Source organism: Amborella trichopoda, chromosome 13, assembly GCF_054954075.1.
Source record: "Amborella trichopoda isolate Santa Cruz 75 chromosome 13, AtrichopodaSantaCruz75HAP2 v2.0, whole genome shotgun sequence".
NCBI classification, from domain to species: Eukaryota; Viridiplantae; Streptophyta; class Magnoliopsida; order Amborellales; family Amborellaceae; genus Amborella; species Amborella trichopoda.
In genome coordinates, this window is record NC_142348.1 from 3,689,315 (window position 1) to 3,752,482 (window position 63,168).

At 34.4% G+C, this 63,168-nt stretch overlaps 3 protein-coding genes and 1 pseudogene across 31 annotated transcripts; 2 read left to right on the plus strand and 2 right to left on the minus strand.

The window, feature by feature from the left end:
- Window positions 1-6,240: 6,240 nt before the first annotated feature.
- Window positions 6,241-14,564, plus strand: LOC18428852 (Formyl transferase). 4 transcript variants are annotated; one of them, XM_088856292.1, is made up of 9 exons: window positions 6,241-6,539; window positions 6,730-6,879; window positions 7,755-7,867; window positions 9,730-9,948; window positions 10,975-11,048; window positions 11,640-11,799; window positions 12,478-12,576; window positions 12,968-13,054; window positions 14,232-14,564. In XM_088856292.1, exons 4-9 carry the CDS (start codon window positions 9,838-9,840, stop codon window positions 14,376-14,378), a joined length of 678 nt encoding a protein of 225 aa, XP_088712418.1. In that variant the 5' UTR covers window positions 6,241-6,539; window positions 6,730-6,879; window positions 7,755-7,867; window positions 9,730-9,837; the 3' UTR covers window positions 14,379-14,564. The 4 variants fall into 4 exon arrangements, with proteins under 4 accessions (XP_088712418.1, XP_020519652.1, XP_088712417.1 ...); XM_020663993.2 differs by having other exon boundaries at window positions 9,798-9,948; XM_088856291.1 differs by lacking the exon at window positions 6,241-6,539 and having other exon boundaries at window positions 6,572-6,879.
- Window positions 14,565-14,671: 107 nt separating this feature from the next.
- On the minus strand, window positions 14,672-17,408 carry LOC18428850 (putative aquaporin TIP-type; annotated as a pseudogene). Its single transcript, XR_016048036.1, has 3 exons — window positions 17,179-17,408; window positions 16,177-16,427; window positions 14,672-15,294 (listed from the first exon to the last, which is right to left on the minus strand). The product of XR_016048036.1 is annotated as a putative aquaporin TIP-type (transcript).
- Window positions 17,409-27,512: 10,104 nt separating this feature from the next.
- LOC18428849 (putative aquaporin TIP-type) lies at window positions 27,513-29,546 on the minus strand. The gene is made up of 3 exons (XM_006838145.4): window positions 29,343-29,546; window positions 28,309-28,559; window positions 27,513-28,225 (listed from the first exon to the last, which is right to left on the minus strand). The coding sequence occupies exons 1-3, from the start codon at window positions 29,467-29,469 to the stop codon at window positions 27,851-27,853; spliced, it is 753 nt and encodes a 250-aa protein (XP_006838208.1). The 5' UTR covers window positions 29,470-29,546; the 3' UTR covers window positions 27,513-27,850.
- Window positions 29,547-49,133: 19,587 nt separating this feature from the next.
- Window positions 49,134-62,305, plus strand: LOC18428848 (electron transporter, putative (Protein of unknown function, DUF547)). 25 transcript variants are annotated; one of them, XM_088856311.1, is made up of 13 exons: window positions 49,161-49,553; window positions 50,161-50,242; window positions 51,843-51,921; window positions 52,765-52,875; window positions 54,859-54,928; window positions 55,051-55,167; window positions 57,501-57,860; window positions 58,333-58,661; window positions 59,549-59,648; window positions 60,254-60,313; window positions 60,641-60,727; window positions 61,186-61,326; window positions 61,733-62,305. In XM_088856311.1, the coding sequence occupies exons 4-13, from the start codon at window positions 52,871-52,873 to the stop codon at window positions 62,036-62,038; spliced, it is 1,575 nt and encodes a 524-aa protein (XP_088712437.1). In that variant the 5' UTR covers window positions 49,161-49,553; window positions 50,161-50,242; window positions 51,843-51,921; window positions 52,765-52,870; the 3' UTR covers window positions 62,039-62,305. The 25 variants fall into 25 exon arrangements, with proteins under 25 accessions (XP_088712433.1, XP_020519658.1, XP_020519660.1 ...); XM_088856312.1 differs by lacking the exon at window positions 49,161-49,553 and adding an exon at window positions 49,634-49,811; XM_088856307.1 differs by lacking the exon at window positions 54,859-54,928 and having other exon boundaries at window positions 49,134-49,367.
- Window positions 62,306-63,168: the final 863 nt, after the last annotated feature.

Consider the following 63,168-nt stretch of genomic DNA (forward strand, 5'->3'; position numbering starts at 1 on the left):
ATTTTCATTTCGTACGGGAAGCCACTCTTCCAAAGGAAGCCAAGTGTTTAGTTCAAAAATGCTGAATCTCGTCTTAATCATCATTAGTCAGGACAGTTCGGAGTAAGTTCCTTGGCTTAGACACGACATTTAGTTCATGTCGTATGGAATAATTTCCTAAACTATCACATTTCACATCGTATCGTAATAAGTAATTGTGACATCTTTATACCAAAGGTAAATGGTCTCATTGTATTCAATCTTTTTTTTATATAACTTGGTTTGTTATAATTTGGTTTGTTATTGCACATAAAAAGAGATCATATCAAACTTTAAATTTTGAGATAGTTTCTCTCTAAAAAATTTGAGGTAGTCTCTCTCCAAAAAATTAAAAGTTGATATAGTTTCTCTCTCCAAAAAATTTCAAAAATTTTTCTATCTAAAAATTTGAAATTTCAGATAGTTAACAATTTCTCTCTTAAAAAATGTTGAGATAATTTCTATCTCTAAAAATTTTTAAGGAGTTTCTCTCTCTAAAATTTGATATAGTTTTTCTCACTAAAATTTTAAAATACTTTCCCTCTTTAAAACTTAAAATTTGATATAGTTTCTCAAAAAAATTTAAGATAGTCTCTCTCTAAAAAATTTTTAGTAATTTCTCTCTCAGAAATTTGACATAATTTCACTCTTTGAAATTTTAATATACTTTCTTTCTCTAAAACTTGATATTTGATATAATTTCTCTATCTAAATATTTTAAGATAGTTTCTCTCTCTAATTTTTTTTAGATAATCTATCTCTCTCTCAAATTTAATGGGTGTGATTTCTATAAGGTTGAAACCTTAACAATCTAATTAAGGTGTACCTCCAATTTTTATCATAACATGTAATTTTGGTGTAAATTATTATTAGGATTATCTGAAAATATGTTTTTATATCTAATTATAAAATTTTAAACTCCAAAATAGTTAAAATCAAGTAAATCTATAAACATATGAAAATCTTAAAAATGGGCGGTCTGAATAATATGTTGCAAGATGCACTAATTATAGGACTCAAAATCTTTTTTCCTTTTCATGTTCTTACATCTCGATGTCGAGATGATCAGGTTGTTTCAACATTAAAACAGCTTTTTTCGATGGATTTTTGATGTACACCTTTAATTCTACATTTTAAGGTTGCAACCTTATATAAACTTTTTTCAAATTTAATATATATTTTTTCTAAAAGTTTAAGAAACTTTCTCTCTCAAAAACTTAAAATTTTAAGATAGTTTCTCTCTCTAAAAACTTTTACATAGTTTCTCTCTCTAAAATTTGATATAGTTTCACTCTCTCAAATTTTACGATACCTAGTCTCTAAAACATGAAATTTAAGATAGTTTCTCTCTCTAAAAAAATTCAAGCAATTACTCTCTCTAAAATTTGATATAATTTTCTCTCTCTAAAATTTTAAGCTATGTTTTCTCTCTCTAAAATATTTTAAGTAGTTTCTCTCTAAAATTTGAGATAGTTTTTCTCTCTAAAATTTTAAGATGCTTTCTCTATCTAAGATTTAAAAATTGATATAGTTTCTCTCTAAAACGTTTGAGAAAGTTTCTCACTCTAAATATTTTCAGTTAGTTTCTTTCTCTAACATTTGATATAGTTTCTCTCTAAAATTTCAAGATACTTTCTCTATCTAAAACATAAAATTTGAGACACTTTTTCTCTCTAAAAATTTTGAAATAGTTTCTCTGTCTAAAAATTTCGGGTAGTTTGTCTCCCTAAAATTTGATATAGTTCTCTCTCTAAAATTTTAAGATAAGTTTTTCTATCTAAAATATGAAATTTGATATAATCTATCTCTCTAAAATTTTTGATAAGATTTATCTTTCTAAAAAAATTTAGCTAGTTTCTTTATCTAAAATTTAATATAGTTTATGTCTATAAAATTTTAAGATATTTTCTAAAACTTAAAATTTGAGATACTTTATTTCTCTAAAAAATTGAGATAGTTTATTTCTCTCAAAATTTTCAATAGTTTATCTCCCTAAAATTTACTATAGTTTTTCTTTTTTAAATTTTAAGATATTTTCTCTCTCTAAAACTTTAAATTTGAAGTAGTTTCTCTCTCTAATTTGTAGAGATGTTTTGGATAATTAATTATATTTAATAAAGTGAACAGCTCCGGCATGTGAAAATAGCATTATCGTCAGTTTATTATGTTGTATTCTTTTTTTTTTTGCTTACACAAAACGCCATGATTTCGTGTACCCACGTTTTGGCCTTCTTTCTTAGTTATATGTATCAAATAAAAAGTTGTCAAAACATGTTTTTATGCAAGATACCTTCGTTATACAAAACATGGTTTTGGATACCGACATATTAAATTCGACCCGTTTGGTCGATTTTGGAAATACTTTTAGATTTTTGAAAAAAATAAAGAGAGAAGTTCAAAACTATTATTTAACTTGGTATTTTCATTAGAATTGTGTTTATTTAAAGGGAGTATATAATATGAAACCATTTATTTTTTATATAACGAAGACATAATAATTTCTAGTTATTAGATGCCAAATTAGATGGTTTGGGATATCTTATAAAGTTTAATAAAAAATTTTGTGTTTTGTGTCTTGTAAATAACACTCTTATAAAAAAAAAGCGGGTAGAATTACCGTAATACTTTAAAAGGTTCAAACCAAAGCATATATTGGGTTACCTTTTTAAAAAAAGCTATGTTCTCATGGGAGCACGATGTGGAACTACTCCCTCACTCAAAAACACTTATTTAAGCATGTTTTCGTTCTAAAATTTTGAGAACCATATAAAAATTAAGTAGAGATTATATCCTAAAAAATTGATATTTGAAAAATTACAACTAGCGTGGATTTTTGTCGAGAGAGTAAATAAATAGTAGGCTCAACAGAGTAAAAAATCTTTCGTGTTGAATTGGGCAATATTATTGTACTTAAATTACCGCAATACTACTTTAAAGTATTGCAGCATTTTAATTACCGAAATACTTTATGTTATTATGGTAATTAAAGTATCGTAATAGATGTTTATGTTATTACGGTACTAGAAGTACCATAATTCTATCTCTAATTACAACGGTATTTTAATTACCATAGTGGTCGCAATGCATTATGGTAGAAAGACTACTGTTAAGGGTATTTTCGTTCAAAAAATACTGAAAATTGGAAAATAAATGGTGTGGGCAAGATTTTGGGAAGTTAGGGGTTTTTATTTTTACGATTTTCTTAAAATTAAGGTATATTAACGATAATCTCCCTATACTTTTCCTTATATTTTAGGCAGCGTTTTAAAAAACGCCGAGTCGAACCGGACTCGCCCGGTTCGACTCAAAAATCGTGAAAGGGGATCGGATCGCCTAAAAAATCGGAAATCGTCCGGTTCTAGAGAGAACCGGACGATTCTGTACAGTGAATCGCCGATTCACTGTATGGAATCGGCGAGTCCGAACAGTGAATCGGCGAGTCCGTACTGAATATCTTTTTTTTTTTTTTTTTTTTTTTTTTTTTTTTTTTTTTTTTTTTTTTGGTAATCCATGATAGATTTTTTTGTAATACTTGATCGATTTTTTTATAATCCATGATCGAATTGTTTTTGTTTTTTTGTAATCCATGATCAAATTTTTTGGTTTTTTGTAACCCATAATAGAATTTTTTGTAATCCATGATCGAAATGTTTGTTTTCTTTTCTTGTAATCCATGATCGATTTTTTTGTTTTTTTTGTTTTTTTGTAACCCATGATAGAATTTTTTGTAATCCATGATCGAATGTTTTGTAATACATGATCGAAATGTTTGTTTTTTTTTTGTAATCCATGATCGAAATGTTTGTTTTTTTTTTTGTAATCCATGATTGAATTTTTTGTTTTTTGCTTTTTTTGTAACCCATGATAGAGTTTTTTGTAATCCATGATTGAATTTTTTGTAATCCATGATCGAACTGTTTTTTTCTTTTTTTGTAATCCACGATTGAATTTTTTGTTTTTTTCTATTTGTTTTTTTTTGTTTGTTTTTTTTTGTAATCCATGATCAAATTTTATGTAATCCATGATCGAATTTTATGTAATCCATGATCGAATTTTATGTAATCCATGATCGAATTTTATGTAATCCATGATCGAATTTTATGTAATCCATGATTGAATTTTTTGAAAATTTGTGATTTTTTTTTTTTAATCCATGATCGAATTTTTTTTTGTAATCCATGATAGAATTTTTTGAAAATTTGTGAATTTTTTTTTAATCCATGATCGATTTTTTTGAAAATTTGTTTTTTTTTTTTTTAATCCATATTATTCAAAGAGAAAATAAGAGAGATGATGATTCTGAGGCCACCCTATCCCAGCCATATTATTCACATATCGAGTCCCAACAGCAACAGTGTAGGGATGAACACGAAATACTGTAAATTAAATGCTGAATGGCGGTTCATGCAGGGAAAGAACATATCAATATTCGTATATTCATTCCAAAACATGAAAATTCTTAATGGAGTACCCTCATTTTTTATTGAATTCCTAAAAAACAATATTTATAATGAATTTTAATAATTTTTTCGAATTTTTTTTAAGCTTTATTCTGACCGATTTACTCGATTTTCGATCCGGATCGCCGATTCGCCGATCCGGATCGGTTTTTTGGAAGCCCGATCCGGGTCACCGATCCGTTTTTTAAAGCATTGATTTTAGGAATCCTTAAAAGGAAATTGTTTGATAGGGTTGCAACACTGTCAAAATAAGTAAAGCCTCACCTCATAACTCATCAAAATTTGCAATTCTAGTGTTGAAAAACCTTTATACCAATCATCTCGGCTTGAACATTATGGTTGTAAAAAAAAATAAAAATTTAAGTTCTAAAATTAGTGTAAATTGTAACAAATTATCTAGATCATCCATTTCGCACTAAAAAGAAGTAATCATAGTTATGCAAGATCTGTACCATTTTTTCGGAGTTTCATATTTCATTGTTGGTGTCGGAAATTGATTTTAGAGCGATCATAGAGATTTTTGTTGTAAAAAATGTTTAATGAACAAGGATTTTAGGTGAGGCTTTATTTTGTTTTTATAAATCTTAGGATTTATAAAAACTTGCATCATCAGTAATTAAATTTCTCATGTTTTGAAAGGGAAAAGTTTATATAGAGCTTAGGCTCTAAACAATCAAATTATAGCCTACATCAAAATTTTCACTAGAAGAGCTTGTTTTGATGCCCAAATATCATCAAATTGATCATCTCGACATCAAGATGCATGGACATGAGAAAAATGGATTTCAATTTTGGAAATAGTGCATCTTAAATAAAAGTTTAAAGATTTCAAAATAAATAAGGGTGCTGTTTTTATAAGGCCAAGGCTCTAAACAATTAATATAAAGTTCACATTCAAATAGAATATCGAGAAATGTGGTTTCATTATTGAAGTAAAGCACACGTTACAAGATGCACTATTTCCAACACTTGAAATCCATTTTTTTTCTTATATCCATGCATCTTGAGGCCGATATGATCAATTTGAGGATATTTGGGCATCAAAACAACCTCTTCTAGTGAAATTTTTGATATACACTCTATGATTGTTTAGAGCCTCGCACTTATATAACATCGATAATATCGACTTGATCATTGTAGTTGTGAAAAAAATTAGGATTTCAAACTCTAATTGGGTGTGGTTTTTATATAGTTGCAACCTTGAACAATCCAATTAAGGGGCGCCTCCAAATTTTATCATTACATGTAATTTTGGTGTAAAAAAAATTCTTAGGATTATATTAAAATCTATTTTCATCTCTAACAGTAAAAGTTTAAACTCCAAAAATGGTTAAAATCAAGTAGATCTATAAATATACTAAAATCTTGAAAATGGATGGTCTAGAAAATGTGTAGCAAGATGCACTATTTTATGAGACTAAAATTTTTTTTTTCTTTTGTATTCATGTATTTCGATGTCGAGATGATCAAGTAGAGGGTTTTCCAACATTAAAACAAATAGATTATGAGGTGCATCTTTACTTATACATTTTAAGATTGCAACCTCATCTAAACTTTTGCCACTCTAAAAAAACTAGTGTATATTTTAACCCTCTATTTTGCCCTAAAAATAACTGCTCAAAATCCATAAGATCTGTATGATTTTTTAAATTTCAAATTTTATTGTCGTTAAATTGATTTTAGAGAGGATATTTCCGTGGCCTAAAGTTTATTTGGTTTTCGTGGATCCAGGCTTTATAGAAACTTCATCCTTAAAAAAAAAGAAGAACTTATTGTAACACACGTGCAAATGGAGAGCGATCTATCGAAAATTTGTGGAGGAAAACATTACAGAATTGCAATAAAATCTCTCGAAATTTGAGAGAGATATCATGTCCTGCAAATAAGAAGTTCTAGAGAGAGAGATCATGTCCTGCCAATAAGAAGTTGTAGAGGAAGAAGAGATCATGCGCCAATTGCTGATAAAGAGATCAGGCCCGTAAGAATGGATGTGCTTAGAGAGAGAAAGAGAGAGTAGCGCTTAGAGAGAGAGAGAGAGTTTGCTTAGGAAGAGAGAGAGAGGTAATTGTACGCGCATAAATCAACATCACCCACTCAATTCCTTTTTCGTGGTAGTCATGGCCCCTATGGCCACAACATTCTGCTAATTCTCTCTCTCGATAAAATCAGTATTTTTTTATATGGGTTTTTACTCTGAGACACTATATGCATAGATTTTAGAATCTCTCAAAACCAGTTATTTGGTTTTAAGGTTCCATTGCAAATGGCCATGGCCAGAGGAGTGCAAAATCTCCTTCGAAAGAGAGGCATTTACAGGAATTTCCATTCATGGAAGATCTCAGGAAACCAGCAGGAAGTTCCTCCTTGCACCATCGATGGCATTCATGTCTTTAGATGTCCTGTAAGTTCATTTCTTCTCGTTCTTGTAGATTGTATTGCCTATGTTTCTCAATTTGGCTTCATTGGGTTCTCTCTATATCTGATCCTGGAAATATATATATACTAAATTTGGATTCATCTCTCTCCTTGTCTCGTTATTGAATGCCATGCATTTTAATTTTGGTTTTTTTTTTGTCTGTCTGGTTATGGATTCATATACGTTTAATGATTTAAATTTTGGGTTTCTCTGTGTATGCCTGAATGTGCACCTCTTGTGCATTTTATTTATTTAGTTTTTTTATGAACTACTGCATCATTTTAATTTTGGGTTTCTTTCTCTATATGTGTATGCTTTTGCATTTAATTCTGGGTTCTCTCTCTCTCTCTCTCTCTCTCTCTCTCTCTCTCTCTCTCTCTCTCTCTCTCTCTCTCTCTCTCTCTCTCTCTCTCTCTCTCACTCTGTGATTATGGAGTTTTGTGCTTTATTGTGGAGCCCTATACATTCTACCTTTCAATGTAGATTGAACTATGTTTCCTGGAAGCATTCGGACCCTGGCAGAAGTCTGACAATAATTGTCTGAAAAGATTTTATTGGGTCCCTTGCGTGCTTAATAGTCTCGATCATATTTATGTTTAGATTTGTAAGGATAGGAATTTTTGTTATGGATTGGTGGTATCCCTGTTCTTCTTTCTCTAGTATTTGAGTAATATTGCTTGAGTTTTTTTCTTCTCAAGAAGTTCTAAGATCTCTCTCTCATTCATTTTTCTCAATCTATCTCTATTCGTTTCTCTTACCATCGTCTCTCTGTTAGCTCAGCGTAAGTTCTCATTATTGAGAGCGTTTTGGCATGGATATATTCATTTTTTTCTGATGAATTCGTTTACTTATGTATTTAGGACCGATTGGGGATAGTTGCCAAGCTTTCAGATTGCATTGCTTCTCGAGGGGGTAATATACAATGCATTGATGTATTTGTCCCCGCGAAAAAGAATGTCTTCTACTCTCGAAGGTTGGACTCTCACTTTCTCTCTCTCTTTATATATCCCTCTTTCCTGGTATTTTACTCCTGGAGTTTTAGTTTGAACTTTGATTAGTTCGATTCTCATATCTCTTGTTTTGCTCCTTGCCTTGTTGTAATGGATCATGTTTATGTGGGAGACAGATTAAGGGGAGGTCCCCAATATGTTTAACTGAATTAGATTAACAAGGAAGAACTCAATCAGAAATTTGTGATTGCAGCAATGTGTATGTGTTAAGCTTGGTTTGACCATAAAGCAACTAGATTAGTGGTCCAATATGGCAGAGTACCCCAGTCAGGCTTGATGGATAGGAAGTGCTTTATTGGTCTGTAAAGCAACCAGGTCTAACGAGAATATAGTGAAGGACTTTGAAGGTTCACTTCAAGCATTTGTATTGTAGTTTGTGCGTAAATTATATGAGAGTGAGGGAATTCCCCTCCTTTCGTGACTTTAAAGTTTGGCTTTCAAATATAAAGTGTTGACTTTGATGGTCGCTTTACTAATTAAAAATAATAATAATAAGAGTGAGGGAATTCCCCTCCTTTCGTGACTTTAAAGTTTGGCTTTCAAATATAAAGATTAAACTTTGATGGTCGCTTTACTAATTAAAAATAATAATAATAATAATAATAATAATAATAACAATAATAACAATAATAACAATAATAATAATAATAATAATAATAATAATAATAATAATAATAATAATAATAATAATTACAACAACAACAATAACAACAACTTTGATGGTCGCCTTCACAGGTACATGCCCTTTTGATAGGATTTATCATTGATATTCGAAGTTTCAATAAGCCCTTATTTGGAATCCTAACTTCATGCGATTGGATTGACCAAACCTGGTTACAGGCAAATCGAGGTCATTAACTTTTGTAATGGTTTCTTTTGGGAGATCCACCTTCTCATGAAGTTTATATAAGAAGGCTTCTCTTGTAACATTATCGGCGGGCTTCTCTTGTAACATTCTCTTGCAGATAAAGAAACCAGTTTGATTCTTCACAAAAAAAAAAGAAAACAGATTGGACGTAGAGTGAGAAGGGTTAAGTTTGGATGATTTTGTGCCCGTTCTCTGTTATTTATTACTCTATAGCTGATGAGGTTTAAGTTATTGATGTTACTTCTAAAAACGAAAAAAATGAAATCATTATGTTTTTCAAAAAAGAAAAAGAAAAGTATTTCTATGATGGATGTTCTAGTTCTTAAAATAATTGCAAATATGTAATCTGAAGGAGAAATATTATTGATGATGCTTGATGAATTGAAGAATGACCAGGCTCCTTAACTACTAGGCTCCTTAACTACTAGAATTTAGAAGTATAGGAAGACAGACATGACCTCTATATGTCCAAATTTATTATAGTTTTTTAGTTGATACCATCTTTGAGGCTCGTTCACTTATAATTAATGAAATATCAAGGGAAGGAAACATAATTTCGAAAATTGGGTCACTAATAGTCTCTCCACTGGATAATTTGAGACTTTTATACAAAGGGAAGGTATAGTCATATGCCGTAATCTAGTGACAGGAGAATACTCAGTCCATATCATTACAGTCCAATGAAAATGATGGACAGTGCTGCTGAAAGAGTGTGCCCCAATATTGGGCCCATATATTGTTCTGGTGGCTCCAACTCTTACTCAATCATTTAATTTGACAGTTTACTTTTCAATGTACAAATATTCTTCGGTAATGCTTTCTCATGATATTATTGATCATTGAATCTTATTTGTGTTTCCCCCATGAAGACCAATCCGTTAACTAATTTTCTCTATCACCTTATATGGTGGTAGTTTGTACTTTCTAATAACTTTTGGCGATTTGTCTGCTTTTCAGGTTACATTTTTCCTATTACCATTCACTGTGATTTGAAACTAAGAAATAATACTCCTACGGATTGGCAGTGAGTTTGTCTTTGATCCTGCAAGATGGCCACGAGCTTTAATGGATGATGACTTCCGGGGCTTATCCGAAATGTTCAATGCAGAAAAATCCATTGTGCGAGTCCCTGATCAAGACCCAAAATTTAAGATTGCAGTTCTTGCTTCAAAACAGGTATGCTTAGTGGATTCCTCTCTGCATCTTTGGACAAGACCCAAATATGTCTCTCTTGCTACATTACTAAGTGATCTATCACATAATTACCAGGATCACCTACTTTGGTAGGCGATCCCTTCTAGGATCCCGACTTTGTCGCTCCTGGAACGGATCTATCAGGGACCTCAATTTTTAAATTTTGGGATTTCGACCCCCCGCTGATAGGGATCTGATTCCTACGGTTAGGGATCTCAAACTTAAAGACCAAGACAACAACCAAACTGATAATTTTCTTTTTTATAGTCAGTTAGTAGCACAACTATACTTTAGTATAGTTGCATTGCTTACGTACTATAAATAATGAGATCCCTAATTTAAAGAAAATACATAATCCCAGATGATCATACACTTTAAGATTGGTAGGAAGATCCCCAAAAAGTTGGGACCAAGATCATCAAAAGGTTCGAATCTCTATCCCTAACATTTGGGAATCTCGATCCCTAACATGCGCATTGTACGGACAGCATTCTCAACTATAGGGATCTTCTAGCATTTCACTCTCCCTCACTCCTAATCCCGATCCCACTACCGTTCCCGCTCGCAATCTCAACAACTATGATCTATCATAAAGGAAGTTGACTGAGACTTAGTCTAAGGTTAAGCTTACCAAATGCAGGGGATACCCTTATTATTTACAAAGGCTGGTGCAGAATAACTTTAAGGGGCCTTATGTCCATTATCGGGAACTACAGTAAGTACAGTTAACTTTCCACCATCTGTTGTTGAGAATTGGGAGTGGATACCCTGATTGTGTACCAGACTCCATACACACCTGTGTGTGGTATACTTCCCATAATAACAAAATGGTTCCTAGGCTTGTTAGAGAAGAACGAATTTCGTTCTTGTAGCATAGCTTACAAACTAGACATGTTATGTCTGTGCTGGCATCTGAAGTTCATCTCTTACTAATTTTCTTGTGATTTGATAAAAATTAAGCGGCTTAATGGATTGCATGATATTTCTTCTACAATTTTTGTCATGCAGGACCATTGTTTGGCTGAAGTGTTACATGGATGGCAAGATGGAAAACTTCCAGTGGATGTTAATTGTGTGATAAGGTGAGCCATGGATTAAACTTTGAGCAATTTGTGGCCATAAATTTTTTATAATTAAATTTTGAAGATGTCTGCAACTAAACTTTAGCCATAACTTTGTTATTAAATATTAATTCTTTGTCAGAATTCACTCGTGGACCCTGGCCTCGACCTATAGAACCCAAGAGCCTTTTCCTTTTTTGGCTGTGAGATCTTGAACCTTGGCTGAAATTGGCTATATAGTTTTTTAATTGACATTGTTTTATTCTAAATTTTTAGAAGAAATGCAGCTGAAATTTGGTGGGAAATATGTAATTTCTGACTTTTTGTGGAATCTCGCCTGCTTGCCCGTCAAACCCAAAAGAAAACTTAAAGTTTTCAGTATTCAATTGTAAAACTTAAAGTTTTCAGTTTTTATTCTATTGTAGACCCAGATGAGTCTTGGCCAAATTTCAACTCAACAAGTAGAAATTTGAGTTTGTATTTTGGCTCAAAACATTTCCAAAAATCTATCTTTTCGCAGCCTTGTTAGGTGAACTTTCATATGAACAATTCATGATGCTTGAAAATTATGCTTGATTATAGCTTGTAGGTGCTGAACTTATGTTTCTGCAGCAACCATGAGAGAACGCCAAACACCCATGTTATACGATTCCTGGAAAGGAACAGCATCCCTTATTATTGTCTACCTACAACTCCAGGAAACAAAAGGGAAGATGAGATATTGGAGTTAGTTGCAGGTTCCGACTTCCTAGTGCTGGCTAGATACATGCAGGTACTCAAATCTCTCTCTCTCTCTCTCTCTCTCTCTCTCTTCTCTCTCTCTCCCCCCTTCCCCTTGCCCCCAAACAAAAAAAAAAATCCAATGGTTGCCTTTGCTTAGCCTTAACCTTCGGATTGCAACTGGACTTTGTTAGTTTCTTTCTCTTCCATGATTCAAGAGAACAACAAAAGCCAGAAATGTAGCAGTTGATCAATGGATCAACTGTTCATATAATGTAGGCTAAAGTGTTGATTTTGATGAGTAAAGGAGGCTCTTGTCTTGGATACATTAATATGTCGCATTATCCCGTATTAGGAAAAGTGTCCCATAATCCAATGGTGCATGTTATACAGTACTCCAAAGGCGCATCCATTGTTTGCTTCTGATGATCAAGGGAGGATAATAATTGTCCTCTTGTGAATGTGTTGATGGGCCTCAGTGCAGTTAATCTCCTTCATCTATCATCAAAAGCTGATGGTTAATGCCCTTTGGAGAATGCGAACCAAGAACCATATACCATTCTCCAAAGGTCATTAACCACATGCGCTTTTGATTACGATCCATTCATGTTAAATGGTTGGTGATTCCTAGACTATGGAACATACCATTTGGATAGTTCTACTGTTAATTTTTCCGTTTAGGGGTTTGCCTACAAAAAATACTGATTATGACTGTCCAATTTCTTTGCAGATTTTTTCAGGAAGGTTCCTTGAATGCTATGGTAAGGATATCATCAATATACATCATGGTCTTCTCCCTTCATTTAAGGGTGGGAATCCATCCAAACAGGTTCGTTAATCCTGGTTTTCCATTTGGATTGGGATGAGAACTATCATGTTGACACAATTTTGTTGCTGTGAAGGTACACTATAATGTGGTAGATTGTGATTATATCAGAATCCATTGGGGTCATCACTTTCCAATCAAACGATGGATGGTAATGGAAATAGTGCTAGTGGACCCACCAGAACAGGGGCATGATCCCTTGTGGGTCCCACTCTATTTCCATAAATTTCCATTTCATTAGATGCTAATGCCCCAATGGTCTATGGCCATCCTAACTATGTTAGATTTGAATGTTTCCTTGATCACCATATAAAGAAGGAAAAAATTAATTAAATAACAAGAATATGTGTATAAATTTATTTGTTGTGTTGATTTGAAAATTTTGGTTTCCCAGGCCTTTGATGCTGGTGTCAAACTGATTGGTGCAACCAGCCATTTTGTAACAGAAGAGCTTGATGCAGGTCCCATCATTGAACAAATGGTAATCACCTCTTAGGATCTTACCCATTTTCTTTGCTAGGTTTAGAAAACTAGATCAGATTTGATTGTGTAGAACCGGGCTAAGGTCCTTTAGGTACATATAATAACTGGACAAGAGCTTGACATGGGTCCAAACCATGAACCAGCTAGTTCAGGCCGATAGATGGACGGATTTTTTTTCATTATATTGTACGCAATAAAAATTCAAAATGTGTAAGGAATTGAACCGGCTGGTCCAACCAGGAAAAGGAAAGAGAGAAGAAATTTATGAAAGTAATGCAAAAGCTTTTTTGGAATCCAAGTCATTTAAGGGTCCAACTTTACATCCTCCTCAGTCATATTACATGCAAATTCATCTAAATTCATGTTGTCCTGCTACTCCTTTTACTGAGGTTGTTGATCTGTTAACATTTGTTTTAATGCTTTATATTCCACATGATGCTTTATTTTATGTTTTTTAGTAACTTATTTTATAAATATAACAGTAATTTTTATGAATTCTTACATGTCCAATTTTTTTGACGGCCATGCCTGACTCATCTTATTCTTGATCGAGACAAACAGTGTCACTTGTGACCATGTCCATAGAATGCTGTTATAAATGTTCTTCAATCTCATGAAGGAAAGCACAAAATATCAAAATACTAGGAGGAAAAGTAAATTCCAATGCCTGCCCTAAAAAATTGGATTTGGAGGTCCTAAAATGGTGCATATATGATTGATATCCATTGAGATGCACAGTCCATATCAAATATTTAGATAGGACTCTGGATGGAGCCTTTTTATGGCTCCAATTACAATTTCTTTGTAGATCTTGCTATTGGAGGTCAAGAAGATGGATTTGCGACTTGTTTCGATGCTTTCATCTTTTTGATGCATTTTGAAGGGGTGCATGGGGTAATCATGCAGGCAGAGCATGCATAAACGGAACCCATCTTAGAATCACCTTGAAAATGCAAATAGAGAAGAAAAAAACGAAGATAATAAAGGATCAAAGTACCCCTAGATACTCCATAAAGGACTGGGGTTGCCATGAAAATTTTTGGCTTCTTGCCACCTTTCTTCCTTTGGCTGAAGAAAGTATGGTTGAGAGCATTAACTAGGGATTTACAAGAGGGGCTTGTATTTATTCTTTTTCTTGTCGTTAAAAAAAATTTGTTGTGTGTTTGATATTTTAGGTGGAGCGTGTTTCACATCGGGATACTTTGCAGAGCTTTGTGCAGAAATCAGAGAACTTGGAGAAGCAGTGCCTTATGAAGGCAATAAGATCATATTGCGAGCTTCGCGTGCTATGCTACGAAGGCGCAAAGACCGTTGTATTTTGATTTATTTGTTTTCTCTTCATCTGTTTACTATTTTTCATTTATTTAATGAAAAAGAGGCTGTACATGTATTTCGATTTATTTGTTTTCTCTTCATCAGTTTGTGATGTTTCTTTTTGTATAATGAAAAAGAGACTGCAATATGAACATGAAAGCTTCTTTTCTATTCATTGCTGATCTTTTTCGAGTTATTGCTATTGTGCTTTGTGTTTCAGTTTCTGATGCCCTCCTGGCAAAGGGTGGGAATGATATTTGTTGCATGAGAGAGAGAGGGAGAACTCAATTGCAACCCATTCATCTTAAGGGCATCCCTTTAAGGCTTTTTGTTTACATGAACCACAAGAAAGACTTGATAACAAAGACAACAAAGATTTACAGGAGAATTGCAACCCATTCTCTCTCTCGTACTCTCTCTCTCTCTGAGACTGACACAGGAGACTTAACAGAACGGTAATCTCTCTCATTATTTTTCATCACAAAGGCACCAGGTCTTCACTCGAGGCTTCTCTCTTTCTTATCTAAGGATAATTCTCCGAGGCTGGAAGTGGCTCATAGGAGCCAATGAACACATCGCCATACACCAATCCGGCGATTGCGCCACCAATAAGTGGACCCACCCAGTAGACCCAGTGATCAGTGAAGTCTCCGCTGACAACTGCAGGGCCAAAGGAACGTGCTGGGTTCATTGAGCCTCCGCTGAAGGGGCCGGCGGCAAGAATGTTGGCACCGACGATGAAGCCAATGGCGATGGGGGCAATCGTGCCGAGAGATCCCTTCTTGGGATCAACAGCGGTGGCATAGACAGTATATACAAGAGCGAATGTTATGACGATCTCCATTACCACGCTGTTATGACGATCTCCATTACCACGCCCTCAATGGTGCTCATGCTCGAGGCAACAGTGTGGGTTGGGATGGACTGAAAGATTCAATGACAGTGTTAAGAGATATGGGTTGGGATGGACTGAAAGATTCAATGAGAGTATTAGAGAGAGCTTTGAGCTTATTAGTTTGAAGAGTTTGGTAGGCAAGGTCACTGAATTGGTGAGGTTTTAGAATCAATAGAAACTAACCCATTTGTAGCTCCAACCGATTGAGCTAGATTTTTAGAGAATAAAAAAGAAATAACAGTTTAAAAAGTGAAACACTTAAAAAATAAGGGAAAGGTTTCTCTACTTTCCTACAACATAGAAGATATACAATTCCCTCATCCAGCCATCCAGTTTAAATTAAGTGGAACGCCTCAAAGTATTTGTCTGAATATAAAATTTGTTACGTGTTATCTTCTTAATGAGTGCATTTAAAGATAAATATTATTTTTTTTAAAAAAAATATAGTGATTAAAATATCTCTTAAAACTTTTAAAGGTATTTCGGTCATTTTTATTGAGAATATTTTTTTTTATTATTATTATTGCGAGTTTAAGAGAGGAGTGGATGTCCAAAATTTGGTGGCAAAATACTTTTTAGAAAGAAAACAAAAAATAAAATAGGGTAGGGACATGACATTGTGACAGGGGCAATCTTAGCCATCTATTCAAAATGGACAGTTGGAATGTAGTAAGAAAAGTATAGAAAGCTTGTCCAAAAATAATGTTCCGTAATTTTGTTTCTCTAGACTGAATCGGTCAAAAGTAACCCGCTCGACTGGCTAAAGCTGATCGAAACATTGATTTTGATACCGATTCAACAGAATTCGGTTTTTGCTTTGAACCAAACCAACCAAAGGATTGGCCATCTATCCCTTCTTGATGAATAGAGACATAGGGTCTACTAAGCCTCTATACACAATTATTACTTACCAAGCCATTGGTGACAAACTTCAACAAGAGGCAGGCCACAGTTGATCCCAAGAGCTGGAAGATCCAATACATTATCCCTGTGAATATGGTGATGTTTCCGCCAACGGCCAACCCGAGGGTGACAGCTGGATTCACATGTCCACCAGATATGTTTGCAGCCATGGACACAGCCACGAACAGAGCCAAGCCATGGGCCACCGCAATTGCCACCAAGCCAGCCGGGTCGAGAGAGGCATCCGATGTGAGCTTACCTGCGTGCGCCAAAAAAAAAAAAGTTGGCTCGGATTAAGATGTGGTCAAGAGAAGTGAAGCTAGTGACAGTCATCTCATATCCCGTATAAATGTTATATGACACTCGTGTCTGACACTTCCGTAATTTTGTTTTTAGCAGTATTTTTTTCTCAAGTATTTCTTTCTCAAATCTCACTACAATGTTAATTTAATTTGATATGTTAATGGTGGGAATGGAGAGTATGATGTTATGTGGTTTTTAGGATATTTCAATGGTGCAAATGGAGGGTGGGATGTTTTGTTGATGCATTCACCCCTTGAACCACCAATTCCCGATCACCCCATTCCCACGACAAGACCTTATATTGAGGTATTCGCCTTCCTAACTACTTATGCCTCATCCCCATTCCCGTTATTAATGTCATTTCAAATACTTATTCTCACATGTTTAAACAATATAAACATCACATGTAAAATCAGTATAACATTGTTATTTTTAACACTCGAATTCATGTCAGATGCTTAATATATATACCCATATCCATATAACATAATATGCATCACAAGATAATCAAAGTGGAGAGAATATGAAATGGAGAGAGAGAGATTTCCTATATGAAATGGCCGGAGAGAGAGATATATACTTTATGAAATGAGCAGAGAGAGAAAGAGACTTACTATATGAAATGGGTGAGAAATAGGGACTCATGGTATGAAATGAGAGAGGAGGGGGGGGGGGGGGGGGGAGAGAGAGAGAGAGAGAGAGCTTACTATATGAAATGGCTGATCCAACACCTGCAAAGACAAAGAGCAGGGTAGATATGAACTCGGCTAAGTAGGCCTTGAAGGAGTTGAGGCTAAAGGACTCCCCCAAGCTTCCAAGGGCTAGCTTAGCCATTCACCAACTAAGCTTACTTTGATGGTGTCAAGTCTTCACAAGTTAGAGAGAGAAAGAGATAGAGGATTTGTAGAGTGGGAGAACTCCTCAATTGTATGGTGTAGAGAGAGAAGGCCTCCTGTACTTATATAAACACTGGTATGTGTGCACCTAGTTTTGGAGGGCAAAGCCGGCACCGACCATGTCCCATCACTTGGAGCAAAGAAAATGAAAAAAGGAATGTACGAGATTGACACTAGCGCTACAAAATTATTTTAACAATTTTAATTTTTCTTAAGAACATGGTTTACTATTTACAAAGAAAAATTACATTGATTATACCTATACTAAGAGAATATCTTTCATGAAGATGATTTGGAAGTATGGCAAACTTATTATATGCTCTCTCTCTCTCTCTCTCTCTCTCTCTCTCTCTCAAAGACAGATTTATTAGGGAGCAGGCAAGGTCTATTTCTATGGGACTATAATGTATGTTTACGCCTTCAGGCAAAAAAGTTACTGTAGAGGAATTTTTCAATTTTTAATTTTAGTAGTCTTATTTAGATTTACAAGATGAATATTTTTGAAAAAAAAAAGGAATTTTTTTTTTAGTTGTTAAACACCAGTCCAAGAATTGGACTGTCTCTATTTAATCTTGAGATATTATTTTTTTTAAGTGCATGGAGGGTGTAATTATCTTTTCTTGACACTAATCTACGGGTTGAAGAGGTTACATGCCCAAAAATTAAGGTCCTAAAATTAAACTTAGAGGGGGTTTTATTCGAGGGAGTAAAGAGATAGTATACTCCCACAGGAGTATAATATCTTTTGGCCTACTCAAAATACATGGCATACTTTTATTAATAAATGGATTAAAAGCTACTTTTAAATTTCTTCTAATCAATGAATTTATATATCATCAGTGATTAGAAAGGATTATGATTGGCTGCCGACCAACCGTCCCCATGTTAATTAACACACATTATGAGCGCTAAAACAATCCCTCAATTACTCAAATGATTGGTGGGCCACAAGGATAATTACTAAGGTATATTCTTTGTGGGCAAGTACTCAGTGAGCTGTCTTACTCATGACTTTTAAGGGATTCAAACCCTAGACTGCCTACATAATTCCTTTAACATTTGTTTTTAAAAAAATAAAAAATAAAAATAGACATTCCATGACAATCTTTTTATATTTTAGAAAAGTGTAAAAGTATACAAATAAACAATTTATTTTTAATATAAGGAGGTCGGAATCATTTTTGTCAATTAGATTTCAAAACAAGCAATTTGTGAGTGTCATTTATTAGACCCAAAATTCAAAAAATATTTTTTCAAAATTTGTAACACAACCCAAACCATCTAATGGTTAGCAACAATAGTGACCTCTTTATATAGTAAAGTTAAATAGTCTCACAGTATACAACCTCTTTTATTTGTGTGTAAAACTATGCATTTGGAGTTCCAAAAATAGTACAAATATGATGGTCTTGAATAATTAAAATATAAATGGTGAAAAAACTATGAATTAGATTGCTTTGGGGGGTTCAAAATTTATTTTTTCTCATATTCATGATGGTGGTAGTCAAGATTATAGGCTTGCAAAATTTTATATACAAGTTCAATCTCGAAATTATATAACACCCAGTAGCAATCCTCGGCACTTGAATTTGCTAAAAAAAAAGTTGACATAAATAACGGCCCTGTGGTCCTAGAGGGAGATGAGCCAGTTGAGTTAATTCCACGTTTTGGATAAGGCCTTTCCCTATAGTGACAATGATAAATTTTAGTATAGATAATAAGGGAAAATTTAAAAGAGATGCTTGTATCAGCTTGGAATTCTTGATGTCATGGAGAGTGTTCGAAAAGTCGGCTACATCGTTTTGACTCGCCCGAGTTACTCTCGCCTGGGCCCTTGCCGAGCCCGAGTCTTGAGTTGGATGTCCAACTCGGGGCTGTAGAATTTGCAATAAAGAGAAATAAATAAGAGAGATAAAAATCAACAAGAAATATGTGTAGTTTGGCAATAGTGCCTACATTCAATAGGATAAACCAGTAATTATCCATAGGGATTACTCTTGTTTACGAGAGGTTTATAGAGTTACAATTCTTGTATTTTAGGAAACAAATCTCACTACAAGTATAATCCCGTAAAATAAAAAACTCAATATAAGAAACTTAATATCTTGTAATATACAAGATAAAAAACTCAATATCTGGTTTGTATAACGATCAACAGGGGCTCTTAAAAAAAAATAAATAAATAAATTTGCAACATGTTTATTTGTGTTTTTTTATCATTTTGACAAAGATTGGATAGTATTTTGGGCATGAATATTTATTTTAATATATTTCCATCTTTTTTGGAAAATTTCAAAAATACCTCCGATCACATTTTAATTTTAAAATTCAATTTTTATGCTACTTTTTTTAATCACAATTAGTTATGATTTGTTAAATTTTATTTTGAATATATTTTCCTATTTTTTATTTTTTTAATAGTTTTCAAGTGCTACAATACTCGGCCCTACTCGGGCTCGGGCCGAACTAGTCGGACTCAGGCGAGTACTTTGCTGACTTTTCAAACATTGGTCATGGATCAATTTATCTAAATAGTGAAAAGTCTCCTCAACTGTTGCTAGTCAGCCAGGAGGGAAGAAACTACACAACTACAATTTTTGAGATAAAACATTTGTTAACAGTCGGTGTAGAAACTTTTACAGGTCAAGAGATTTTTAAGCTCCAGGGGGAGCATGGTATACATTTACTCCCTCCGTGAAAACTCAATCTAAGAATATTATTCGGATCTCAAATTATTAGTGTCGAAGAAGTCAAAATCTATTTCATTTTTAAAACGTAATTATTTGGTGATTTTCCTGTAACTCATAAAATTTTAGATCAAGTACTCCTACGATCTTCTATCCTGGAGAATAAGCGTACAGTAGGCGCCTACAGGAAGATGGTATATGCGCTTATTTCACCGAAATGGCTGAGTGACATTGCTCTGTATGGTGCAAGGGCAAATTGGTCCAAAATAAAAATGTGATAAATGCAATTTTGACAAATTATTTCACATTGAGAACTGACAAATTATTTATTTTTTAATAAATAAAAAATGATAATAATAGTTGGTGGGACAATTTTCTAAGGGTTTACTTACATTAAGAACTGGAAATTTTTGTGTCAAAAGGGATTCCCATTGGAGTGGTGGTGGGGATGTCATACTTAATATAAGAAGATAATCGTTTTCCCATAACCACAATTATTATTCAATGTCATCACTAAATTTATGTTTGGCTTAGTTGATTTGAACTACAACCTACTCCCAAGAATTATAAAATTCAATTTTTTTATGGAAGAAGTTTATATAGAGCCGGCGCTCTAAACAATCAAATTGCAGTCCACCGCATAAATTTCACTAGAAGAGGTTGTTTTGATGCTCAAATATCCTCAAATTGATCATCTCGACATCAAGATGTATGGATATGAGAAAAAAATAGATTTGAAAATTTGGAAATAATGCATCTTATAATGCATTTTAGGACTGTCAATTTTCAAGATTTTCAAGTATTCATAGATCTTTTCAATCTACACTATTTTTAAGCTTTACATTTTATAATTAAAGATGAAAATATATTTTAAGGCTATCACGAAGATTTCCAATATTGAAACCACATTTCTCGATACTATTTGAAGGTACGCTTTGCTCTGGTTGTTAGAGCCTCGGCTCTATACAAACCACACCCATTTTTAATACATGTGGATGATAACCAAAAATATTAGTGCTAGGTTATATTTTGGAGGTTATAACCTTACACTACATAGCTGTACCTCAAAATTCCAATAGAAAAGAGTGGTTCGAAGTTGGAAAAACCTTCCAAATCATCTTGACTTCAAGATGTATAGATATAAAAAAAATTTTAATTTCAAGTCTTAAAAATAGTGCATCTTGTAACGAATTATTCGGACCGTTTATTTACAATATGGGATTGTCTATAAAGAGACCATTTATAGTCAGAACATAGATGTCACAATCATTCTTATCCCTTAAATTTCAAATCGGTGGTTGTAAGAGTGTTATTGAATAGACACAAATTTCCAAGAAAAAAAATTCTTGGACTTCATGACTTACCCCAAGCTATCCAATTTGACTTATAATGAGTAGGAATGATTGTGACATCTATGAATAAAAGATAAATGGCCTCTTTGTAAACAATCCGTTTCAATATTTTCAATTGTTTATAGATCCTTGATCTATATCATTTTTTAAATTTTATATTTTATAATTAACGTTGAACATGAATTTTCAAATCATCATAAGCATTCTGACACTGGAGCTGAATCTTCTAACAAAATTTAGAAGTGCACCTTAATTATATAATATAAGATTGACACCATCGCCATAAGAGTAGGAAAAGGAAACCTCACGCTTGAGATGAAGAGCCCTGTGCCATTAAGATTTGAGCATGGAATCCACTTTCTTAAGGTGCATGATTAATTTTATTTTTAAAAAAGAAGTGAAAGATAAAAAAAATTTTGCATTTTGTGGCTGTTTTGTGAAGCAAAGTTGGGCATTGTATTCGTTTTAACTGGGAAATTTATTAATCTACAATTATGTATAAACTATTTGATATTTCACTCATTTATAAAAAACATATTCAAAATATTAGTTATTTTAACTCATAATTATTCTTTTTTCATGAGATTTTAGAAGTAAATAAAAAAAAAGGGTGAGTTATTAAATAATTCAACTCTTTGTTGCTTTTTGATATATTTCCTTTTTTAACTTGATGTAGGAATTCTGAGACCTGGTAAAGGAGAAATACTGCTGATATTTCAAAAACTCCACCATAATTGTGAAGTGAATGAAGTGATTGATACCTCTTTTGCTGCTTTAATATCCTTTGGAAAACCTCTAATGAGGCTAGAGCTAAGTCTCTATTGCAAGGGGGAAGATTTCTACGAGAATTTTGACGATCAATGTTTCAGAATCAAGAACGATGGGCCGGATTGTTATCTACATATCCATGTCAGATCGTTGGATTGATGATCTAGATGATGTTTAGATCGATCCGAATCGGTGATCCACAAAAATTTTGAAAAATAAATGAAATAAGATAAAAATTAAATTAAGGTTTATAGGCTGGGGTCATGGAAGGTACTTGAGAAAATAATAAATAAATTTTTTTAAAAAAATATTTATATAATGATAATTTTAGGGAAAACCAGGCCTGGAACCATACCATCCCTAAATTGATTCAACCCTAACTGATTCTCATCCAATCGACGATCTGAATCAGAAATCACCAAGTTTTAAAACATTGCTAGCAACCATTAGTGGTAGTGGGGCACTTATGAAATGTAAAGGAATGGACTAGCAGACACAAGATGTGCCCTAGGCAACATAGAATCGGTCTTCCTAGGGATTTTGGGAAAGAATCTCATTTTCTCATCTTCCGATGGGGAATCCAACTCATCTGTGGTCTCGCGCATGCACAAGAAGGCACATAGCAGATGCATATCACTCTTGACAGCATCAATAAAAAAGAAACATTAGCATCAAAAGTATTAATTAACCAACTAAACTACGATGATTAATTTAGTCGTGGTCCCTTTTATTAACATTAATAAAGAATATGACCAAATGGCATGGCTACTAACCAGTATTTTAAAACTCGAATCCGTGGGGCAAATCATTTACCCATAGATTTGTGTCAGATTGTTGGATTGGTGATCCAGATTGGATTTGGATCAGTCCAAATTGGTGATTCAATACAAAATTAAATATAAATAATAAAATAAAATTTTAAACTAAGAGTTTATCGGCGATTTGGATTGGAAATCGCTGGGTTTTAAACCAATGGGACCAACAATCACTCTAAAAAAATTCTCTATGGCGAAATCGGTCTAAACCTTTGTGGTAAAGTTCCAAAATTTGCTGCTCATAATCTTCATAAATTCTATCTGAATGAGGGTGTAGCCCTTGATAGAGCAGAATAGCATAATACGATTCATATAATGACCCTTAAAAGTTAGGATAAGATTGAAATGATGATGATGAATTTTCCGCAATTCTTTGTGGTAGTTCTTATAAGTAAGTCAATTCTTTGATTACAATACATTTAGGGAAACTTATGTGGGGACCACAGTCGATTTGTAGACCCTGGACCTGGCTAGGAAACATGGTTAATGTATTCGATGGCCACTTTTTCTTTAGTTAAGAATCTAGACAGCTAGACCACCTATCTCATGGTTCAATAAAAATCGAATCAAAAATCCCCCATCCAGATCAATTTTGGCTGGTAACATGGCTAATTCTGTTATAATTGAGAGTCAACTTAATATTAGTCTGTGTCAAAGACATTCAATTTATCGAATCTCCAAAAAAGATTGGTGATTCCTTATGGAGACCATTTTATGTAATTTTTTTTAAAAAAAATTGGTCTAGATTAAAAAACCCAAATCAGATCATTCAAGTGGAGAGCCGATCCGATACCCAGGTTTCCCTGGTCTTCAATCTACATGGTTGATCGGGCATATAATTTTAGGAGACAAATTCAATTTTCTATACTCGATGCAAATAAACAAAGTGCTAAAAGTTTTTCCATTTGTTCAATTGTTTCCCTTTGTTCAATTGTTCTATACTCGATGCAAATAAACAAAGTGCTAAAAGTTTTAGCACAAAGTATAAAACGTGCTAAAACTTTCTATACTCGATGCAAATAAACAAAATGCAAATAGACCATTTTAGGGTTTTTCCATTTGTTCAATTGTTTCCCTTGGGTGCTTGGTAAATATGATCAATAATAATTTGGCTGAAGTTGGTTTCAGGTTTGGTCTCAACTAAAAATGGGGCGCTGACTTGATTGGTTCATAGTTGACGACGTCCTAGTTTCCAATGGTCCCACCTGACCACAAAAAATGGTTTGATCTTGATTGTTTAAGCAAGTGATTTAAAACTCGGTGAATCGAAACAGGCGTGTCCGATTCGACTCGGGAATCAGTCACCCCGTGTCGTTTCTCGGAAATCGGTCACCCCATATCGATTCCTCTAAAATGCATAGACTCGCCCGGTTCTAGAGGAGAATCGCCAGTTCTAAACAGTCATTCGAACTCTTCTAAAAAGAGTAGACTCGCCCGATTCTAGAGAAGAATCGCCGGTTATGAACAGTAAATCAGTCACAAAACGGAATATGACATAACTAATTGGTTAATAACTAATTGGTTATAAATCGTCAAGTCACTAGATGAGGGTATTTTTGTAATTTAGTTTAAAAATCGAGACAACAAAGGTTTTTTTGTAAAGAAGGGCATGTGTACCTCATGCTACATCGTGCTGCCCACTTTTCGGAATACGCTAACTAGTGTCATATTGAGGAGGTATTTATTCCCCTCAAACTTCTTTTATTTCTTCGATGTGGGATTCGGATACGGTAATAAAACGTTGAGATGGTAATTAAATATATACTATTATTATGGAAAGCAAAACACTTAGTGATGTGGCGGTGCAATTGGTTATTATTTACAATTACGTCTTGGCTGTAACAAGTTCCAACCTGGGCATTATCCTTCTACAAAGAAGAAAATAATGCTGTCAAAAAAAATAAAAAGAAAAAATTAAAAATTAAAAGGTAATACTTTGTTTTCAAAAAGAATGAAAAGAAGAAAATAATGTTGTCAAAAAAAAATAAAAATAAAAAAATAAAAAATAAAAGATAATACAACAAACATTTCTTATAAACAAAAAACAAAAAAGGTAATACAAGATCTTCTTATTTTTCTTGTCAGAAAAAAGAAAAGTAATACAACAAGTATCATATTTTTTTTGTAAAAAAAAATAAAAGATAATACAACAAGTATTTTTTGTCAAAAAAAATAAATGGAAATTCTTAATAGAACAAGTATTTCTTAATACAACCTAAGAATAAATGGTCTAATTATATTTTTTTATTTTTATAACGTGATGATCTTTAACATAAATTTAGGAATATTAATTTAAATATAGGGTTCATACATTGAGGCCATTTGAAATCTCTCTCTCTACTAACAATCACTTCCACTAAATTTATTCTAGAAACCTAGAAATTTAATTTTTGAAAAATTAAAATGTTATTTCCAAAATTGGTACGCATTCTAATAATTTCTACATTGATAACCAAATCTTTTATTTTATTTTTTAATTTAGTTGCATTATAAATCATGTAATATACTATTTTCCTTACAGTTGTCAATAATACATTTTAAATTAGCTGATATTATAAGATATTTAGGATTTGTTATTATTTGTATAATAAAATAATTATAAAATACAAACTAACAATTTCAATTTCAGTATATAATATTATAGTTAGTTAGGTTTTAATAATTTTGGATTATAGTGAGTTAGGTTGTAAGAATTTGGGTTTTTTTTTAGCGGATTAGGGTTTCCACCAATTCGAGATTTTAGTCGTCATTTTTTCATCGATTTAATCCATTATTTATTGTAGTCCATGTATGATTATATATTTTATCCATAATAATTTTATGATTTTTCTTTTGTGTGATATAAATTTAATGGTTAACATAAGTTCATACAGGGAAAGAACATCTCAATATTCATAATTTGATGAAAAAATGAAAGTTAATAATATACTACCCCCATTTCTTATTGGATTCCTAAAAAAAAATATTTACAATGAATTTTAATAATTTTTTTGAATTTGTTTTAAGGCTTAATTCAACCGATTTGGCAAATTCATTGATTCAGATGGGTTTTTCGGGTGCCCGAAATGGGGCACCGATCCTTTTTTTAAACCACTGGTTTAAAGCCTTTTGGGTGCCATATTGTTCCCATTTTGGCGGAATTTCCTAGGGCCTGCCTCACACTATTTATGCCTGGTGTGCTGGGCTCTAGCTTAGACCTGATGCCTATAGGGGTAGTTTGACCTTGACAGGGGCAAAGAGGCCCAACCCTGAAGCTATTAGGGCCTGACCACATGGAAAAAATGAAAGAATAATAATATATATATATATATATATATAACAAAAGGGTAAAGACGGGCTGGCTAACCCTGTCCTAGGCCCAACCCTTGAGCAGTGATGGATTTTCCATCAACCCACATTTTGCAGTCGCCTTAATTTTTTAGGGCCAACCGAAGCTGGGCCACTAGGCCCATTTTCACCCCTAACTATATCGTGTGCAAACCAAATAAACTAGGAAAAATTATATAAAAATCCGTTATACTTTGCGTTATTACAGATATACCAAATAGTTTATGTTATTACATGTATACCCATTTTTTACTTTTTATAACGTATTTTACTTTTTATAACGTAATTTTTTAAAAAAGACCACTTTACCGTTTTTCGGATGTTCAACATCCGAAAATAGGCCGAAAGTTAAATGTTAAATTTCTTTTTTTCGGATATTGAACATCCGAAATTAAGGGATTTTCGGATGTTCAACATCGAAAAATACCCCGATAGTTTAATGTTAAGTGTAACATTTTTGGATGTTGAACATCCGAAATTAAGGGATTTTCGGATGTTCAACATCGAAAAATACCCCGATAGTTTAATGTTAAGTGTAACATTTTTGGATGTTGAACATCCGAATTTAAGAGATTTTCGAATGTTCAACATTCAAAAATACCCTGATAGTTAAATAAACCTTCGTCTTCTCTGTTTTCGGATGTTGAACATCCGAAAATCTCTTAAATTTGGAAGTTCAATATTCGAAAATGTTATACTTAGCGTTAAACTATCGGAGTATTTTTGGATGTTGAACATCCAAAAATTCCTTAATTTCGGATGTTCAACATCCGAAAACATGAAATTTATCGTTTAACTTTAGGCCTATTTTTGGATGATGAACATCCGAAAATCCCACCAATTCGGATGTTCAACATCAAAAAAAGGATAAAGTGGTCTTTTTTAAAAAATTACGTTATAAAAGGTAAAAAAAGACATACATGTAATAACGGAAACTATTTGGTATATCGGTAATAACACATAGTATAACAGATTTTTATATAATTTTCTCAAAAAACTATATTTTCTTAAAAAAAATATACATAGAGACCATTTACCTATGATACAAGGTGGTCATAATTAATCTTTGACCATCGGATGTGAAATTGGACACAAGTTTTGAGGCGTTCATAAATCTACTTGATTTATCATGTTTGGAGTTTTAAATGAAAATAAATTTTCATGCCATCATATGATTTTGAGTTCCGAACAACATCTTTAGACACTATTTGAAGGTGTGCATTGCTTTGGGCGTCGGCCTTAACATATCACACCCTTCCTTTATTCCTTTGAAATCCAAGCCTCTTAAAGATCACTATACACGTGGAAAAATAATTTAAAGGAAGGACTACACTGAAATCTCTCATATAATGTCTTCCTCCTCCTAAATCTCCTCTCTCCCTCCATTATTACTGATCACAAAGGCACCAATAGGGCACCAATAGTCCACAAGTGGATCACAAAAATCTAGCTACCCCACCCCATACATACATTATTACTGATCACAAAGGCACCAACTTCACAAGCGGAACTCAAAAAGAAGGCTTGCTGCTCTCTAGGCGTAGTCCTCTGAGGAAGGGAGCGTCTGGTAGGACCCAATGAACATGGAGTCATACACCAATCCAGCCAATGCTCCACCGATGAGTGGGCCCACCCAGTAGACCCAGTTATCGGTGAAGTCTCCACTGATAGCCGCGGGCCCGAAGGACCGGGCTGGGTTCATTGAGCCTCCGCTGAAGGGGCCGGCGGCGAGGATGTTGGCGCCCACGATGAAGCCGATGGCGATGGGAGCAATGGTGCCGAGAGATCCCTTCTTCGGGTCGGCGGCGGTGGCGTAGACAGTGTAGACGAGGGCGAATGTTATGACGATCTCCATTACCACGCCCTCGCCGGCGCTCGTGCCGGAGGCAAGGGTGTGGGTTGGGATGGTCTGAAAGATTAGCAATCATGGGTGTGTGTTAGAGAGAGAATTTTAGAGAGAGAGAGAGAGAGAGAGCTTGAGCAAGGCCTTACCAGGCCACCGGTGACGAACTTCAACAAGAGGCAAGCCACAACGGATCCCAAGACCTGGTGGGCTATGTACAGTACTGCTGTGAGTATGGTGATGTGTCCCCCAACAGCCAATCCGAGGGTGACAGCTGGATTCACATGACCACCAGATATGTTTGCAGCCATGGCCACGGCCACGAACAACGCAAAGCCATGGGCCACCGCAACGGCCACCAAGCCCGCCGGGTCAAGAGAGGCGTTCGATGTGAGCTTATCTGCACATCCCCAAAAAATCGACGGCTCACATAAGTTTGGCACTAAGGGCTTGCAAAATCATTGAATGTGTAACGCCATAGTTATTAAGATCGGACAAAACAGGCACTCTCACTGCTTCGACCGCTCTGATTTCAGTGTAAAAATCGAGTTTCGTTAAAAATTGATTAAACTCAGTCTTTTTAGCTTATTTGACGGATCCATATTAGTCGCCACGTTCTCTAATATATTATATATTTTTTAAAAGGGTGCGGGTTGAATAGAGTCAGGTTCTAAACAATCAAATCGAGAGCCAACCATCAACTAGTAGTACGTGGTTTCAATATTAGAAATTTTAGTGATGACCTTAACTTATATTTTTATAGTTATTTATAAAGTTTAGATCTTCAAAAATAGTGTAGATCAACATATCTATGAAAACTGATGATCTAAAATTACGTTACAAAATACACTATTTTCAAAACTTGAAATCCATTTTTTCCTCATGTCTATGCATCTTGATGTCAAGATTATCAATTTGAAGATATGTGAGCGTCAAAACTACATCTTCTAGTGAAATTTTTGAGATAAGCTCAAATTTAATTGTTTAGAGCCTTAGTTCTATTTTCTCTTTTTAAAATATTATTCATATTTTTAAAATAGTTTTAAAATCTAGTCAAATTGATTCGAAATTGGGCCGGACCCTTTACCGGTTTGGTTGCAGGTTCAATCCCAATAACAGTAATATAAATAATTAGTAATTTAGTTTAAATGAATGATGTATGAGAGAGAAAGAGAGCACTGACTGTAGGAAATGGCCGATCCAACACCGGCAAACACGAAGAGGAGAGTCGATATGTACTCGGCAAAGTAGGCCTTGAAGGAGGTGAAGGTAAACGAGTCCCCAAAGCTTCCAAAAGCGATCTTTGCCATCGATTCAAGCAACGAAGGTCTGAGATATAATCGAGAGCACAATTTCTAGAGAGAGAGAGAGAGAGTTCCTCAAGCTTGGTGGTAGAGAGATGGGCTCTCTGGTTTATATAGCATAAGAGTTTGGGGGCCATAGACGTAGAGGACTATAGCCGGCGCCGACCATGGGGCCCTCTAAAAATGGCGAAAGAAATTATATTAGGGGAAATAAGGCCCCAACTCAAGAAAATATTATAAACTCCCATCAATTTTTCAAAAGCAAATCACCATTATTTTCTCAAAAGAATAGAAACCCTTTTGTCTCTCACTTTGGGAGGAAAAAGATCCTCCACCAGAAAAAATATATATAAAAAACACACACACACATACTCCCTCTCCACACCAAAAAAAAAACACACTCTCTCTCTCTCCACACCAAAAACTTTTTAAAAAAACACACACACCCAACACAACTCTCTTTCTCTCTCCCTCCACATGAGAGAGAGTAGACAGCAGTAAGAAACTAAGGATAAGGACATGGTCACGATTTAAAATATATTGAGAGTTCAGTGTTTCATGGGCAAAACACCAAAATAAAAACAAGAGAGAGCTCTAAGGATAAGGAACAATTCATTATTATTTCATAACAAATTGGATGGTTCTTGATGGGATGAAAGTTAGGCTATAGTTTTCATAAACCAATGCCAAAAAAAAACAAGCACTCAGGGAAGGACTTGCTAGACACTTACCATCAGAGACTCGGTTTGAATCCAAATAAAAAATAATAGAGATGTTCACACCTTAAAATGTAAAATTAAGGTCCACCTCTAAAATTCATCGAAAAACGTTGTTTTGATGTTGGAAAAATATATAATTGATCAACTCGACATTAAGATGTATAGATATAGAGTCAAAAAAGAGATTCCAAGCCGTAGAAATACTATATCTTGCAACATGTTATACAGACTATCATTTTCAAGATTTTCATGTGTTTATGTACCCCTTTAATGTAGACTATTTTTGGAGTTTAAAATTTCATAATTGAATATAAAATAAATTTTCGAACCATCGTAAGAAATTCTAACACCAAATTGCTTCTCATGGCAAAGTTTGGGGGTACCTTTGATGGTTTAAAGTTGCAACCTTATGCGAACCACATTTTTTATCAAAATAGGCACGAGAGATCAACTATTTAACATTTTACAGATTTATTTTGATTTAAATTCAAAGATCAAAATACATATGACCATGGGTTGGAATAGTCGAAAAACTATTAAATTACTAAAAGATTTAGTATATTTTGTTAAATTCTCGTGGTCAAGATTTGTGTCATTTTCATTCCTTCAAATTAAAAATTTATTTTACACATCAGCCATAAGATAAGGCCGTGATTGCGTGCCGACCCACCGTCCCTATGTTAATAAAACACAGCATAATGAATGCAAAGACAAAGGCATGTATTATTCCAATAATTTGTGGGCCATGATAAAAACTAGTAAATTACCTTTTCTGTTTTCCTTTTTTTGTGAGCAAATGGAAAAAGTCAGGCAGGCATTCCAGGAGGGCCAGGAAATGGGTCGGGGACAGTGTCCACATGGAGCCCGACCTTATCTAAACCTTGGTAGGGTCCAAGTCCTTTAGGCATTCTAGGTGGGGCAGGAAGGGTCGGGGACAGTGTCCACATGGAGCCCGACCTTATCTAAACCTTGGTGGGTCCAAGTCATTTGGGCCCAAATCCGACCTATTTGATCCGGATGGGATTAGGTTTAGAAATTAAAACTATAAAAATAATATTTTATATTTTATAATACACATTTATTATGAATTTAGATACCCATTATATGTATAAAAACCAGGTGGGATCGAGTCATGTCGGGCCATGGTGACCTTGACCCGATGTGATAAAGAGTCCAAGTTGAGACATAATGTATTCAACCTAGTGACCAATATAATAACATTAAAAAAGATAAATAAAAAATATTAACTAACACCTTGAGATTAAGATTAAACCAAGATCAAATATTTTAGACGGTAAGATCTAAGTGTTCAGAAACTTGTAATCTTTTTTTTATTCTAAAAACTACTATTGTAATTTTAAAATCGATTCATAATTTTAGATTTAAACAATTCTCTTAAATAGCTCTTTTATCTGATGGGGTAAGTGTAGAATATGCCCTTAGAGGGGAATTATGCTAAAGCCGTTAAAACCTAAATTTTGAAGTGACAAAAGAGATTCCCACCAGTTGTGGGGATGTCTTTATCTTAAAATAAGATTTAAAATAAGAGCACCACCCTCTCCATAGCCACATATGTATCATTATTCAATTCATTTTTTAAGTCTTTTTGTTTATTTGAGTGCTTATATCATTATTCAATTTGTACATTAACTTTTTGTGTGGCTTTGTTGGTAGGGGTGGCAATGGATCCGATCGGACGAGGCCTGGCTGGACCCGAACCCGACCTAAAAATGAAAAATATATATTTAAATATTATGTTAAATATATATATATATGTATTGTTTAAGATATTAAAACTAAAAATATATAATTATATTTATTTAGTTACTATTAAAATATTATATATTAAATACCATTTAAATAATAACATTATTCGGAGGTCTGGTTCAGGTTCGCATGACCCGGACCCAAATAGTGTTTGGGTCCAATATTTGAACCCAGACCCAACCGACCAGGTCCAATTTTTAGACACATTCCCCGACCCGGGTCCAGTCTTCGGGTCCGAGGTCCATTAACACCCCTATAATAGTTGGTTGCACATCGTTCTTCAACCTAACTACTCCAAATTATAACCATATTGTTTATCATCATGTGATATAATGAATAAAAATACTAATATAATCATCTTATTTATCATCATGTGATAAAATGAATAAAAATACTAATATTGGGTCTTTACTCTTATCAAGTGCACTTATTTTTGGATTATAAGGGACCATTTTGGGAAAATATGTTTCAATGCTTCATAATTAGAAAGTTAGGAGGACAAAGCCTTGGGCTTGAGAGGAATAATTCCTTGCCAGGAGAACCCACTTCCACAAGAGTGAGGGGCATCATTGTTGCATGTAAGAGAAGTTCAATTCTTAAAGATGGTGCATAATTGTGCGTTAAGAAATTTATCAAAATACTCATGAGAGTTGAACTATTTAACGTTTTATTCATGCAGTTTTATTTTATTTCAAAATGGACATCAAATGACACGTGGTTATGAGTTTAAATAGTTGGAAATGCATAAAATATATCATAATATATCTTTCATGGGTAGTTTGATAAATTTCCCTTATAATTTTCATAGATATCGCTTTCTCTAATTTTTAGGGACGACAGTGGGCCAAGTGCCCCAGCCGTAAAAGACAAGGGCCTAGGCCACAAAATGTTGATCAAAAGCCAGGACACGGGCTGACAACCACAGCATGGGGGTACAATCGGGCTGGGCCTATGCTGGTGCTGGGCCTAATTTATTTTATTTGGCCCTGCCCAGCCCTACTCCTTTTCAACAATTACTATACACCTATAACTCCAAACGATCCGAAGGCCCTAGCTAGCTAGCTAGCTAGTCTTTCAAGAAAGCGATAAGCATTGACTGTGTTATTGTTCTTCAATCACGTGGGCTGCATATTAGTGCACTTATAAGAGAGAGAAAGAGCTACATTCAAGAGAGAGAGAGAGCATTAGGGGCCCCTATGCCAGCCATTCCTTGCTAATATGACAAGCAAATGGTGGGGTTTATCTCTCAAGTTGCAAGGGTGCATGAACTACATAATACTACTATGGAAACAATGTGATGCATTGGTGAGGCCATGTGAATGGTGAGATTTCAAAGACATGTGCTATCTTATTTAAAAAAATGTAAATCTCTTAAACTTTGTCGAGAAAAGGTTACACCAAGTAGGTAGCATCTTTTCTTTTTTTAGAAGAATAAGAGATTGTTGATTTTCAATTTCATGAATAAAAAAATAACCCAAGAATAACATTTATTTAGGGTAAGGAAGTCATAATTACCTATAGTTGAATTGAGTGACCTATGGTATAACATTGACTGGCTCAAAGTCCAAGGAATTTTTCGAACTATGTAATATACGCCAAGCGATTGTGATTTTCTTATATGTAATATCAATAATAATATTATGATATCATTATCATTATCGTCAACGCCTTTTCACAATTGATTGAGGTCAGTTACACGAATCTTGATCTACTATTCTACTTTATTATTACGATACTTCATTCTACTTTATAATTGCCTCATGTAGGTCACGCAAGACAATAAGTGACCTCTATTTCATAAAATAATATCAGCACTTTATTTATTTAAAACTATATAAAAATAGATATTCATGTCTCTCTATATAAATACTGTTCACATTTGGTGATTGATTTCTCAATGCAAATCCCACAGGAATAGGTGATCTTCACTCACTTATCAATCTAAACCCAATACAAGACTCTCACAATAAATGGGAATTTCTTTGTTTCTCTCTAAATTAAAATTCTCTTTCTTTGCCTAAATCCAATTATTTGTCTCTCTACACTCAACCTGTGCATAGCGTGTGACGTGGAATAGTGTATTATTGTATGGCTTGGCCTTGCGACGGGCAAGGCCTTGGCCCAGTCAGCCCTAGTCTCAGCCATAGCCTGCCAGAGGCCCGAACCCTGGACATGGACAAATGAAGCTAGGCCAAGCCTAATACACAAAAAAAAAAAAAAAAAAAAAAAGAAGAAGGGTTAGGACAGGTTGGCCCCATTGTAGCACTGGCCCAACCACATTTTTGGGCCCATGATCTAGTTGTTTAGGGCTAGGGACAAGGCGAGGCCGGGCCACTTAGCCCATTGCCAGCCCTATAAATCTATACATGCCACAAATTATCGTAGGAGCCGGATGTTGTGTGTCAAATACTTAACTATCCCTATTAGTAATATCGAGATTAACTCTATTTGATTTTTTTGATAAGCATACTCTTTGTTTTGAAGTCTTTTGGAATAACGTATGAAGAGATATATTTACAATCATGTTTGGAAGATCTCTAATGAAATCCTCTGTGATTTATGCTTTAAACTCAATCAGTTAAAATTTGATAGAGAAGTAAGTTATGTTGGATTACAAATCACAAGGTTTCGACCTTTTATAGTTTCCCTCTTTACAAGCCATCGATCATGAGATCGCGTAAAACTAAAAGAAACTCAAAAAACTCGAAAGTAATCAAGAAGAAAAGAAAATAAAAAGAGAAAAGAAAAAATCCACTAGCCCAGTACTCGGATTTGCAGCTTGCATCAAACTTATGTGGCAGAGGCATGTTTCTCCTTGGCCTTTTAGATCACCTTGAAACAGAAAATTTCTTTATCTTGAACTTGAAGGAGTTTTAGAACTAAGAACTTGAATGAGGCTTAGGATATCAGTTTTTTGTTTCAGATTCTATGGAGATCTGGTTGACATATGATATGTACAAGTCTCCAATTCTAATTTTTCTTATTTTCATGCTTAGGACCTATCTATTTTGAGTGCTTATATCTTGCTAAACTAGATTTAATTTGGAGCTTTTTTAATATTACTTTAGGGATTTTCTTGGACTATGGGTTAGTTATCTTGGTGTTTTACTGCACTAGTATAGTCCCTAATGGTTCAGGTTATAGGTTCCTGTTGTTTATTCAACGATGGGAAGCGTCATCAAGGTTATCAAGGTTATGGAAAGGTGGTCCTTGGGAGATAATTGTCCTGCACTATCATTTCAAATAAATATTAATTAATCAATTTGTTCCCTCAAGAGAAACCTAAGCCAAGTGTATTTTCTAGGCCCCCCTATTTTTGAGGATGTAAGCCTAGATATCAACCTCAAAATAATAATAATAATAATAATAATAATAAAATAAAAATATACCCCCATCGTATGTGATTGAAATAGTTATGCATGGTCCCCCCTTATTCAAAATCTTTTCGCTTGTACCAAAGGGAAAAGCAGAAGAATAGGGACGGTGACCCGAACCTATCCTTTTCCTCTCCATTTGTATCATTATATTTAGAGTTCACAACATCTCTTCCTCATCTTTATCTCTAGAGAGAATTCCTTTTCTTTCTCCAATTTTCTTATATGGCCCTCATGGCTATGATGATCATCGTGGCGACTCATTCTTTTATTGATTAGTCAATAGGCGAAGGGTTAAGAGAGAGAGTTTACAGTGTTGAGGATGGGGTATATGCAATAGGAGATGCCTTTGTCACCATCCTACGGGCTTTCGCTGAACCCCTCCCTATGGGTTTTTTGAGGTTCAGCGATTGCACCCCTTGACTTTCATCATCACCTCTTCCTACCTCCCTCAACGGGGTGGGGTGGGGTGGGGCGGGGCGGGGCGGGGCGGGGGATTTCTGCTCGTCACCACATAGCTATTCTTCATCCTACTTTTTGTTTTCACATTGGTGGGGTATGTCACAAGAGCCGCCTCCTTCAATCCAATTGGATATCCTATGAATAACTCTACTTAAATTCTTAAAGTACCGTAATGTCCTCAAGACATTACCTTCCAATAACTAGTTAAAATATAAGTTTTAGTCATTTTCACTGTAATACAACTACCGTGTCGGCTATTTTTATAAAAAAAAAAAAATTAAGAAAAAAGAGGATAGATGAGTTTTATGAAAGTTTGGAGTTTTTTTTAATTACAAAAATTAGGGTATATTTCTAATAATTTCCTTTCTTTTTATTTGATGTAGAGCATTCATTTCATTGGACCTGCAATGGATGAGCTCTGATTTCAAATTCTCATTCATTTAACAAAAATTAACATCTCATTAACAAAAAATTTAATGAACGGTTGAAATTGGCTAATTTTCAGATGTTTTAGTTTACAAAATTTTAGCTTAATCAAAATTTGATTTTTCAAAATCCCGATTACTCTAGACGTGTTAACCAAACAAGGGATTCTCCCTGAGTTACTTAATTTTCCACCTTCTAAATTTCATAATTGGAAATCTCCAATTCTGATTCCAAGCTCCCGTTACCAAATGCCTGCTTAAGAGTTCTCTTTCTTAATCTGGCCATGAAAAGGAACATATAGATTTTAAAAAGTACATAAAAAATCGTGATCCCTATTAGGAATCGGTGAGCACCATATTCAGTCAATCGAGGCGTCAGATCTAGATCAATGACTCACTAGATCTGGATGGCCGGATGGGGGGAGTATATATCTTCTATGTTGTAGTGAACGTATAGAAACCTTTTCCATGATATATATTGTACAATTTGTATACATAAATTTTAAAAATAGTATATAATAAGACCATTTATCGTTTGTACAATGTGGTCATAAATGATCTTGATTGGATGTGAAATTAGATGGTTGTATTCATTCCCTTGACCAAGTTCAAACTTCAAAAAAAAAAAATTCAAATTTTTTGACGCACCCAAAATATCAAATTTCACATTGAATGGTTGAAAGCAATTGTAACGTCTTTGTATAAAAGGTAAATGAACTCATTTTATATAATCCAATTCAAAACAGCCTGATTGCGACATCTTAGACTTTTAGGAGGTGGTTTGATTTGGGGTCCAAATTCCCTAGAGATGCTATTTCCTTTTAAAATACTTCCAATTTTCGTGCATCTAACTAACTCAACCTTTTCACATAAGTGATAGAAAATGTACATATTGCATTTTACATGATATTTTTAAGTTTTTCTATTTATACATCTAGATCGTCAATCCGAATCACCGATGCAGCTGATCCAGATCGTCAATCTGAATTAGGATCAGAGTCATCCACCCCACAAATCCATTTTTTAAAACACCAAACCATTCTATCCTTTCCCAAATCCAAATTCATCTCGAAAAGAACCAAGATAACATGTTCCAATCTGATGATAAAGTAGAAAGAAGAAACTGAAAAAAGAAGCACAACAAAGACTTGCTAAAGGTATTATGAACAAAGAAGCAGCACCAAAAGTATAGATAGACACTTGAAACCAGTGGTTTAAAAAAACATATTGGTGCCCCGGATCGGACACTCGAAAAACCCATCCGGATTGGTGAATCGACGATCCGGATCGGGATGGACCGAATCGATGGGATTAAGCTTTAAAATTAAAATTCATTATAAATGTTGTCTTTTAGGAATCCAATAAGAAATGACGGTACTACATTATTAACTTTCTTTTTTTTTCATCAATTTGTGAATATTGAAATGTTCTTTCCCTGTATAAACTTATGTTAACCATTAAATTTACATCACACAAAAGAAAAATCATAGAATTATCATGGATAAAGTATATTAATTTTACATAGACTACAATAAAGAGTAGACTAAATCGATAAAACAATAGGTACTAAAATCTTGAATTGACGAAAAACCCTAATCCGCTAAAAAAACCCAAATTATTACAACCTAACTAACTATAATCCAAAATTATTACAGCTTAACTAACTATAATATTATATACTGATATTAAAATTGTTGATTTACATTTTATAATTATTTTATTATACAAATATTAACAAAACTAAAATATTTTATAATATTATCTAATTTAAAATGTATTATTGACAACTGTAAGAAAAATAGTACATTACATGATTTATAATGTAAAAATTAATAAATAAAATAAAAGATTTGGTCTCATTTTTTTATAGCGCCCACGCAGGGGGGGGGGGATTTGAAGGATTTGACCTTAGGAGGTCAAGAAAGAAACTGGAGGTGATAACCATCAATGCCACCTCGCCACATGTGATATTATATCTCCTATTAATATACATATTCAATTTTTGTCTTCATTTAATGATGTTTGTGGGAATTATCCCACATCCAATGATGTGTATTAAACTTCTCTCTATAAATAACTATGTAATAGCCACTAAGATACACGTGTGAAACCGTTGAGGCAGCCCTACGTGTGAGAGGTACTGCATGTACTTGCGACGCGGCGAGGCGGGGCGGCGCCGGTTTATGATGTCATGTTTATAACCGCTCGGTTCACTCTGTGCATTTTGTTGGAACCGAGCGAAGTGTCTTGCTCGGAATTCTCCTCATCATCTGACAATTTGATGGACTCGCTCGGTTCGATATGGGAATCCAATAAGAAATGAGGATACTACATTATTAACTTTCTTTTTTTTTCATCAATTTGTGAATATTAAAATGTTCTTTCCCTGTATAAACTTATGTTAACCATTAAATTTACATCATACAAAAAAAAAATCATAGAATTATCATGGATAAAGTATATAATTTTACATAGACTACAATAAAGAGTAGACTAAATCGATAAAAAAATAGCCACTATAATCTTGAATTGACATAAAACCCTAATCCGTTAAAAAAACCCAAAATTATTACAATCTAACTAACTATAATTTAAAATTATTAAAGCCTAACTAACTATAATATTATATACTGAAATTAAAATTGTTGGTTTACATTTTATAATTTTTTTATTATACAAATAATAACAAATCTAAAATATTTTATAGTATTATCTAATTTAAAATGTATTATTGACGACTGTAAGAAAACTAGTACATTACATGATTTATAATGTATAAATTAATAAATAAAATAAAAGATTTGGTTGTCAATGTAGAAATTATTAAAATGCATACCAATTCTCGAAATAACACTTTAATTTTTTAAAAATTTAATTTTTTAGGTTTCTAGAATAAATTTAGTGAAAAAGATTGTCAATAGAGAGAGAGATTTCACATAAAATATAAACTTTTCATTTTCTTATAGCGCCCACGCAGGGGGGATTTGACCTTGAGAAGTCTCATTTTTTTATAGCGCCCACGCAGGGGGGGGATTTGACCTTGGGAGGTCTCATTTTTTTATAGCGCCCACACAAGGGAGGGATTTGACCTTGGGAAGTCACATTTTTTTATAGTGCCCACGCAGGGGGGGCAGGGGGGGGATTTGACCTTGGGAGGTCTCATTTTTTTATAGCGCCCACGCAGGGGAGGGATTTGACCTTGGGAGGTCTCATTTTTTTCTAGCGCCCACGCAGGGGGGGCATTTGAACGATTTGACCTTGGGAGGTCAAGGAAGAAACAGGAGGTGATAACCATCAATGCCACCTCGCCACATGTGATATTATATCTCCTATTAATATACATATTCAATTTTTATCTTCATTTAATGATGTTTGTGGGAATTATCCCACATCCAATGATGTGTATTAAACTTCTCTCTATAAATAACTATGTAATAGCCATTAAGATACACGCGTGAAACCGTTGAGGCAGCCCAACGTGTGAGAGGTGCTGCATGTACTTGCGACACGGCGGGGTTGAGGTTGTGCCATGTGTAGAACCCGGAGATTGGTGATGTCAGAACAGTGCCGGTTTATGATGTCATCGATGCAGGTTTATGATGTCATCGGGCGGCGCCGATTTATGATGCCATGTTCATAACCGCCCGGTTCTCTCTGTGTATTTTGTTGGAACCTCTGTGTATTTTGTTGGAACCAGCAGGGGGGTGCCGATTCCCAAGTCGAACAGAGCAAGTCTATCGAATTGTCAGATGATGAGGAGAATTCCGAGCGAGAAACTTCGTCCGGTTCTCTCTAGACACGGGTGGTTCTGTGTATTTTGTTGGAACCTCTGTGTATTTTGTTGGAACCGGCACGTGGGTGCCGATTCCCAAGTCGAACCGAGCGAGTCCATCGAAGAGTCAGATGATGAGGAGAATTTCGAGAGAGACACTTCACCCGGTTCTCCCTAGACACGGGCAGTTCTGTGTATTTTGTTGGAACCTCTGTGTATTTCTTTGGAGCCGGCACATGCGTGCCGATTCCCGAGTCATACCGAGCAAGTCCATCAAAGTGTCAGATGATGAGGAGAATTCCGAGCGAGTCCACCGAAGTGTCAGATGATGAGGAGAATTCTGACACATGCATCACCATTTCCTAGTATATTTTGTTGGAACCGGCACAGGGGTGATGATTCCTGAGTCGAACCGAGCGAGTCCACTGAAGTGTCAGATGATGAGGAGAATTCCGAGCGAGTCCACCGAAGTGTCAAATGATGAGGAGAATTCTGACACGCGCATTACCATTTCCTAGTCAGTAGAAAGGGACTAGGAAATTGAACTCTTAACATATGACTAGTCCTAAGAGCCTGAGCTTGAGCTTTTTGCATAGACTTGAGCATGTGCCTTGTAAGAGTTTGGGCATGAGGATAAGCTTAAGATCAATGTTTTGAAACCCCCATTAGGTGGTCAGATCAGTCACTAGATAGACCAATCCAGTTTGTTGATCTGGGTTGGATTGGACCTATCTGTGTGGGATTAGGTCCAAAAAAACTAAAATATATTTATAAATGTGAAATTTTAAATAAATAAAATAATAAAAATAAAAAATTTGAGGCCCAAGCAATTCAACACATCTAGGTTACTGGATTTTTTGATAAACTCGCTCAATTCTCTAACAAAACCGGGCGAATACCTATAGATCAAATAAATTAGCTATTCTGTCAAGAAATAAAGTGGATCCCCTTTGATTCTAAATCCGAATTAGCATCTCTAAGACTGAGACTGATCGTAAGCCTCAACATAAGCACGAGCATGAGCATAAGCTTGTGCATAGGCCTCAACTTGTACATGAGCATAAGCATAAGCTTGGTATGGACATGAACATGATTGAAAGCACAATTTGACATCAAAAATGCATATTATGACAAAGTTTGGATGTACACTTTACTTTGATTGTATAAGGTTGGAACCTTATATAAATCCCACCCTTATAATAAAAGGTTGTTAACTCTAAAATTAGCCAGTTACAAAATAGTTGGTAGGACTAGTCAAAATTTGATTTTGAATGATTTTCGATTAAACCTAAGTTTTGAAATCGTTCAACTAGTTGAACTAGTAAATCCAGTTCAGTTCAGTCCCGACAACTCTAGTTTTGAATTCTATGACAAACTAGTATACATATTATTTGCCTATCAATAATAGACTTGGTTTTAGAATAAAACACATATTGTCTTAGAATCTTGCAAGTTAGCATCAATAATTAGGCGCATTTGGCAGATTAAAATTTGAGAATTGGGAAATTTTCTCTTTCCACCCATTTTAGAGTGGAAAAAGACCATTTGGTCCGCTCCACTATGCATGACGGCCACTATGTAATTGCACTAATGACAAACTAACACCAAACTGTCCCTAATCCTTCAACAAAATACCACTCAAAGAGTCCAATTGCTTTTGAAAATCAATATGGTGGTCAATTATTAACGTTTGGATGGTTACTTTTTAATTTTTATTTCACCTAAGGACCTATTAAGCAAATATATTAAAAAATAATCCAATTGCCTCTATTCAGAATTGAAAACCCTCAACGAGCAATGCCTTTTATTAATTTGGCCCACAACGCAAGTCAAATGATGATAATGCCCTTGATTTTAATGATGGATAATATAAAATAATTAAAATGAAAATAAATTAGTTCCTAGTTGCTAACAGTGAACAACTGTCATTATTTAGCTCAAGTCATACAACTAATTTATTAGAATGCCCTTGTTTATTCAGAACCCATGTTCTTAAATTGGGGCAATTTGGTTTACCTTTAAAACATTTTTTCTAAGGGGTACCTTAGCGAAGTTAAAAAGTAATTATTCTAAATTAAATTAGATAAAATCATTTTAATGTTAAATGAGATGATTTGAACAATTTAATAATTTTGTAACGTAATTTAACAATTTAACTTATACTCTCTGAAAAATAACAATGAACGATCCAAAAAATAAAATAAAAGGAGAAATGGCCTACAACAATGACCTATAGCTGTAATTGTGTACCATAGTTTCTAGCCACTTTTTTTACGTGCCCACATTTCCTTGTCACTATGTATGCAAATCATTAAAGGAAAAGTATTTCATGCATAAAGGGATGCAATTCCATATGAGCATCGCCCAACGCATCAAATATCCATCTTGAAGATGGATATGAAAAAATTGGGGCCGCACAAAAACTTAAAATGGACAAAGTTAAAAAGAATTCAAATAATATTATCTTTAAAAAATATTTTTTCTTTTTTCAGATTCATATTCACTGCGATTGAAATCCTCAACCTAAATTTTTAGATCGAAAATTAATCTCTGAGAGGGATTTTGGAGTGGGAAGACTCATAAACAAATGAGTCAGCAGACTCGTCAAAATCTTACTCATTCTTAAGTTTATGCTCAAGATAGTAAGGTCATCAACGGGCTCAGAGCTTATAGTTGGTAGGGCTGGCAATGGGCCAGGCCAGCCCTAGCCATAGCATGGCCTTATTCCCATGAGGACTAGGACCGGCCATGTTAGGCAAAATTAAAGAAAAATGATGCAAAAAGATGAAAAAATAAGGTCTACGATAGATCGAACCGGCCGGGCCTGTCTTGGCTTGGCCTTGGCCTAGGCCCGGCCCTCGGGCCACATTTTGTGACTTAGGCCCTAGTTTTTTAGGGCCATACCAACTGGGCCAGCCCGCTCTTGGCCCGACCCCTCGGGCCACATTTTGTGACCTAGGCCCTAGTTTTTTAGTGCTATACCAACTGGGCTGGGCCGGGCTAGGCCACCCGGCCCTTTCCCACCCCTAATGGTAGGCCCTAAATACTAAACCATTGATTGAGGGGTTATGTACATGTTATCCTCAATGCACTGAGATATAAGGTGCCAGGTCTGACCATGAAATGAGAGCCCCTGTAGAAAACCCCAAAATATATTACCCAAATAATAGGGATTTCATAATTTTCTTTTAATCTTTAAGAAAATTGTACAAATTTAGGTATCGCCTTACATAATTGTTTTGAGACTTTATTTTGGGACAATATTATCTTTAAGTTTTGTTTATGTGATGGTCCCGCATGACCAAAACATGGTATATTTGGTCCTATAGCAAAACACCTACTCAGATAGAATTTTAGTGACCTAATTATTATTTTTAATCATCTGTGATCACTTTATCGTCAATTTCTAAAAAAAAAAAATGATTTGAGCTCCTAACCCCCTACATCATCGAAATGGATGGTCCTAATTCAATCTTCAAGGGGATTTTGATTTGAGAGTGAGGTTATATTAAAGTAAGGCTTAGGCTAGAGCTTGAACCTGAGCATGAGCCTAAGTATAATCCTCAGCATGAGCTTTAGCATTGCGATTAACAGCGACCTGAGCAGGATTTAGAGGATCATAAGTATTAGCATGGACATGAGGGCAATCTTTATAGATAGAAAGACAGACAAAGACACTGAGATCTCATCTCTTATTTTCAAGTGCATGTAGTATGGTATCATGGGAGCACGTTTGCACTTACTCTCTCGGGTAAAAGAATATTTTTTTATTTAATTTTTTAACATACGTTAAAATTATTTTTCCATAGAAGAAAGTATATTTTGAGTTTTTATCCCAAAATTAGACGGTCACTTTTCACTCTTATGACTTCACTTTCTTCAGGCACGTGCAGGACATCGTAAGGTTCTTCTTTTTTTTTTCTTTTTTTTCCCTGTTTTTTTTTTTCTTTTTTTTTTTTCTCTTTTTTTCTTTTTTTTTTTTTTTAAAGTCAGCATGAGTTTGAGAATGTTACGGAAATTTGATATCCCTAGCATGTACCTGTTGGTGCACATAATCTCTTGCTTTTTACCTACCTCTCCTCCGTAATTACGTACACTTATTGGGCATGTGTGGATGTATTTATTATCACCGATAATTTATTGTTTTAGTAAAATTAAGGAAACTTTTTACACCTACTTAACTATTTAACGCTTACCTATTTATTATGATTTAATTTTAAAAAGCTTATTAAAGACATGATCATGAGTTGGAATAGTTCAAAATAAATTTTTGTAAAATTAATCGTGATAATTTATTATTTTTTCGTTGACAATGTTCATTATAAAAATTATTTGAGATAAACTTATAGCCAGTTTTATATAAAAATTTATCTTTTGGAAAGCTATTTTACTTTATTTAAGGTAATTTGTTGAAAAGTACATGTCTGTCTTGCCAAAAATAGCTAAAAATAATTGAAAATCGTAATAGAAATTAAATAAGTAAATAATATTATATATAATACAAAATATGTACCGAGTAACTTGCAAAATAATATTATCCAAATTACAATATTTTAATATAAGGTAGTCTATTCCAAAAAAATTTAATTATTATCTAAACAAGCCCTTAATCCCAAGGTTTCTTTAGAATACATCACAACCCACAAACTTCAAAATAAATCATAGCCTAACGTAGGTGTGGCAATGAACCTAGACCCGAAACAGGTCTGGGTATGGGTCCAAGAATTGGACCTGACAGTTGGGTCTGTATTGGACCTATACACTATTCGGGTCTAGGCCTGGGTCCATGTGCACCCGACCCGAATAGGATTATTATATAAATACTATTTAATTAATATTTAAATATATTTTAAATTTATAATATTTAAATAATACATGTATATATTTAACATAATATTTAAGTATATTTATTTTTATTATTTTGGTCGGGTCCCATCAAATCTGACCGGATTCAGGTCCAGATCCAATCGTGTCTGGGTTGAGGTCCTATAACTTTGAGTCCAAGTGTGATTCCCATTATTTGTTCAGGTGATAGGTCCAGCCTGACCCAACGTGTTGCTACCCCTAGCCTAACGTGGCCCAAATAACCAGGGGTAAAGTGATAGTACATCCATATGAAAATGGTAACACTATCATCATAGAGGTCCTTACATTGTTAATGGACTCATATCTACAGGACTAGTATGCAATAGCTTGTATCTTGGAATTTAATCGATCAAACATGAACTCATGGCACAAATATATTTATGTTTTCCTTTTTTTTTTTTTTCTTTTATTTGTTTTGATATATTAATCGTGAGAATGGAGGGTGGGACGTTATGTTGAGGCACACAAATATGTATTGCTACAATGTTCATTTGAGGTGTGAACAAGCCAATCCAGATCGGTTGGCCAAGCTTCATCAATATTTTGTGACACATAAGCCATAATAAGCCAAGCTTGCTAACTCTTTTATTACAATGATTGCACATCACAAAACCTTTTTTTTTTTTTCTTACACGGACGTCACGAGTCAGATGTCAAATCCAATAGATTGAGGTTGTCACAAACTTAAAATTGATTTAGACTTTTGAACCCTATCAATGGCACACTCCTAGCCTTTCGATTTTGACCTTAATGGTCAGGGGTATTCTGACCACCAGGAAATAAATTATCTAATCTTGGATTGGCCTCGCCTCAAGTTAAAAACTCATCTAAAATATGTAGTTTTAGGGCCTACTCCCTAGAATAGAATTTTGTGTTTAGCGGTCATATGGCTATTTCATTGTTTGTTATATTATCTTCTTTATCACTTCATTCACTAATGTCCCTACACTAGAGTTAAATTTGTTTAGTGATGCATCCAAACAGGCCCTTAACTTGTTTATAGGCACTGCTTGGCTTGAACTTAGCTTGTTCATGGGCTTATTTAACTAAACAAACTAGACCAAGCCAAGCTGAAGTTTACCTATCTTAGTCAAGCCATACTCAAACTAGGTGGTTCAAGCTCAAGTCAAGCTCAACCTTGCATGGTCTCCGCAACTCGATCCTTGATGTGCATAAGGAGCATATCACTTTTGGTACAAAGAGGTCGTAATTACACTTAGACATCCATAGTGAAATGCATCCAATAACTTTAGGTGTGTCATAAAGTTTAATAATTTTAATGTCAAACTATGTGCCTAATCAATGGTACACCTCCAATTACTCGATTTGACATCAACTAATTGCTTATGATTTTGACCTTGTATCAAAAGTAAATGGCTTTATTGTATGCTTTTCTATTTTCTTATTCCCTCATATTTGTTATGGTAAAATATACAAAGAGACCATTTGCTTTTTGTACAAGGAGATCACAATTGTTCTTGTATCTTGGATCTCAATATGGATGATTGTAAGAGTATCATTGAAAATACTAAAAGTTCAAAAATAAAAAATTCGAACTTCATGACTAGCCCAAGCCATCCAATTTAACATCTAATGAGTAAGAGTGATTGTGACTTATTTGTAATAAAAATAAATAGTCTCATTGTATACAATCATTTTTGTTATTGACATGTTTTTCGCGAGATAAGTACTCCAAATTGGGTTTTTTTTTTTCTTTTTTCTTTTTTCTTTTTTTTCTTTTTTTTTGTTTTCCGGAGGGGGAGGAGGAGGGGGGGTGTATCTTTTTTTTAAAGTATAAAAGACAATAAAAGAAAAAAAAACCAACCAAATTGGTAAAGTATGTCATAAAATAAAATAAGAAAGAGAAACCAATCAAATGTATATGTCCCACATCAATGATGGGATGGCCATATTGCATAGTAAAGTTTTAGTCACTTTACTGGCTTAATGTAAATTGTGTCCTCAAAATAGTTACACAGTCAAAAAATTCAACCACATGGTAGGCCATAACTGCAAAACTATTGATAGAAAGGCTCTACACATGATATCCCAATTGTACCATGATATATATAGGGGCCAGGCCTAATTATGAATATCCTGAAAAGAAGGGAACAAGCTTGGCCCTCCTTTAGAGCATTGTAGAAAGGTAAAATAGGAATTCAAAACACCAATAGGTTAGGGTAAACATTGGGGTCTTTCAATATAATTTCCCATCATGTAGAGGAGTAAAACTAAAAATAAAAAATAAAAAATAAAAAAATGACCCAAGTATCTAGGGCTAAACAATTGTCTTTTTATAAAAAAATTTCATTAATCTTTAAGAAGATTTAAAATTGGGAGATTAAGCATCTTTCATTTCAAGTTTCAATCATTAATTACTAAAAAAAAAAATATTTGTGCCCAGCATCCCCTGAGTCAAACTGGATCAACAGTTGTTGGTAAAAGAACTTTAGAATCCCCCGAATCTCCCAATTTTTAATATTTTCATAAAAAAATCTGGTTAAAAGTTCCCTGGTCCAGTTCAGAGTCACCCGAGTTTGCCATTTTTATTTGCTATTTTTGTCAAAATTACTTTGCTTAATTTTTATTTTTATTTTGTCAAAATTACATTGCTTGATTTTTTTAAATCTTTCAAGATTATCTTGGAAATATAAAACAAGATCATTTTTTACTTTGGTATAAAGAGGTCACAACCGCATTCTGTCATTAAATGCAAAATCAGGAGGTTATAGAAGTGTTATTGATTGAACTCCAATTTCTAAAGAAAAATATTGAATTTTTTCGACACCCAAGTTATTGTATTAAAGTATAACTAACGTCCTTGTGCCGAAAGCAAATGGTGTTATAGTATAAACTCCATATTATCTTCGTATGTTTATTTACTTTTGTTAATACACTTAACCAAAAGTATAATTATTTTTTCTGGTAGATGGTAGTTAAGATGGGAAATGAACCTTGGAAGTTATTTAAAGGGTCCTTCATGAGGCTTAAAAGAACCCCGAGTACCTTTTTCATGAGTTATACAGTTCTTACAAGGCCTAGGCTTTATGCAATGGGTTTGGTTTGCACAATATTGCAATCTTAAACCATCAATCCTTCAAACTTTGTCCTGATATACAATTTTTGTGTCAGAAATTTCTAGAATAGTACTAAAATCTATTTTTTATCTCTAATTATAAAATTTTAATCTCTAAAAATGGTCTAAATCAAGTTGATCTTTAAGCACATGAAAATTTTAAAAATGGGCGGTCCAGATAATATGTTGCAAGATGTACTACCATTAGCCCTTGATATCTCTTTTTTTTTCCAATATTAATGCATCGCGGTGTTGAGATTATCAATTAGATGGTTACTAAGGTCAAAACAAATTAAGGTACACCTTGTACAGTTAAGGCGTCAACTTTATAAAAAAAAATTCCATCATTTTAACCTTTTCCTCTAATATGAGAGAGAGATTAGCAAATGCAGAGAATGAAAGAGAGAGGGCCCCTCATTTTAGAGAGAGATTTTTTTTTATTTTATTTGGTTGTTAGAGAAAGGTACTTTTCAAGTGGAAAGATAAACCCATCCAAAAGTTTTTTTTTTTTTTTGGAGAAAATCATCCAAAAGTAATTGCCTTCAGCTCTGTTGCATTTCTAAAACTGTTCCATAAGGTCATTTTGGAACTTAAATTTTACCAGAGAGAGAAACTGTTTAAGAACCATGTATTTTGTCATTAAAATTCTACTGGAGAGAGAGAGGGGGAAACTGTTCAATAGCAAGGTATTTGGCCATCAAGTTTGAGAGAGAGAAGTAGATTTTTTTTTTTTATCATAAGATTGAATTTTAGTATAAAAAATTTATAGGATGGCTGAGAATCTATTTTTATTTCTACTTAAAAATTTTTTAACTCCAAAAATGGTTCAAATCAAATAAATATATAAACACATAGAAATCTTGAAAATTGACATTCTCGATAATATATTGAAAGATGCACTATTTTTTTAAACTAAAATCTTTTTTTTAAAATTTTTTTTATTCATACATCTCGATTTCAAGATGATCAATTAGATAGTTTTACTACATCGAAACAATCTTTTCCAATAGATTTTGAGGTCAGTCTTAATTTTATATTTTAACGTTGCAGACCTTATGTAAAGTTTTTCCTTTAATTTATGTGTCATGCAAAATTTAATTTATAGATTTCGACGTGCACGTCTACTTTTGCTATTTCCACCTCAATTTACAGTTCCTTCCCAAAAATATTTTGGGTGGTAATAACAGACATACACTATCAAAGTTTATAAATGAGGTGCAGGCATTTTGGCACTAAATTCTGTTATCCGTTGCATTTTCGAAATCTCTGTTAGAGAGAGAGAGAGAGAGGGGAGAAGAGAAAGAGAGCAAGAGAGAGAGAGAGAGGGGGGATCATTTAATATCTTTGTAGAATTGCAGAGATGGTTTTAATACTGGCTGCAGGCTTTTGGGATCCAAATTCTGTTACCTGCTGCATTCTGGAAATCTCTCCCTCCAAAAAGAAGTTCAAAACTTAATCCTTTCTCTCTCTCTCTACAAAATTCTAATCAATGTTTCTTTGTTCTTCTCTGTTTGCTCGTGTGAAGACTGAGGCAATAGTGTTACTTCATTTATTGCCTTCCTTTACTCACCCAACAACATATATTGCCTTGAATTCAATTCCTCAAACCGCATTCAATGCCTTTGAAATGTGTGAAATCTCTCTCTCTCTCTCTCTCTCTCTCACACACACACACACGCACCTTCTTCTTTCTACTCTTTACACATAGCTGAGCTCTGTTTTCCTTCTCTCTCTCTATGTCTGTCGCTCTCTCTTTATTCTGCAGATATTTAAGCTGTATTTACTTATTTTCTACATGGTTGAGCAACTTGTGATTGGTTTTGGACCTTGGGTTCTGGATTTTGTGGTTTTTGAGAATTTGGCTTTGTAGAAGTTGTAGAATGGATGGTATATACTTCAGCTTTGCTTCTTTTTTAATGATTCTCTCTCTCTACTCTTTATATATCATGGCTGTATAATTTGAAGCATCGATAACTGATTCTTGATTTTGGACTCTGGGTTTGGGTTTTGTGGCTTTTGAGTATTGGGCTTTGCAGAAGTTTTAGAATGGATGGTACATAGAATATAATTCAGCTGTCTTTTTTCTGGTTTTTCTCTCTCTCTACTCTGTATATATCATGGTTTTATTACTCTAATTTGAAGTATATGTAAGTAATTCTTGGTCTTGGGTTTTGTTTGTGATGGATTTTGGGTTTTGGGGTATGAAAAAGTATTAAAACAGATGTCCCCTGGGCAGGTAGTACAAGAAACAGGGGCAAAAGTAATGGAGGTTTTGGGGTTTCTTCGAAGGTTTCTTCTCAACACAGGCGTTCCAAAAGGTTAGAGGAAGCCTCTACTTTCCTCAATTCGTTTTAATTTTCATTTTAAATTGTTTACCTTATTCTTTTCTTTCTCTTTTTTTACTTTTTTTCTCTTCTTTGGGTGCTCTTAGCAGTTTCATAGAAGGAAAATGTATATATAAGGTGTCAACCTTATACTGTACGAGTAAGGTGTGCCTAAAAAACCCACTAGTTGTTCTGATGCTGAAAAACCTTCAAATAACCTTCTCGACCTTAAGATTCATAAACATGGAAAAAAGAGGATTTCTAGTCCTAAAAATAGTTAATCTTCTAACGCATTATATAGACCGTCCATTTTCAATATTTTTAAGTGCTTATAGATCCGCTTGATTGACACCATTTCTGGAACTTTAAATTTCATAATTGGAGGCAAAAATAGATATTCATATCATCGCAAAGCTTTGCAGCACGGAAACTGCATTTTAGGCATAGTTTTGAGGTACACCTTATAGGATAAGGTTGACAACTTATCCAAACCTCATCCTTCAAAGAATGACTTCTCTCTCTGTTTATTTTTACTTGGGAGAGAGAGAGAGGTTTTTAGGTAATCACATTGTAGTTCGGTCTTAGTGACCTGAATTTCGGCAACAGTGGTCACAAACACATGTATATGTGCACATTTTACATGTATATATTCATTTGTATTCACAGAATCGAAACATGCGACATGCATATATACATATATAAATACATGCCTCCATATATATCCATGTACATCTATATGTACACAAGCATGCAAAAGTATACACTCACATGTGTAGGTTTGCATGTAAATGCATGCACATATACATATACATACATATGTACATACATACATATGTACATACATAAATATGTTTGTGTGTAAGATCCAATATCTATGTTTGTGTGTAAGATCCAATATCTGGGAAAATAAATAGCTTTGATTTCACAGACACATACATGCAAATTTATAATGCATTACATGTGTGCATGTATGCATATGTACTTATGTGTGCGTGTATGATGTAGTTTCGATTTCTCTTTCTCTCTCACACACACGTTTATATATATACATTCAATTTCTCTTCTACCACTACTATGACCACCACCACCCATACAACTAACCACAATTTCTCACTACTAACACTACTACCATGACCACCACCACTGCTACTAACCAGTATTTCTCATTATTTTGAGAACAACACTATGCTATGAAAGCATCTTGCATAGATCGGGATTGCAGAACTATTTGCATGGTTGGTGATCTTAGACAGGTTTTGTTGGTTAAGGGGACTTCATATTTAATACTGTTGATTTAAGGGAACTTCATATTTAATAAACTTCTTTAGGTTGGTTTTGCTTGGGAAATTTTGTTTTGATAAAGGCATGTATATGATATGGTTCAAAAGTATTTACTGGATTTTCAGATATCCTACCATTCAAGAAAAAAAAAACAGAAGAAAAGGAAATCAGATATCCCTCGCTGGTTAAAAAAGAATTGGATATCCCAAAATTACTCCAGTTTAAGTGGGTTCCTTTTAAGTGATGGTTTTATTTGGTTTTATGGTTGTCAAGCCACTTCCCTTTGTTGTATTTATACTTGCATTCCTTGCAGTGCCTCTGATAAGAACTTGGGTTCTGAGAGACCAGAGATTTCACATTCCAAGGGAATGGATTCAAAGGAGCATTCTAAGGTGATGATCACAAAATTTGTCATCTATAATGAATTCATTTTCTTTTCTTTCTTTAAATTTGAATGCTTTTGCTGAACCTAGACTGTTGAGAAGACGAGAAGACTTAAGTGCAAGTCATGTATATTATGCTGTTCTTTCTTTATGTTTGAGAAAAGTAACTCTTGAGAACTGTTGTGTAGCCAATTTCAATTGAATTTTAGAAACTTATGCTAACAAAAATAGAAAAAATAAAAAAATAAAAAAAGGAAAAGAAGAAAAGTAGAAAAGTAGAAATTTGCATCTTAAAAAGACTATGCATCGACAAAGAAGAGCGGCCATGAAGGGGTGGAAGAGAATTCACTTTTGAGACACTTCTAAGGCCATGACCACTTTGACCGACTTCAACTTCTCCATAGGGAAAATTCCTTTTCATGGATTATCAGAAGCCATCACTCAAATTCTCCTTATGTCTCACCTCCACTGTTAATATAACAAGCTCCCTTTTATAATCTGCTTAATGCTTTTCAGACCAGGAGTAAGGTCATGCCTGATTATATGTGTACCTGTTGTATACTTGTTTTAACTTCACTATAAACCCAGAAGGTTAGTTTTGCATTGAGAAATAGTTTTGTGGATCTGATGTTTGAGAGTGTGGGTCTCTGAGGTTTCTCTGCACACCTGATATGTGAAACATTGTTGTGCAGAACTTCTAATAGTTACTTGGTTTCACAACTATTTTTTGGTCAATATTAGATGAAACTTTGATGAAATCAAATTATCTTGAGCAATAAAATTCAACCACAACTGCCAAGAAGCAATTATGATGTTGTCTAGGATTTGAATTTTATGTTGTGAATTTCTCAGGATCTGAGAAACAATTTGAGATGTTATGAAGTACGAATGCCCACTAAACAAGCTTCCAGTGATACAACACGTGTAACTTTACCAAACAGTCGTTCATCCTTGGAGAATGATGTAAGTATTGAATCTTTATTCATGCATAACACTTTATAATTTATATGTTCACTATAATAGAACAGTAACATTCACAAAACTCTACTTGTATACATGCTTGTACAAGCATGCAGTCATTTCACAAAACTCTACTTGTATACATGCTTGTACAAGCATGCAGTCATTTTTGACATATGGCTACCTCCATATTTATGTGTTGTTTAGAAGTGATAGAAACCCAAGTTTGAGACAAGAATGTCTCATTGTTAAAGAAGAAGAAGAAGAAGACAACCTCATTAATTGATTCTATCTTTAGAGAAGGTATGTAAGTATATACAAGTCTGCCTTGAACCCAAATGATAGAATTGCAATGAAATGGACCATGAAGACAAAAATAAAAAGAAAATTACTGTTTACACAGAACACACACATTATGTCACACAAGACACATTACAAGGAGGGGTGACAGTGAAGAAGCTCACTCAGGGAAAGAAACATGAAGTGGATGTCAACCTACTGGATTGAATGAAGTTAACTCTTAACAAGGGTCTACAAATTGGTTAGTGTATTCCATCTACTACAGACAATCCTAATACCAATGGTGTATTGAAGTTTTTTTGGCCTAAGCAATGTCATGTTAAAGTTAAATTATTCAAACAGGATTTGAACCATTTTTCCAGAAGAGGAACTATTTCATTTTAGAGGTAGCATAGGTGACAGATGGGAGCTATAAAGGGGATATGATTATGGCAAAGTAGCCCAGTTATTTTCTGATGCGACACCAAGGCTGGAGCCTTTCATGAGGGAGACAGAGGGATTTGTTTAGTCACGGAGGCAATGAATCCTATTCTGAACGAAACTTAGTTAGCACCTTTTGGAAAAAGCTGGTGGAGGATATATATGCATAGCTTTGGTGGTTATGGGGGCAGCAGGAGTTGGGGATGGTGATTTGTGGATGGATCTTGATGTATATGAATTGGAAACATTGCTTGGATAATTATGAAAAACAAGGGATCAGTTTTACAACCTTCTGTTTGATGGAACTGATAAATTTATTGTGAGAGGTTCAGAAATGTTTGACAAAAGAATGACTGGGTATGCTTCTAATCTTAGGGTTCTACCAAACGAAGGTGTAGATTAAGTGTGCTCCCTTTTGCTGCATTTGTCAGGGAACTTGCTGGTGACAGATTTTGTATGCAATTAATGCTCTAAACTTCTTTTTTCAATTAATAATCTAAAGAGACTGACTGACGCAAGCAAGGGATAGCCCTCTCTTTCCTTAATAAGTTCCGAGGGAGGATTGATTAACTGGAAAGGGAAGGAAGGGTGAGAATGGTAGGACAGGTCAATTGATAATCTGAAATTTACATGTGTGGTATATGGGCATCTTCTTCTTTTATTCATTTACCTATACTAATAATTTAGATAGCTTTATAAACATTAAAAAAAAATCAATTTTAACAATCACATCTATTGAGGATAAATATCCAGCTGAGAATAAAAAATCTATGTTTTCCATGACCGTTTGCGGTTATGTCCCTTGTGTTATTTTATTGTCATTTGTATATTATATACCATAGAGTCAATTTTAAGTGGTGCATATTATGTTCTTGGTGTGTTAGTGTAACAAAAGTTCCGATCATTGTATTTGTTTTAAGACTTTAGAATCATTTGCCGCTTGGAAAGCTCCAAAACATAATGGCATTCAAAATTTGGTACTATCTGAAACTGCAAGCTTTTTGTTTGATAACTCACCAAGACTTATTATTCATGGCTGGCTCTTTAAAACTTGCAAAAAGAGAGATGTATGTAAAGAAAGATGCCATTCCATCATTTAATACCTTAAAATAGAAGAGGTGCTTTATAGGTTCTGTTTTCTATATGAAACCTCATACTCATACTCTTCTCATACTATCAAAAGAGCTAGATATTGGGATTTTCTCTTTGTAAAAGTTGAAAAGTGTATCTTTGCAACTTTTAACCAATTGTTATCTATTTCTCCAGTGTGACGTTTGTGTATTCTGAATTGGGTATTGCCAAGTATTACACTTTCAGATGTCTGCATTTGTTACTGGTGAATTCCCAAAAAACTATTATATTTAGCTGAAAAGGATTTATTCGTCATGAATCTGAAGGAAAAGGATCCATTCATTCCAAGTTTTACTCACATACTCCTATGCTTTATTAATTGGGCAGATTGAACAGCTACAAATGCACTTGCATAATGAAAGGCGTATGCGGAATATGCTTGAGAAGGCTATGGGTCGAGCTTCAAGTACTCTTTCACCGGGTCACAGGCATTTTGCTTCTCAGGTAATACTTGAATTTCAGTCTAGCAACCACCGTTCATAGGGCTGCCAACAAGCGAAGATAGGTTGCGAGAACATTTTTCAGCTCGACAAGCCAAGCCAAGCCGAGCCCACTAGCTTGATTATGAACAAGTGAAACTCAAGCTTTAGATACGCTTGGCTAGAGATTGTTAATATATGATTATATAATTTAAAAAAGAAAACATATATTATGCTATATTGACCAGACCTCAAATAGGAAATTAAGCTATTATAATATACAATATAAAAATTATGTTGTATATTGCCTTGTATATATATATGTTCACGGCTTATTTATGGCTTGTCTCGGCATGTTTATAAGCTTGTTTTGCTAAGCAAGCCTAGGCCAAGCTCATGCTTAACTTTAATCAAGACAAACTCATGCTTGGTGGTTCAAGCCTGAGTGAAGCTCAAGCTGGTCCTCCACCCATGCAGCCAAAGTTGAACATGTCCTCATTGGTGCAGCGCATTGACATCTTTAAGGTTTTAACTGCTACAAATGAGCCGAAACCTATATATACAATCAACAAATTTGTTGGATCACATATTAGTAGAACAATCATGTAGAGATCACATAATATAGACCAAGATATACACACATACACATACATATATGGGAAATGATCTCATGCAACGGTTGTATAGTAATGTAATGAAACAATCTTCAAAAACCATGTTAGAGCCATTTGTTTGACCCTAATTTTTAAATGTACACTTTTAATTTCAATGAACAAACACAAGAAAACAAAATTTGAAAACACATCTTAGAAAGTATTTTGTAGCCCAATTAACATTGGTAGGCCATTCATTTTGGTGCAATGCCTCTAGGCCTTAGAAGGAAATTTTTTCATGTCTAAATTTTTTGGATGGCATTATTATCATTAGATAAACAATGTTAAAAAATAAAAAAAATGATGTTGAGTTCACAAAGGTCTTGATCTTGAAATTCACCAAATGGATGGTCTAGATTCATTGTTGGAGGGGGACTCTTTTTGACTATATCTAAGCTGCAAATTGATTTATTTTTTTTTTGGATTGATTATTAGGATGATGAGAAGGTGTATGCAAATTTTGGAGTCATACAAATGCCACAAATATGTGTTTTTAGAAGTACAGTTTCATTATATCACAATGATATGGTGAAATGAAATCACTCACATATATATATATATAAAAGCTCTTGTCAGCCCATGGGCTGATGGAATAGCGTATGCCCCACAGCCCAGATTAAATATGGGCTGATCCAATGATCGCAGTTGTATTTCGTAATTGAATTTTAATTTTTTTCTACAAATCCAAATAACTTGAAATTTGGTGCGTCTATTCCCCAAAATTAGTAGAATTTAATAAAAATATAAAAAACATAATTCACATAAAATAAATTGACCAAAATACCTTTGAAATATTTTAGGAGTATTTTAGTCAATTTATTTTATACGAAAGTTTTTTAATATTTTTATTAAGTACGCCTTGATGAGAAGAGTTGAGCTCCAAATTTCATGTTATTTGGATTGATATAAAAACTATTAAAATTATATTACCGAAATGCAGTATTGACTCTCAGATCGACCCAGATTCAATCTGGGCCGTTGGGCTTATACTATTTCATCAGCTAGTGGGCTGACCCTAGCATCTTTATATATATATATATATATATATGTGTAAGGTGTCAACCGTAAACAATCATGGTAAGGTGCACCTAAAAATATTGTTAAAAAATGAATTTTCAGTGCTGAAACTCTTATGATGGTCTACAAATCTATTTTTTACACCTATTGTGAAATTGAAAACTCCAAAAATAGTGCGGATCTAGTAGATCTATGAACACTTGAAAATCTTGAAAATATACAGTCTAAATAATGCCTCACAAGATGTACTATTTTTAAGACTTGAAATTCATTTTTCCTTTCATATTCATACATATCAAGGTCAATATGATCAATTAGAGGGTTTTCTATCGTTGACCTTAATTCTACAATCTAAGGTTGACACCTTATATAAACGCTTCTCATACACACACACTTACACTTACATTTGATACTTGATACTCTAAAAAAGACACAATCCATCCCTATTGATGGATGGTGGATGTCAACTATACCTATAGTTCACTTTCCTTATGGGCCAGACTATGGTTAATCTACCCATTCTGCCATTCATCATTTGGGACGGACAGTGGATGACCACGTGGTGTATCAGATAGTATAAATTGTATTGTGATCTATAGTATACTTCACCTTCATTCTTACTTTTTTTTCTTCTTTTTTTTTGTACATTTAGTCGGAAGTGATTCTAACATTATGGTTCTCTGTTTAGACATGGGAGTTGATAACAGAGATTGAGTTGCTTGAAAAAGAGGTTGCCAACCGAGAACAGCAAGTGCTCACTCTCTATCGAAGCATTTTTGATCAATGCATTAGTGGGGTGCCATCCAAACAGAGCTCAGGCATGTCATCTCCGGTTCGTGCAAAACCAGAAGCAAGAAGGCATCCAAGCATAATTTCAAGTGCATTTTGCTCCTCAAAGAATTTTCATTCTCAGCCATTCCACATTCTATCTTCTATAAAAGACCCGGGCAAAAAGAATGTGCTAAAGAAGTCCAAGACTCGAAATGCTTCACAATTGAGCAGTAAAGTAGAAACAGATATTAAGAGCAATAGCCACGACAACAATAAGGTATGGCCTGCCAAATTTGAGAATTCTCACTATTGGGCTTCCTCACTTATATATTTTCTTTGTGGCTCAGAAGTTGATTTTTCTAGTTGTTTTTCCTTTTGGTTGGTAAGTCCCCGAACTGCCAGAAATTTATGCATCATATTTTGCAGATATCATCATGATCATCCAAGCCTTATCCCAATGATTTGGGGTACATGATTTGATAAATGGAAAGGAAGAATTTCTAATGTGTTGGTGCCATTTATAGCTTCATTGACATTTGTGTACCTTTTCAAGCTGATCCTTTTAATGCTTTTTTTTTTATGTATTTATATTTTTCATGTTTAGATTCATTCCTGTCCATTTTTTACTTATAATGTTTCACATTTTTCTGACTACCAAGTTTTGATATGACCACTGAAAGTGTATGGTCATGCTTCAAAGTCTGATAACCCATTGGAAATTTCTCTTCTTGGTTCTTTTATGAATTCAGAACCATGAGAAAGTACCGCCTAGTGGGAAGAATTCCTTGGCTTCTCTTACATTGAGAGATCATCTCCATCAATCTCCAGACAAGCTATCAGAGGAACTTGTTCGATGTATGATTGCAATCTATCGACGATTACATGATGCAGCATCTACCAAGCCAAGGCCATCTAGTTCGCCGTTCTTGTTGAGATCTTCTTCTAGTGTTGTTCTCCCACAACATGTTCCTAGAGACAGTGAAGACTGGCCGTGCAGATCGATGGTGGAAATTCAATGGATATCTACAAAAGCAAACCATTTTTCACATGCTTCTTCTTATGCGATCAGGAGTTTCAAGTACTCTCTCTCTTTCTCTCTCTCTCTCTCGCATACTCTTTTGTATTTAGGAAACACATTCTTTGAAAAATTGAAGATATCGCTGGTTGTTGCATAATTGCCTTACACTTCACTGGGATTTTGGATACTCTTTTGAGGTTTTCTTCATTATATCACAAATGCACTTATCTGTTTTCAACTGGATAGTACCCTTATTAGAAGGTATGATGGATTTTGGGAAATGAGAGCCATTTTAGCCATTTAGAGAAGATGGTATTGGAATTTGGTTGGGTGAAATGGGGCAGAAAATAGTACAATTTGCAAAAAATGAAAGCTTAAGCTCTTTTTATTTTCGGGCACGCAGGAGTGCTATCTCAAGACGATATTTACCCCCCTTCGATATAGTATTTTATGTGTATAAGAAGGGCAATTCGTCCTCGAGATACAGGAAAACATAGATGTCTTTTACAATGTTCCTAAGCTCTATGCACCCGAGCTTGGAACCCACACATGATACACCAGAGTTTTGATAGTTTAGAGAGAGAAAGAGAAGTGCACTTCAAGTGCCCTCGCAATGCTTTGTGTGTTCCGTATATATACCTTCTCTCTCCTTTTTACTTAAAGTATATTATATGGGAATACGTGCTCTTAAATACTGCTCAACAAACTCTCTCCTTTTCAATGTGGGATTCAAACCCACATCTTTCTCTCTCTACAAAGGCATTTTAGGAAAGTACAATAAAACTTATTGTTTTGAAATACACTTAAGCATTTTTCAAACCAAAAATACTAACAGATTGGAGTGTTTTGCAATGTCCATACAATGGTTAGATTGCTCTAAATATTTCTCTATTTGAAAGGCATGCTGAAAATGGGGGGCATTTCGTTCTGACTTCTGTAATTTTCAGAATTTTAGTGCAGCAATTGGAGAAAGTGGACACAAGTCAAATGGACAGTGAGAAGAAAACAGCATTCTGGATCAACATATATAACTCTCTGGTTATGCATGTAAAAAGACCACATCTTGAATTCTTTTGCTTCATTATTACATTTTCTTTATTAACTTTGGTACCAGGGAAACATCTAGAGCACTCACAAATCTTGGGCCTCTTTTGCATGCCATCCCAAAACACACTTTCGCAATGTTGGGGTGGCTTTTTAGACATTAAAGCACTTTTGGCTCGTGGATCCCCTTTGGATGCAATTTTAGGACCCCAATTCAGTGTAGGTGCAACCCCAATTAGTTGGGAAAAGGCTTTGACGATGATAATGAATTAAGTGTAGGCGCACTCATAAAATGCCACTGTTTTGTGAGTGAGATTCCAGTTTTTATGCAAAATGCAGAAATTATGTATTTTGTTGGTCAGTCAACACCTGCTTGATAAAAATGTGCACGAGAATCCAAACTGGGTGTTAAGGATAAATTTTCAACACTTTTTTAAAACTTTTTTCTCAAATGCCAGTGTTTTCATTCTTCATTTGTTTTGATTAGCGTTTGGTATTCAAATATGTGACCTATGGACTGAGATAAAGCTTCTTTACAACAGGGGGACAAGAGTCCATTGTCCATTTTCTACAACTAATTTTCTTATTATTTCTTTATTGCTTTGCAGGCATATTTAGCATTTGGTATTCCCCATAGTGCTTTGAGAAGGATGACCTTGTTCCATAAGGTACTCTTGAGATTCTGGTCATTAGATTTCTAACTCTCTCTCATACGCACATAAAACACAAGCATGTGTGCTTCTATAGATATTAGTATTAATATATAATATAGGGAAATTCTTCAAAATATACATAACAGATCAACTATCTAACATCTTATCCTTATCTTTTAATTTAATTTTCAAATAGCCATCAAAATACACATGGCCCTGAGTTGGAGTTGAAACAGATAAACGTTAAATTGATAGATTGTTGAAAACTTAGTAATTTATTATGTTGGGATGGAAGGATTTTTAACATAGATCCAGGAAATGTGACTCCTTTGTCTAGTGCAGGCTTCTTATAACATTGGAGGCCATGTCATAAGTGCTTACACCATAGAGCACACCATATTCGGTTTCCGTACTCCACGCACAGGCAGGGTAGGTCTTCATCTTTTTGATCCATTCTTTCCAGTAGGAGTAAATATAATATATTCCCATCAACTATTGTAACCTCATATTACATTGGGGTCATCACAATCCAATAAAATTATGGCCGGTATCCACCAGTGCAGAATCACCTCAGGATCCCACTTTCTTTCCATCATCATCCATCATTCATTGAACGGTGATTACCCCAAAGGACTATGGTTTTTCATTGTCCATTGGCTAATCCAATTTCTCCTATATGAAAATTCAGTGGCAATTCAACTGAAAACTAGCTGAAATTCCAAATTCCCACTGTAAACTATAATTTTGTTGGTGAAAATTAATTCCAGGGATAACGTAAATTTTGGCTAGATATCAGGGGAGAAATCGAGATAGAGGCTTCATTCCAATATTTGAGCTTTTAAAGGTTGCTTCATAAAATTTTGTACATTTATTTTGATTCTTTGCAGTGGTTTGAAACCATCCTTTCAACTGCCAAGAGATGGAAATCGGAAGAAGAAAAGCAACTTTTTGGCTCAAAATTTGGTCCCCTTGAGAAAGAGCCACTTGTTTACTTTGCTCTCTGCAATGGGGCTCATTCTGATCCTCTGGTATGTGGCAACCCCTCTCAACCTTCTCTTTTCTTAAAATAAATAAATAAAAAAGAAGATGCTGGGGTTAGCTTGCTTGGTTTTTTAGGACAAACTTCAAGAGTTCGAACCCTTGACCTCCCTCGCTCGAATTTATCTTCTACCACTAAGCCCGAGCCTAAGGAACAAACACCCTTCTTTTATGTTTTTGCTTTGTGAAATTAAAAAAAGAGTCTTTAAAAAATAAGACCAATAACTGCAGAATCATGAAATCACTCACGATACTTATGAATGGAGTTTAGGAAAAACCAACCCCCCCCCCCCCCCCCCCCTTTCCCCCTCTCTCTCTGATGATCTCAATTAGGCCGATCTATTGGTCTTCGGTCCCAATTTTCTCAACAACCCATTACTATTTGACAATGTGCAGCTCAGAGTCTACACTGCCAAAAGAGTGAGAGAGGAGTTGGAGACGGCAAAAAGAGAGTTCATTCAATCCAATGTGGTGATAAAGAAATCAAGGAAAGTATTCCTCCCTAAAGTCATTGAGAGATATGCAAAGGAGGCATCTCTAAACCTGGAAGATTTGCTCTCTTTGGTCTCTGAAAATGTGGACAAGAAGATGCATGATTCAATTAAGGAATGCATGGAAAACAAATCAAGTAAAAAGATTGGGCAGGTTGTAGAGTGGCTGCCTTATGATACAAAATTCAGATATGTTTTTTCTGGTGATTAGATAGAGAAAACAATGGTGATGTTGGCTAGGTAGTACACTTGGATCAACTGTCATGAGAGTCACGAGAATTGTGTTGACATGTTTATCTGACATTGAAGGGGTAAAGAGAGAGAGATGCCTTGCTTTGCATGTCATTCTATTGTGTCATGCTAGCATGGCAATTTAGAGAGAGAGAGAGAGAAAGAGAGAAATTGGTTTACATGTCATATTGTCAGTACTTTCCAGGTAACAAAGGTAATATAGTTGGATCAACTGTCATTGGAGTTATGTTAACATGTCCATATGACTTTGAAGGTGTAGGATGTAGATGTTTTTATGAGAGAGAGAAAGAGAAGAGAAGAATAAGAATAGAGAGAAAGATATATATATATATATTGTTTCTCATGTTATTTTATTGTATCATGCTAGAATGGTAATTTTGAGAGAGAGAGAGATGCAGTGATTTACATGTCATATTATCAGCACCATTCTAGATAACAGATATGGTTCATTTTGTTAGTGTGAAGGAAACCCCTTATGGTAATTTTGAGAGAGAGAGAGAGAGATGCAGTGATTTACATGTCATATTATCGGCACCATTCTAGATAATAGATATGATTTATTCTGTTAAGTGTGACAGTAACACCTTATGGTAATTCTGAGAATTGTTTGGGTGTTGGGTACATTTTACTCCTCAGTATGAATGTCAAAGCAACAAGGGGAGAGAGAGAGAGAGAGAGAGAGCATCCCTTGACATGCATAATAATCCAAAAGGGAATCCTCCAAAGTTTCCACACCATACAATTAGCATTGGGTAAGGGAAATAGAAGATGGGGGAATCCTCTAAAGTTTCCACACTCATACCTTTCCTGGAAATTGTACATAAAAAGTCCCTTCAAATTCTCACTCTGTTGGGAAAGTGCTAAATGTAATCCTGATAAGTCTCGTGACCACATATAATAATATACCCTTAATAATATTATATTTCCCACAAGATACCATACTCTACTCCCTCACAAGTATTTTGTCCATTTACTTCCTCGCCAAAAGCTTCACCTATGATTTAGCTTTAGGACCATAAGATTTGGGGATTTTACCTGTTTAACACATTGAATAACTTCAACAAAACAAATTTCTTAATTGCACCCTGC

What these genes read in the sequence shown, in the direction of transcription:
- LOC18428852 (XM_020663993.2), top strand. Translation starts at nt 6,742, where the DNA reads ATGGCCATGGCCAGAGGAGTGCAAAATCTCCTTCGAAAGAGAGGCATT. An exon ending in TGCTGGCTAGATACATGCAG is followed by an intron (nt 11,800 to 12,477) that starts GTACTCAAATCT and finishes ATTTCTTTGCAG; the next exon opens with ATTTTTTCAGGAAGGTTCCT. An exon ending in GTCCCATCATTGAACAAATG is followed by an intron (nt 13,055 to 14,231) that starts GTAATCACCTCT and finishes TTGATATTTTAG; the next exon opens with GTGGAGCGTGTTTCACATCG.
- LOC18428849 (XM_006838145.4), bottom strand. Translation starts at nt 29,469, where the DNA reads ATGGCAAAGATCGCTTTTGGAAGCTTTGGGGACTCGTTTACCTTCACC. An exon ending in TGGATCGGCCATTTCCTACA is followed by an intron (nt 28,560 to 29,342) that starts GTCAGTGCTCTC and finishes GGGGATGTGCAG; the next exon opens with ATAAGCTCACATCGAACGCC. An exon ending in AGTTCGTCACCGGTGGCCTG is followed by an intron (nt 28,226 to 28,308) that starts GTAAGGCCTTGC and finishes CTAATCTTTCAG; the next exon opens with ACCATCCCAACCCACACCCT.
- LOC18428848 (XM_088856293.1), top strand. An exon ending in GTTCATCCTTGGAGAATGAT is followed by an intron (nt 52,876 to 55,050) that starts GTAAGTATTGAA and finishes TTAATTGGGCAG; the next exon opens with ATTGAACAGCTACAAATGCA. An exon ending in TATGCGATCAGGAGTTTCAA is followed by an intron (nt 58,662 to 59,548) that starts GTACTCTCTCTC and finishes TGTAATTTTCAG; the next exon opens with AATTTTAGTGCAGCAATTGG.